We start from the raw sequence: 70,500 nt of genomic DNA, 5'->3' as shown, positions 1-70,500 counted from the left end.
TCATAGGAATCGGTAAAGCATGAAAGTGAAATGTGCAGCGAAATGTGCAGCTGAACCCGATTTGTGGGTCGGTGGCTGTCTTGTGGGTGTGCTTGGCGAGCGAGGTCCTGCTGGCGGGTCGCTTCGGCAAAGGTATACTGGCGTCATTTCCGTGACAGATATGACGTAAGTGAAATCTTGGTGTATCCCGGCATAAAAGACTTGTGTGTTAAAATATGAAACCTCAAAACGAACCTTAAGTATAATGTACTCTTTATCACTAAAGGTTGCTTCCCCGCAACAAGACCCTGTGTGCAGGGGTGCCCCCTTTACATGCCGCCTGTTTCGTTGTACTGGCGTCACTTCCGTGACGGATATCACGTAAGTGAAATCTTTGTGAATCCCGGAATAAAACACTTTCGTGTTAAAAAGGACGAAGCACACTCTAGCTTTCTTCAACTTGGTTTATGCTATAAGAAACAAGGAAACGCGCATATAATCATTAATACGTGAAAAGAAAACAACAACAACTGCAAACATTATTTCCCGTAAACAGTACGTCGAAATCTCCACACTTGCTCTTATCACCGACGCAAAATACCGAAGCAAAAAAGCAGTGGTGGGGGAGAGGGGGGGGGTGACTGTAGTGAACGTGTATGCCCAACGCCTCGCGCATTTTAAGCACGCAAAGAGCGTAGAGCGTTCTTAACACAATACACGTTAACTTAAACGTTATTTCCATACAACGGAGTATCCCTTTTGAGACCACCCAGGGTACGCTCCAGACGGAGATCATGCAGTGATCTGGGAGCTGTATATCGTATTTGCACAATTCGAACAACGCAACTTTTTTGTGTGTGAAAATATGCGTTCAAAAATACCGGTGCGTTACAACTGGACGCAAGACTCGAAAACCTCAAAACGGAAACAGCCAACTCGAACCGAAACGAGCGGCTCAATGAGTAAGGGAGGCTTTGTTTCAACGAAAAGCAATCATCTTGGCGGAAACAGAAAGAGCTAGAGTCCCGTGCATCGCGAAGTCGTGTGTTTGCGAGAGCCAAAAGCAAAGTGGACGCATTTTTAATGTGCGAAGCTTCACGTAAGGGCTTCTGCTCACAGCGTGAGCCGATTTACGTTCCAATAAATGTGTTGTACAATTTTGAGGCGCCGGTAATTTAGTTATTTCGTATGCGCGGTAGAGACGGCGCCAAGTTATATCTGTGGTTTCCAGGTGTTGAATTCTACTGCGCATTACAATCTGGGCGCGTTAGAATCCTGCAAATATGGTATACTGACAAACGCCTTCTTGGGTGAATTCATGCTGCACTGCTGCGCCATGATGTGCATAAGATCAATCCTTATTTCCTATCCTTATAAAAAGCTGAGCAGCTTGATTGCTCAAGTGCGTGTCGATTCAATGGGTATCTGAACTAGCAAAGTTCCCGTAAATAACGGGACGTTTGAGGGGCGGGAACTCTTGCAGCCGAAACGGACACTCGTTGGCCATTCAGACAGTCCGCATGTGGTGAGTCAAAGACTAAGGATTGAAAAGACATTATCATGTTCTCGCCTTTTTGGAAGTACCTGCAGTCTGTGATTGACTGATTGTAGGGTTTAACGCGCCGACGCACCGCAGGCGATGAGGCGCGCCGTAGTGGAGGTCTCTGGATTAATTTTAATCAACTGGGGATTTTTAACATGCGCCGAAATCTTGTACACACGGGCTTTTTTGCTTTTCGCTGCCAGAAAAGCGGCCGCCGTGGCCGGGAATCGAACCCGCGACTTCGTGCTCAGCAGCGCAGCGCCTTAGCCACTGAGCCACCGCGGTGGGTAACTGCAGTCTGTAGGAAACAGGCTGTTACAGAGGGTTGCTATCAGCGTCCCCCTGTAGACGTTGCGACACTGAAGCGATGGTCGTCCACAAAACAACGGCACTACGTTTGTTACAGAGGGCGCTGCGGACGCTACGGACTAAAATTCGTAAATGAACGTAGTGAGACGCTGCTTTTGGCAAGTTGTAATCTGTGTAACAATCTTCCCAGCGCGACACAGATGAAGACAACAAAATTGGGGCAGCTTCGCACTGGTGCCACGAATACTGGGCACAAAGCGAAGCTGGCGACCCCACATATTGCTTATTCTTGGTTTAGCTAAGTTTATGCGTGGTTATGTTTGGAGTCTCGGCCAAGTTTTCCGTGTGGTTAATATTCCTCGAGACTCCGTCAAGTTTTCTGCATGGCGTCGTCGTTAGCACCACAGAGAGCAATGAACACTTGGTCATTAAAGTAGGTACAATGTACGCGAGCTCGTATCTCCGGATCTTCTGCAACTCGCTGACGTTTCAGCGCCGCTTCACCGGCGCGATATTCGGGATTGGACCGAAGTCGTCGCATCCGTCCTCGAGTAGAGGCGCGATGGCTTTCGCGCCACGCTTCCTCTTCTTTGGGAGTGACGCTCTTCTTCTGTCGCCCCACCTCTCCCTTTGTCAGAGACCCGGATGTTGTGCCTCAGATAGATTTCCAAACTTGCCGCTGAAAATACTCCACGACTGGTAGGTTCGGTTCATTTTGTCCGCAGGCTTTCAGATCTCTCCCAAAAAGTACCGCGTTATCACGCGCTAAAACCGGCGGCAACCAGCTTCGCGGTCTCGGCACCTGTAGCGCGAGCTTGTCTGTGCTTCCCGCTTGAGGCGCGAACGCGCGTGAACCGGCGAGGAGAAGAGCATGCGAGAGATCACGCCATGAACGCTGGGCAGAGTGTTCTCGAAGGTCGAGCGGTGCCGGCGCGCAGGGTGACGTAATTCCTCGGCGAGGTTTTCCTGCACGCGTTCGTCGGCCCAACGCCAGCTTAAACAGCATGGCTGTTAAAAAAAAAAACTAGGACACGACGCAAGCGGTGATTTGGTGTTACACCAACATTATTTTTCACCAGAGCCGCACAACCATTCATAAATCCTCTCATTTTATACAGTGGAGAGGAAATAAGAACGCTACCATCAGGAAAAGCTAGTACCTAGTACTAGTGAAGCAATAAAGGGTTCCGCTGTGTGGAATCCCTTACGCTTAGTTGCTTAACTGTGGGCCCGAGAAGAGACTCTCCCCGAACGATATTCTTGCGTCGGTCGCGGTGGGAGGTGGCACAACACTCGATCCACTTGTCATTGATGCACTGATTTGCTCGCAAAAAGAAAAAAATAAGAGAGGTGAAAGTAACAGGGCACTGGCAACAACGAGCATCCCGAACGGGCCACTGGCTCGCCACCGTGGCTGACGGCAGCGGGCGGGGCTCCACTCGAACCAACCCACCGGTCCGCCCCGTGAAGGGCGGCCGCTCCCCGCGGCAGCAGAGCCCGGCTGGCGAGCCCGCCGACAGGCTGCTGCCAAGGTGAGTGCGTTCGACATTTCAGGCAATGTCGTCTGCGGTCATCTCTGAGCGGCTATATTATTGCACCATTAATGTTAAAGGCGTGACACTAACGTTTTTAAATACACGGCTAACTGTTATTCTTATTCGGGAAATTTTTAAACCGAATCTTCATTAAAACTTGCGGAATAAGGTTGATACCCCAGTTGAAAAGCGATATGCGCCATAATTTTGCTTCTAATAACTCCAATGTAGCCCGGTTCCTGCCTGCTAGCAATGTAATAACATGTATCTTGGAATTCAAAGTAAGGTTTTAGTTTCTATTAGTTTTGCCTCGGACCACCGAAACCTTGTTAGTGAAGTTTCAATTGTAGCGCACCGAACAAGCAACTGCTTTCAGGCTAATCTGGACCACCGGAGATTTTTAACAAGCCCAAAATGGCATTAAACGCGGTGTTCCAGTGATTCGCCATAAAAACAAATAGGCAAAGATGTCACACACCTCAACGACGTTTAGAACGCAATGGAAAAGTCCCGGGGCTCCGCTAACGTGAAACCCGGGAAGGGGCGAAGCAGAAAATGTTTAAATGTAGTCTTGGCGCCTTGGCGTTTTTTCCCACGGAGATGGAACCGTTGAGGGGTAGAGGTATGCAGCCTTGTTAGCGCGAGGCGTTGAAAAACGAATGTCTCAGTGTTTTAGTACCGTGACTACATGAAACGACGGCGATGACAGGAGACGCCGACAGCCCGAGCCACCAAGGGGCTTCGCCCCTAAAATGGCAAGAGGGGGGTGCACGGACACCTCTAATGCTGGGACTAGTTGTACTCACAACTTCGGCGCAACTGTAACGTAAAGGTGCCCTGAAATCTTCAGAACAGTGCCACTAACAATCTCTTCCCTCCACAAGCTGACGTTATTCATTCCATTATATGTAGCACATGTGCCAGTCGGACATTTACAGGCGGACATTTACAGATCGCTTCTGCTCATGGTAGAACCTTAAACACTCCGAGGCCGACAGTTTATACCTTCAGTGGTTACCTTTGCGAGCATTTGGAAAATATCAACAATGACATCCGAATTCCCCAACAAAATCTTTTATGGTTTTCTTTTCAACGCTGCGTGCATTACGTGACTGGCTTTGACGTAACTCCGAATTTACCTACCTGCGCACAATTTCGTCTAGCCTTAAAGTGCTCAAAATTACGTATAAGCACAAGCTTTTCATTTAGAATCGTTTACAAGTGAGCTCTCGGTTCGTCCCGTCTTCTATGATCAGCAGTTTTACTGAGAGTTTGCAAACCTTCGTAAAAGATTCTAAACAATTGTAAACAATTCTAAATGAAAAGCTTGTGCTTATACGCGATTTTGAGCACCGAAGCCCTGGTGCATCGAAGCCCTGGTGAAGTGTCGCATTTCTACATTGAGTTTCTTTTTAATATTCACTCTTGATATAAATCATGCAGCAGTGGAGATATACAAAACGTTTTTCAATTGAAACTAAGGAGGCCAATTTCGCTCACGACATCTACCGTACTTTTAGTATTCTAACATGCACCTCTTTTCGCTAAAAGTAGCCTTAAAATTTGCATGCGCGTTACAATCGGGCTGAAAACAGAAATCGGCTTTCAATGGTCCCCGCTTTAGATTTAATGCCAGCAGGAGCTGGGGAAGTAAGTTTATGAAGCACAAGAAAATTTTGCTGCCGCAGTTGCCTGCGTAAAATAACGTGTCTTCTGCCCGACAGTGGGGTGTCATGTCTTTTGCATCTGCGCCGTAGAATAGCCGCAAAATTATTTTTGCGAATTTTCAGAGATAAACTTACCGGCGTGTTACAATAGGAGGCTCGTTAGACTCGTGCACATACGGTATTAGTTCTTCATGCTAAAATATTGATGCGAGATAAAAAGGGGAAATAGTGAGTGAATAAGTTTTTATTCTAAAGAGATAAAAAGCAAAACAAAAAGTCATCTGAAGACTCCTGCTGGGTCCTCTCAACAGCTAAAAGAAAAAAAAAAGAGCTGCGGTGTTCTGTATGACTTGCCCTGGTATTCTGAATCCTTCCTCCACTCGAGCCTCCAGTGGAGGAGAGCCTTGAAATCGATTTTCCCGTGCATAAGCGTTGCGGAATCCTCCCCTCAACCGAGTGGAGGGAGCAAATGGAGTGGAGGAGGGACTCAGAATACGGCCTTTGGTCTTCCAAGGCAACGTTAACCCATCTCGAGTAGCGATGATACCAAGCGCAGTCATTCAGTTTCTCATTTGCATGCATTCACTACGAGTTTACTGTAACGTCGCTGAAAAACAGAAAAAAAAGCTTTTTTTTTACTTGTATGGCCGTGCAACAAAACGTTAAGTTGTTATTCTTATCAGCTATCGTACATAGTTCATAGAAAAACAGAGAGAGGGAAATGATGATTACCGCAGAATAAAGTGTTCTGCGTGTAGTTCTCCATTTTTTGTCGCCCTTTTATTCTGTACGTTGATGCGTATATAGTAACCTCACACGCCTACCCGCCGCGGTGGATCAGTGGCCAAAGCGTTGCGCTGCTGAGCACGAGGTCGCGGGTTCGATTCCCGGCCGCGGCGGCCGCTTTTCTGATGGAGGCGAAAAGCAAAAACGCCCGTGTGTACGAGATTTCAGCGCACGTTAAAGATCCCCAGGTGGTCAAAATTAATCCGGAGCCCTCCACTACGGCGCGCCTCATCGCCTGCGTTGCGTCGGCGCGTTAAACCCTACAATCAATCAATCAAATCAAACCTCACACGCCTGCTTCCACCCTCCTAAGATAGTACCACTCTTCGAGTGTCTTGCGGACAGAAATCAAGCCGGAAAGTGTTATTAGATGCAAAGCATCTCTTAGTCGACCCTCCGTCGTCCGGCGTCCGCACCTCTCCTCCTCTCCTCGCCACCTGTGCGCTACGCGCGCTGCTCCTCCTCTCCCCTCTCCACACCAGCTGTCCAATCACGCGCATGCGCGCTGCTCCTCCTCTCTACTCCCTCTGCTCTGCAAATCAACGTTCTTAGACTAAGAACGTTGCTGCAAATAAACCCGGTCCGCGCTTCGCTCAGTTGCTTCTTCGGTACTGCGCCGTCCGATGACTGGAAATGGACGCCAACGATTCCGTCAGTGAACTGGCTGGCACACCTTCAACTAGCGCCAGCCAGCACACTGTCAGAACCGCGAGCACCTCGGAAGACAAGGCTGCACAGAGGAGAGCTCGCGACGCCGAGCGTAAACGGCAGCGTCGAGCAGCGGATTCCTCGCTTCGAGAACGAGAAGCCGCTTTGAAACGCCAGCGGCGAGTAGCTGATCCAGATGGCGTTCGGCAACGTGACAACGCTTCGAAACGCCAGCGTCGAACAGCGGATTCCTCGCTTCGAGAACGAGAAGCCGCTTTAATACGCTACTACACGTGTCTTTACTCTAACAACCAATTAACACGCTACTACTCCACAGCTTTGCATCCCCTCAGGGTTCCCACGTGGGAAGAGGGTGTAATTTTTGACCAGCTCTACGGAAAACCCCTAAGGTGGACTAAGCTGTATCAGTCATGACAGAACGGGGGGAAAAGCCTTTATTAGTTGTAGCTCCGTGCTTTTATAGCTATGCCGAACACAGTCACGTGGGGCTGTAATCGCTTGCATTGATAGCCACGGCCGGTTTGTACGAGCATGCGCAGCTTGCACGATACATCTCTTGTTTTTCAAGGGTTAGTTGCATATATGGAATCCACTTGGTTAAAGTTTTGGTCGTAGCCAAGGCGTCTTGGTTGGCGAGTTGTTCGACCGGACCGTCTTTGCTCCAGCGGTGGCGGTTGAAGGACCGTTGACTGCGGCATCGGTGGCGGTTGTACGTCCGGGCCCTCCTCGCTGTCGGACTCGTCGCTTTCGACCGGAATCTGCTGAAACGGCTCGAGCGTAGGCATCAGGTGCTTGCGGTTACGTCGGAGCACTTGGTTATCTTCGGTAACAACACGATAGGACCTCGGCGCAGTCAGTCCTACCACTTTAGCTTTTCGGTTCCATGCCTTCCCATGAACCCTCACAACCTCCCCTTCCTTAAGGTCTGTCAGGTTCCTCTTACTGGGATCACGTTGCTTGCGCTTGAAAACCCGGCATCTGGGCTGCCGTCTGAAGTCTGGTAGTTGGGTGCGCAGCCTCCTCCCTTGTAAAAGTTCACCCGGTGATCGACCATCTTCCAGCGGAGTCGAACGGTAACCAAGAAGGCCAAGCCAAAAGTCGTCATGGGTTTCCTGCGTTTTTTTTAGTATTCTTTTTACCACTTGGACACCTTTCTCCGCAAGTCCGTTTGACTGCGGAAATCCAGGGCTCGACGTCACGTGCTTGAAATCGTACCTGGATGCAAAAAGAGCAAATTCATGAGAAGAAAACTGAGGGCCGTTGTCGCTGCATACTTCGACCGGAATCCCGTATCTCGCAAAGATGCAACTCAACCTGTCAATCACACTGTTTGCTGTTGTGTCACTTAATCGTTCAACTTCTGGGAAATTGGAGAGCGCATCAAACACGCACAGATAAGAGTTCCCGCCGTGTTGGAAGATATCGACGCCGACTCTGTACCAAGCGTAGTTCGGTATTGGTCTAAGAATATATGGCTCACTTTGCTGCTTGTACGCGTACTTGCGGCATACAGCGCATTCCTTCAACATTGTCTCGATATCGCCGTTGAGCCCAGGCCAGAACACCAACAGTCGGGCCTTCGCTTTGCACTTGTTCATGCCCAAATGGCCCTCATGTATGCGTTGCAGCATTTCTGCTCGCATCGACTTAGGTACAACTACTTTGGTGCCCTTCAGCAAAATGCCTTGAATGGTCGACAATTCTGCAGCGAATGGCTTCAAACTGCCACCGAGATCACCATTTCCTCTCAAGTACGCCATTGCTTTCTGCAGATCAGCATCGTTCGCAGTAGCATCAACCAGACGACTAAATGTTTTCTTGCTTACCATGTCCGAGACCGTGGCGATTGCATGAATTTCTACGTCTTCTGTCGATCCTGAAGTGTCGCCTGCGTTGCGGGGGGGGTGACCTCGACAGCATGTCAGCTAGCAGCAACTCCTTCCCTGGGACAAACTGAAGCACATAATCATATTTCAGCAAGCGCAGAAAGAAACGTTGAAGGCGTGATGGCATATCCCCAATTCCTTTGGACGCGATCGCTATAAGTGGTCGGTGGTCGGTCTCGATAGTGATCTGTCGGCCGTAGACAAAATGATGAAACTTTTCACAACCAAACGTTATGCTCATTGTTTCTTTCTCGATCTGAGAGTATCTTTGTTCACTGTCCGTCATAACGCGTGACGCGTAGGCGACCGGACGCCAGTTATCGCCGTGAAGTTGCAAAAGTGCGGCTCCAAGGCCATCTTTTGACGCATCTGAGCTAATTTTTGTTTCCTTGGCCGCATCAAAGAGTGCCAACAGCGGTGCACTGCTGAGTGTCTCGCATATGCCTTTCCACTCAGCTTTGTGATTATCACTCCATTCGAAAACTGTGTCCTTCTTGACAAGGCTGCGCAGTAGCTTGGTCTTATCTGCCAGATTGGGAATGTACTTTCCAAAATAATTCGCTACACCCAGCATCCGATGCACGGCTGCCTTGTCCTCCGGGATTGGAATCTCGGCCAGTGATGCGCTAAGTGCGGTATTTGGTCTTATACCGTTGTGGCTGATAACATCGCCTAGAAAGTCTACTTCCTGAAGCGCGAACTTGCACGTGTGTGGATTAAAGGTCAGGCCAGCTTGGCTTGCTAGCTGCAGGGCGTTGCGAAGGCGTGCGTCGTGTTCTGCTTTAGTGGCTCCCCAGATTAGGACATCGTCAACATATACGCGCACACCCGGAGCCCGATCAAAAATTTCACTCAAAGTCTTTTGAAACACCTCGGGTGCTGACGATATGCCAAATGGTAGCCTCAAAAAGCGGTAACGCCCAAAGGGTGTACCGAATGTGCTGATTTTCGACGTGGCTTCGTCGAGGGGAATTTGGTGAAATCCGGAGTTCGCATCCAGCCGCGAAAAATACTTTGCCCCCGCGAGCTCTGCTTCGATTTCTTCCCGCTTTGGCATCTGGTAGTGCTCGCGCTTCAGACATTCGTTTATGCGCCTAGGATCAATGCAGACCCGCAGCGTGCCGTCCTTCTTCCGCGCAATGACGAATTGACTCACCCAGTCAGTTGGCTCGTCCACTTTTTCGATGATGCCGCCTCGTTCCAGGCGCTCCAACTCCTGTCGAAAAGGTTCTTGCAGTGCCACAGGCACACGTCGGGCTGGTAAAACCACCGGAACCGCATCCTCTCGCATCACCATACGGTACTCACGGGCCACGCGGCCGGTGCCTTGAAATAGGTGCGAAAATTCTTGCAGTATTCCTTCACTGCTGCTGGCGGTCACCGCATCCACTGGACGGCAAACTAGTCCCAGTGCTTCGCTCGCCTGTAGTCCGAGTATGGGCTGACGTCCTTTCTTCAAAATAAAGAAAGTGAAGCTTGCAGACTTGTTGTTCGCCACGACTGGTAGAGTGGCAACACCGATGTGTTTTATGACGTCCCCACTGTACGAGCGAAGAATGGAGCCGCTTGGCTGCAGGCCGGTCACATTGCGGCACCGTCGGTACACCGAATAAGGGAGCAGGTTGGCCTGAGATCCAGTGTCCACCTTAAACACTGTGTTTTGGTCTGCGACTTGGGCGTTCACAATCCAGTCGGCGTTACTTCCCACGGTGCAGACTCTTACGTCGAGAATGTCGAAGGTGTCTCGCTGCTCCACTACTTCACCGACTCGAGGCCCTGACTTGCAACATGCCGCAAAGTGGTTCTGGCCGCCACACAGAAAACAAGCTTTCCCGAACGCAGGGCATCTGCCGCGCTCGTGCGACCTGTTACAATTCGAGCACCGGAATTGCTGCCGTCTCTTCACCGCTGCTACTACCCTTTCCGATTGTCCCCAGGTTTCATTCTGTTGCGCTGATGCTTCCGAAGCTTTGCAGATTTGTTCAGCCTTGAGCAGTGTCAGATCTTTCACCTTTAGCATCTTTTCTCGCAGCTTCACATTGTTTGTGCCGAACACAACCTGGTCACGGATCATAGAGTCGGCCAGGTCCGCGAAGTTGCAGCTTCGTGCCAACTTCCGCAAGTCCCGCAAAAAATGCTCGAACGGCTCCGTCTCAGCTTGCGTTCTTGACCGAAACATGTAGCGTTCATAGACTTCATTTAGTTGTTCCTTGCAATAGGCTTCAAACTTTTGCACTACCGTAGCGTAGTCCTCCTTGCTTTCGCCCTCCACAAAAGTGAAGTTGTTAAATACCTCGAGGGCGTCGTTTCCAGCGACACTCAGCAGCAGTGCAGTCTTCGTCGCCTCCGACCTTGGCTCTTTCGGGTCCGCTGTCGCCTGCAGGAACAGCTCAAACTTCTGCTTGAAGAGATCCCAGTTCTTTGCAATGCAACCAGAAAGCAGCAGCTGATCCGGTGGCTTGATCAGTTCCATCCTTCGGTGACGCCCTTTCAAGCAAGGGCCCGAGCTGACTGAATCCCCTTCTGACACCATGTATCAGTCATGACAGAACGGGGGGAAAAGCCTTTATTAGTTGTAGCTCCGTGCTTTTATAGCTATGCCGAACACAGTCACGTGGGGCTGTAATCGCTTGCATTGATAGCCACGGCCGGTTTGTACGAGCATGCGCAGCTTGCACGATACATAAGCTTTCCTTTGTAGCCTTACGGCTGCATATAATGCGGGTGGCAATTTTTCCCCTCGGCAGAACTCAAGCGGGCTCAGAAAAGCGCGGTACATGAGCAGCGGCGGCGGCAACAGCGGGTGCCCGGAGGAGACGGCCCTGGTGGCCGCGCATCCCCTCCCGGCAGGCTGCCGGTCGCAGCCCTTCGCCGCTTCCTACTCGTGCACGCACGCGCTACGGCGGATGCTGCTGGACGCCAGGACAGCAGCGAGTCCTGTCACCCGTCCCCTTCCCGTGGCGTGCATCGGCGCCGAGCTCCTGCTGCCGACCACGTCGTCCACGACGGCGGCGGGCGGTCCCCTGTGCGCCCGGCTCGCGCGCGACTGCCACGAGCAGAACGCGCAGCTGACGCGCCTCGGCTGCGGCCGGCTCTCGCTGAGCACGACGCGGGCGCTGTGCGCGGGCGAGGAGCTTCGGCCGTGGCTGTCGCCCGCGCTGCTGGCCGAGCTGGGCGTGCCCGTGGCGCTGACGCCGGCGCACATTCGCGGCCACCGCTGCTACGCGTGCCCCGACTGCGGGCTCGCCTTCGAGCAGCCCAACCCGCTCAAGGCGCACCTCGCCCTCGACGCCTGCTGCAACCGGCCGCAGCGACGCAGGATGCCGCCCCCGCCCACCGCGGCGACGCCCCGGCACGCCTGCGCCTTCTGCGGGAAGCTCTACTCGCGCAGGTGAGCAAGCAATGCGCCCATTTGTCCCAAAGTCCTCGGGAGCCGACCCCTCCGCCATGTCTTCTGCGTCACTTCTGTATTAACATTTCGAAGTTCAAATTTTCATGCGAAAGGGACGAACTACCATCCTATGCCCTCCTTGCCTTTATTGACTTTAGGGCAAAGCATTCTTTGCCTACTAATCCCGGTGAGCTGGCTGGGAGCTTGGGCGTCTAGCTGTCTATCACAAGGGTATGTAGGCTCACACGTTTGATGACATGCTTAATACATGCCGATATTGCGTACGAAAGAAACCTTTTTTTGCACGGTTTATTATGTTTGAGCACATTTGAGGGCAGTTATTCTACCCAATTGAGTCTATTCCGAATGCCAGCACTGTTGCTTGAATTGAAATTAAAAGCAGACATTGCATTCGTTGTTCCTAAAACCAGTTAAACCTCCGCACCCATACTTTAAAAAAAATCTGCTTCGGAAAGAGGTAATGTACCCCGCTGCGAACGAATGCAACGCGTGCAGGTACGGGCTGAAGATCCACGTGCGCACGCACACGGGCCACAAGCCCCTGCAGTGCCCCTTCTGCGGGCGGCCCTTCAGCGACCCGTCCAACCTGAACAAGCACGTGCGCCTGCACGCACAGAGGGACACGCCCTACCGCTGCGCCCTGTGCGCCAAGAGGCTCGTGCGGCGCAGGGACCTGGACCGACACCTGCGCGCCAGGCACCAGGACGTGCACGGCTCTTCCGACGACGCCACCGCAGCGCGCTCGTGAGGAGCGCCGCGTCCGCGATAGTCTCCGAAAGTATAGTGTTTCGTCGGCAAAGGAAAGACCTGTTGGCCAGTGGGGGCCGCAGTGAGGGGACAATAAACTTTTCTTGAATTTTTAAGGATCATGTAGGCAGCTTCCAGTGGAAGAACTAACGGTAGCGACGTTGAGTACACGCAATTTGACCAGACCATGGTCTTTAAGGTTTTCACGCCCTTTGTACTCTTAAGTTCAAAACGATGAAGACGTGTAACTTATCGCAGGTGTTCAACTGCCCGAGTCACCAACATACGTAGCGGGGTTTGTCAAGGTATGCATGCTCATGTCGCCGGCAGCATGCCAACACCTCAAAAGCACCTTATGGGAACCGTTTAGTGTGCACTCGCGGCAACAAAAGGTTAACACTCGAAAAAGGATGATCTGCAGTTCCTGAGGATAAAATTTTCCGTCGTTGAAAATTACGGAAGCATGTCGGACCGATTTTCGCTCCTGTTGAGTCGACACGCCGAATGAAGCGATGTCGATCGCCGTTGTGTGTCCGTGCATTACAACGATAATGTGCACGTCGACGGTCTCAGTTTTGTTTTATTTCGAGGTGTGTATCAACAACGAAAAATAAAGACACGGAATGAGCTTACTTTTCCATCGACTATACGAGATATGTACAAGTATAAAAGGACATTTTTTTTTCTATCTTTCCCTTTCTGGTTTTTATTTTATTTTTCTTTGTCTCGTTCTTCTTCATGTCCTTTTTTGTGAGGCGCAGCTGCTCCCAGCTAAGCCGAACATATGTGGCCACTATTCATGTTCTGGTTCATTACAGGAGCTAATTCCCATTACATATGATGTAGGCATTCGGGCGATTGTAAGGGGGATTCACCTGTTAACATTCCTATGGCATTTACTACTTCATGACCCTCGGGCTTAAGAACCACCGTGCACTTATACGGAAAGTTTTGCAGATACATGAAAATTCTCCAAACGGCCTAGCTTGCTCATTTTGGAACCATGCCACTTCTGTGCTGAAATAAAGAAATAAAACTCTCGCTCGCTACTCCACTAGCGCCGTTTAGTGAAAACTACATTAACCAAGACGTGTTTCTTGTTTTCTGCTTTTTGCAGTAAAGAAATGATATATTTCCAAAAGAAGCGAACTACGTCGTCAGGAACATTTTTATGTTTCTGTAAAACTTCTTGTATCAGTGCACAATGGTTTTTTAGCGCGTAGGTCATGAATTAGTAAGACTCATAGGAATGTGATAAGGACAGTTCCTCTCAACAAGATAGCTCAGGGAAAGGTAAGTAAACGTCGTTTATTTCAGTGCATTCGCCCCACTGTAAAACGCCCAATGTCGAGAAGCACACACAAGAACTGCGGGTTAACGCGAGAGAAATACTAGGAGCGCACAAGTACGATATGCATGCTTATCCAACGCCGCCTGTATAAATATTGCCTAATGCATCGCCCGCTTTCCAATGGGAGCGGTAGGGACGCTTAGTTCAGGCACTCATCCGCTATGTGGCGCGCGCCGGCGGACGTCCCGCCTTACGTCACTGCTCGCGAGTCGCGAACACTACACCCACTTCTACAGCGTGTGTCTGTCAGCTTGCCTCGAATGAGTCGTAGCGCCGCCTGGGGAACGCCAGACAAACTGTCAACTATTTTGCATAGTTTCCGAGAAGCGGCGCTGGCTGGCGGACATGAAAGCACGCAAAAAGGCTACGAAGCGGGAAAGGGTAGGAGAGAGCAACAGGAGAGTGGCTGTTTGGCCATTTTTCGCTCACGCGTTAGGCAAGGATTATACAGGCGGCGTTGGCTTATCTCACTTAACCTGAACCGTGCCTCCAAGTCACAGAGCACCTCGTTCTAATGTGTTGCTGCTTTCGTCAGGTTTTACCTGGAACGACACGATCGTTTGGTGCGAGTAAATCATTCCCTTTGTATTTTGTGGTATTCCAATCAAAACATGCAAGATGGAAAAAATGCTGTTCGTGAAGGTCGAATAATGGCGCTGTGTTGTTATATTTATGAAGCCGCATTTAACAGCTTTGTTGCTGAATTTAAGTTACGCATCCATTTGACTTGCATGGAAAGAGAAATCGCGCTATTTGTGGTTTCTAGTTCATTTTTTCATGGTCACTTTTTATTTGTCACTGACTGTACATGTTGGCAGCACTAGACCAGCAGGTCGTTTAATAATTCCACCTTCCACTACCGTTATCCGCCTCCTCAAAACGCCAGCTGCATGTATACACACGCGCAGACATCCCGAAGCACCCACCGAACACAACAGCCGTCGTCCTCGCCGTCGCGACTCTGTTAAACGGATCGCGCTGTTTCGCAAGAGTGTCTTTGTGGAAAAGCTAGCTTAAATGCATTGGCTGAGGGGCCACTATCCTCACAAGACACGGGGCTGCGTTCGTCTCGTAGAGCGCGCTTTGAGATTACCGGTTGAGCTTGTGATGCAAGTGATTACCACTTCGGCTAAATTTGTTTAATAAAGTACAGTTAAACCCCGATCTAATGAAGTCACTGGAAACCGCCAATTATTTTGTTACATCGAGAACTGCGTAAAATCGGGACTGCCATTTTACAAGTAGTTGATTCCATAAATTCCACGTCTAAAGGAGGAGCATCCCAGCAGCTACCATGACATCGTAATTGCGGCTGCCGCGGCGCTCGCCTGCAAATAATTTAGCCATGCGCTAACAGTCCGCCGTGAAAATAATAAGCCAGCAAGGGTTCACCCTAAGTCATCGTACCCCAGCGTACGCGCGAAACACAGCGCTTTTTGTTGTACCACTTCCCGGCTGAGCGGAACGTTCGTGGCTCGCATGTCCTCAAACCAACGAAACCGTGGCTTCCCCCAACTTCTCTTGTGGGGTGTTCTTGAGGTTATTTTTCTTCGACGCAATTCCAGACGATGTCGCATGGATGACGTCGTCCTTTCCCTCCAAGAATGTGGAAAGCGCGATGGCCCGGTCTGCGTTTACGGCACTGGTGAATTTAACTCGTAGAGCTCCGTAAAAAGAGAACTAGAGGCCTCGTTTTCGTTTTATGACAGAGCGCAATTACCTTTGTGACGTTCTGACGAAACACATTTTAAATCGCTCCTTTTCTAAATGTCTGTTTCTTGAAATACTTCGTTAATTCGGCAACGGTGCTGAATCTATTTCGTTAGTCCGAATTCATACAAGCATTGAATGAACCGGGGGAATCCGAATTTGTTCGTTAGATCGGGAAATTCGTGAGATCGGGTTTCTTTAGGTCGAGTTTTGACTGTATTAGAACGGCTTGGTGACTTCTCAAAACAAATCGCCTCGTGGCACCACGCGCGCCGCCCGATCAGCTGAGCGCGCCCGCGGCGCCACCACCGTCATGCAGTTCGGTGACGAGGTCCAGTCCCGCGTCCAGCTGCTGCGGCGCAGCGTTGACGTCGCCCAGCGCGCGCAACAGGTGGAAGGAGAGGGCGAGCAGGCCGATGCCCAGCAGGTCCCCGAGCGCGGTCAAGTAGGGGATGGCGGCGTTGTCCGGGTCGATCTGGCGTCCCCACATCCAGTAGACCATGCAGCGGGACAGGTAGAGCAGCAGGAAGACCTGCAGCAGCGCCGAGGAGAAGTAGACCAGCAGGAAGACCGGGGTGACGGCCATGCGGCTGGGCCTGACGAAGCTGATGGTGTACGTGAAGACCAGGTGTCCCGGCAGAACCATCATCATAAGCACGCGGGCGGTGCGCGCGTTGCGGCCCTTGCCGAAGAAGGCCGAGCAGGGGTCCAGGCAGATGCCGCCGGTGGCCTGCAGCAGCGGCTGCGCGCCCATCTTGGTGCGCTGGTGCAAGTACGTGGACAGACGGCTCGTCTGGATCGCCACCAGGTTGCCCGCGACGCCTGCACGCGCGGGATCAGACATCGGTTGTGAGATGTTTGAGCTGCGTTGGGAACTCCATTTAAGAAGCGCGATGGCCTAACTCTAAATGAGCATCTCGAGTGACAAAAGCTCTATTGACTTTGCTGCGAAGTGCAAGACTTGATCAGACTCTTCAAATAGGGCTTCATTAGTGAGCGCATCATCGTAATCATATTTCTTCACATGCATCTGGTGTAGCAAGCTAGGTGCCTTTGCCAAGCTAACCTCACAAGTACCCCTAAAGACCATTCTCTCTCTTTCTCTCTCAAAATCAGCACAAAGCTTTGTCTCATATACAAACAGCTAGCCTGAACGTTATCCTGCCTTAGCATTCGACGTGGATGCGGAAATTGTCTGCCGAACTCAGCCTCGATATATTTTTAGCGGCAATGAGTGTGCGGGGTCTGTCCAAAGGAACGTATTCTTAGGCACAGGCTACCTTTCTTTTTAAATCGTCCCTGGCAGAACTAGACAAAACGAGGCAGAGTTACATCCTCGTGTTAGCCCTGAAAATGACGTACTAAGGAATAAATTTACGCAAACGACGAGGACGAAGAGACGAGAAGACCAGACGAGCGCTCGTCTTGTCCTCTTTATATTCGTCCTCGTCTTTTGCGCAAACTTGTACGTCATGAACCAGCTAGCCGGCAATCAAGTCGTGAAAACGACATTTTACTTTAGTTAATTATTGCACGTCCTGGCCTCAAAATTCGCCTTCTCTCTCTCTCTCGAATTCAGCACAAGGCTTTGCTTTATATACAAACAGTCAGGCGTCCTGAAAACGTGTGTTACCTAAACGCGACACAGCACAGAAAGCAAGCTCACGTCTTTAATAACAGCTGTGTGAAAATACTTTGCACAACTTTTTCTTACACCTCTCTATCGCAGGCGCCTAAACACGTTTCAGAACGGATGTGCACGCCATAAATGCCCCACCTGGATGCTCTCCTTTTCAAAACCTTTCTGTTACAAAAAAAAATACGACTGGCCAGCCCGTGATTTTTTTAATCTTCTGGATAGACTGCTTCAGCATCCGAGGCAGTGCGCACACCGAAGAACAAAATGTCGCCGAAAAAGTGTCACACTTACCGCTGATGACAGGCTGGAATACAGCCAAGTTCTCGAATGTCGGCACGGTCATGTCCAATATGGAGCCGCCCAGGCTGCGTGTGAAGTACGTCGTTCATGCCTCGCAGATGCGCGCTTGAGTAACTCAAAGAACGTGCAAGAAACCATGGTTGTATAACCTGCGTCACCCTGTCTATATCTAACTGATACTATCCGCCAGTTTTATGCTGCAAAAATGCACACTTCAAGTTATTTTTCAATTGCCTTGGCTAAACCCGCAAACACCAACAGGGACAAGTTATATGCGAGCCTCCCTGAAAATCAGGCTGAATGTTTCATATAGCGCAAAAATGTGACAACAGCTGACAGTAGGGGAAGGAAAAAGAGAATTTGAAAAGAGCTACTGGTTCTTAAAAGTCATCTCAATTCCGGAGAAGACTGCCCAGAGTAAGGCCAACCACTAAATCAGCTATCCTATAGAATTTCTTGGCGTCACATTATCTCAATGCTTGTCACAGCCTGACGGATAAGAATATAACAACTTGGAAAAATTCGTTCGTTATCTGAGAACTCACAGCCAGCCCACAGAGGCGGGTCAGAGGAAGACAGTACAAATATATCATTGTTACAGCCTTTGCTGTTTAATTATACCTCTTCCTCCTGAACCTGTTCGTTCAATTCATACTTCTTTACAAGACTACAATTTTCGTTCATTCAAAACATCGCCATGACAGTGACATTGCAATTTTAACGCAAACTTCAACAGTCAAACGAAGAAGAAATTCTGGAAGAGTTCAGACTGAACGTACACTCTCTCGTACTGCACTTGTGACGTCAACGGACATAGTTTGTGAGATCGGCGGCCCTGACAAAAGTTACCACCAATAATTTTCGGTTTTAGTAATGATAGTGCGGTTGTAGTGACGGCCTAGTTTCGTTTTACCGCCTCACTTCAAGCATGGAGTCAACACGCACAAAGGGATACGTTTTTCGTACCTCATAGATCACATTGATATTGTGTGGTGGGGAATTCCTAACTTATGCAGTACAAATTTATCACCCCCTTTCGGTGACGACAACGTCCTTCGGGGACTGAGAGGCGTTTTAGCGAGCTATCGAAGGCTCCTAATCTTTCAAGTAAAACCCGATCGTATGTTGTCTCCACGGGCCCCTGCTTAAATAAAGGGTTGCTCGCCTGGAGATGGCCATGGCGGAGATGATGGGAATCCATCCGCTCCAGAGCACGGACGAGGTGTAGGCGTTGCTGCGCGCGATGAGCACCCAGAGCGGGATGAAGAGCAGGAAGAAGATGACCACGCACAGGTAGAGGCGCACGTCCTCGGTGCCGCCGAAGAGCAGCGATCCCGAGCCGGCCAGCAGCGCCAGCGTGGTCAGGTCTCCGAGGGAGGCGGCCACGGGGATGGCCACGTTGTCCGGGTTGATGTGGTGCTTGCGCGACAGGATCACCACGCCCACCATGACGGAGCCCAGCACCAGGCTGGCCACGCTGGCCGTCACCAGGCTGCTGGCGCACAGCATCAGGGCGCTGTGCATATCGAAGCGCCGCTCGGTGATGAAGCCCATCATGACGGCGAACAGCGACGCCAGCAGGGACACCACGGTCGCCTGGCACTGCACCAGCGCCATGTTGCCGCTGGCCATCTTCCACTGCTCCCGCAGCGTGTCCATGTTGCCCAGGTTGGCCTGCGATAAGGAGGCCACCACGCGTCTTCTCTTGTACGCTTGCAGCGGCAGGGCTGAAGCAGTGTGTGTGTGTGTGTGTGTGTGTGTGTGTGTGTGTGTGTGTGTGTGTGTGTGTGTATATATATATATATATATATATATATATATATATATATATATATATATATATATATATATATATATACAAGAGAAGAAAAACTTCGAACAAGGTAAAAGCACGATTGTGGCCTACGTTTCAGCAAAGAGAACTTGCTTTCCTCAGGGCAATCTCTCGCCTGGCAGGCAGGGTTTATATAGGGGCAGGACCCCAGGTGAAAGGAGAGGGAAAGATGAAAGGGAAATTGAGCAAGCTGATTGGTTTCGGAGTGTGTCGGGGGAGAGATTGAGGGGCCAAGAAGGTTGTCTAGTTTAAGCCGCGAAGTAGGTCACACGGAAGTCAGCTGATGGTTGATATTCGTGGAATTTTTTGACAGAAAGGATGAGAGGGTGCTTATTGACCCGCCGCGGGGTATAGGGAAAGGATCTTAGAACCGCCGGAAGCAGACCAGGCGGTGAGGGTGGGGTCTGCTTCCGGCGGTTCTGAGATCCTTTCCCTATACCCCGCGGCGGGTCAATAAGCACCCTCTCATCCTTTCTGTCAAAAAATTCCACGAATATCAACCATCAGCTGACTTCCGTGTGACCTACTTCGCGGCTTAAACTAGACAACCTTCTTGGCCCCTCAATCTCTCCCCCGACACACTCCGAAACCAATCAGCTTGCTCAATTTCCCTTTCATCTTTCCCTCTCCTTTCACCTGGGGTCCTACCCCTATATAAACCCTGCCTGCCAGGCGAGAGATTGCCCTGAGGAAAGCAAGTTCTCTTTGCTGAAACGTAGGCCACAATCGTGCTTTTACCTTGTTCGAAGTTTTTCTTCTCTTGTGTTCTCTACCATCTCAAAGTTCTACTACTCCCTATATATATATATATATATAACTCACGAACTCACGACCTCCAGAATACCAGACCGGTATTCTGGAGGTCGTGAGTTCGGATCCCACCTGGCGGGCATTTTTTAACCACTCTCTTTTTGACTACAAAAATTCTTCATCTGTTTCTATGACCTGCCGCGCGCGCATTCCCCCCTTTGCTTTCCGAGGTTTTCTTGACTGCCACCCCTTATTTTTTCGCGCTGCTCGTGCGTGTGTGCGCTGTGCGCGCACGGCAAAGTGGCTTCACCTTAGTTACACCAAAACAGCAGAAAAGAGCACTTTACAGAAAAAAAAATTAACATTGCATTTTTACCGACAAAGTATGTTACGCGTATACTTGATTTTTTTAGAGGCAAAGCCACTTTGGGGCTGCGGCTGTTGGTGACTTCCGTTGTCGTCGTAATCGTCGTCTCATGTAGTCACGGTACTAAAACACCGGGACACTCGTTTACGCCTCGCGCTAAAGAGTTTCGTGTTTCAAAAGAGAAGAGACTCTTACAATACATCTATCCCCCAAAGGTATCATTTCCGTTGGCAAAAGCGCCAAGGCGCCAAGAACACACTTATACACCACATGCTTCGCCCATCCTCAGGTTTCACGTTAGTGCAAATGGCCCGGGATTTTTTTCCGTATATTACCCATCAACGATTTTCACGGTCCATAATTTCGTACAAACACATTGATTTCGATTCATATTTACTAACCTAAGGTGCGCTCCAATCACCTAAGCAAATGTAAAGACAGCTACGCGTGACAGCAGCCACCTCAGCGGCGTTACAAATACTTACTGGATGGGCTCACGAATACTTCAAGCCTGACAGAGTGGAAGACCTTCGCAGCATCTTGTTCAGGAAGCCACGTTGATAGAAGCGACGTTGACGCACGTCTATCCCCTCGTCTAACCAGTCGCATGACGGGGAGGAACTAGCAAGCGTGACTCGCATCGCCTTCTTGCCGAGGGAGGAGGAGAAAAGGAGGAGAAAAGCGAACGTAAAGGCCGGGAAGTTGGCCGAAGTAGAGCCTGGCTTCCAACGCGGAACTGGGGGTAGGGACGATCATGGGATGAAAGAGAAGGCAGGCGAAGTGGAAGAGATAGGAGCAGGAACGCGCGTGCCATCTAGTCCCTTTTTGGGAACTACAGTCGTTCGTCCATGGCCTCCGCGATCACCCTGCGCGCGTTTTGGGAATCTCGGAGGCCATGGTACGTCTGAGCTTCTGTTGTTCAGGAAATGTAGAAGGGCATTCGTCGCCTTCTGTGAAGACGATGGTAGGGGCCAATGTCCTAAGATGGTATCTACTGTGAACGGTCGCGCATCGCACAAACACCGAAAGTGCGCCCGTTTACCTGAGTGGACATGCGGGCGGCCATGGTCATCTCGAGGTTTCCCTTGAGGCCCAGCAGCGCGGGAACCAGGATGAAGAGCTCCGTGACGCGCTGGAAGACGGGCCAGTGCTGCACCATGTCCAGCAGCAGGCCCGCGCACACCGTGCCGAAGCCGGACGCCAGGAAGGGCACGAACACCTGCAGGGCCGTCGCCTGGATGGACTCCTCGAACCACAGGTCGTCGTCGTCGGCGGCAGCAGCAGCGCCGCCGCCGCTAGCCACCGCAACCTCCACGCGCACGACGTCCCCGTCGCTGCAACCAATCGCCGTGTCGGCGGCGAAGCCGTGTTTTGACACAGCTTGCCCTTTACCACCATCTCCATGCAATGAGAACTCTCAAAAGACGACAAGCGGGTGAGAGACAAAGAAAGCAACTTCACTGTGTAATACGAAAAGGCCGGAACGGCTCTACGCCAGCTCGTAAGTGAACTTGTTCACGTATACAGGTGAACAGCCATAGCGGCGGTCCTTCGTAACTGGGTGTGCCATATGATACTTATAGCTTCTATACAGGGGCAGGACTCCTCTTCATAGGGGCGTTTTTTCGCCTTGTTTGACACGCAGTCGACGACACCGGAGGTATCAGTTATCAAGCAGTAGGGTTAATTGTCACAGCTTTGCAGTTCATCATCGTCATTCATCATTTATTAAAGCATTAAGGACCCCAGAGGGGTATTACATAATGGGAAGGGGGGAGGGGTGGCAGTGTCGTTATAGTACATATGTGGCACAAGAAAAATACGGTTTCACACAAACCGTATTTCTTCCGAAAGCTACATGAATCGCCGGGAAACAGTTGCTATAAGGTGACTAGGTCGTGTTGGGTGGAAAGATAAGAGATAAAGGTGAACGGACGACAAAATAGGAGAGAACGAGGGAGGGAGGAGAGATACTTTCACTTATCGTATACAGTGAAACCCGGTTATAGCGAACTGCACTATGCGCCGCAATTAGTTCGATATATCCAATAGTTCGATATAGCGAAACCCGCCAATAACGAGTTTTTTGTTACGAGTTCGCAAATCGCGGGACACCCCGCATCCCCACATGCGGAAACCAACACAATATGAAGTATGTCGTTACCATACACAAAACAGTCCATTTACCGCAAGCAATAAGGCTACTTTCCACCTCAACTGCCTACTTCACACAAAAAAAGAAATGATTCTAGTTTTCACTTTCATTGTGGCGGCGTCAACTAGCACAGCATTCGAGTACGTGTCCTTCAATATCGAAGCAATAATGTGTGAGCATATCAACTGCCGAAAGCGCTTCATGAAGCATTGGACGGCTTTAACTCGCGACATCATCTGCCTCTTTGGAACTTTCAACAGCACCAACTACCGTGACATCGACGACGGTGTCTGGATATGAGGGGCTCACAGTGACGGCAACCTGGTCGTCGACGACACTCAGGAAATCCCCGAAGTAATTCTATGGTCCCGTTTACTTGTGCGCAGTTGCAGTCATGAGCCATTTTCAACTAGCCCGGCTTTCCACTCTGCTTCAGTTACGAAAAGTGTCGGGCGTCACGTCGCTCCATGTGAGGCTCAACGTCTCAACCGCGGCCAATCAACATTTCAATTACCGCTGTGAGACCATGCATTTCGGCGGCAATTCTAGGTTCACCGAGCTCGATGTATCCGATGTGAACTTCGTTATAAGGAATATGTTCCGCGTGTATTTTTATAACTGATTTGTTTTTGTTCGATATATAGCATAATTCGCTCTATCCGGGTTCGTTATAATCGGGTTTGACTGTACATACCAGAACTCCAAATCCTCCGCCACAGCTTTACTTAACTTTTCTGTTGTGCATGGTAAGCGGTCTCCGCCTCAGTTATACGCTTCAAGGAGCAGGACAGCAAGCTTTGCATTTGCAGAGGGGAGAGAGAGAGAGAGAGAGAGAGAGAGAGAGAGAGAGAGAGAGAGAGAGAGAGAGAGAGAGAGAGAGAGAGAGAGAGAGAGAGACTTTAAAGGAGCGCCTGCAGGTTCGTGTTTCGTTCCTGCGTCTAAAGACCTACGCGTTTTCAAAGAAGGTGTCCGAGGTCTAGAGAGAAAGTCATCTCGTGCACCTACCTTCCCAATGGTCGGTGAGGCCTCTTGGTGCGAGCCAAGCCGGCGTCGCTGTCATCCTCCTCGGGAGCCGCCGGGGACGGGTGGCCACTGCGCGTGAACTGGCTTTCAGTAAAGGCTTGTGTATGTACATACGGGAGTAGTAATATGAGAAGTATTGTGACTCAAGGTCTTCGGGTCGCCGCGATTTGCAGTTGTTGTAGCATCTCTTTTGATGACTAAGGGATGGTCAAGTAGCGAGGCATATATTTTTGCAGGGTTGTCTAGCGCATTTACATTGAAATGTTCTCAAACTGTGAACCGCCAGTTTAGCGTTTGCATACCTCCTTCAAGGACTGCTTCGACGTTGAAGTGACAAAATACAGAAGCCGTCTAAAATTTGTAATTGTCTAGTTGCTTGAATGCGTGCATGTAACAGTTCGAACTGTCTGCGGACTGACGGAGCAAGTTGGGATAGCTCAGTGACATTTGCATTGCTCACTAGTGTAAGCTGGAGTGCGCAGCCATGTTTATTTAAAACTTCTGCAGCTGAATTACCAACGATTTAGCACTTACAAGGCCCATTGTAATGAAATTATGGCAACGGAGTGATGAGGGGTTGAATTGTGAACATGTCTACTCACGTGAATGGCAGTCACGTAATTTCTTGCGTAATGCCGTACTGGCTGTATAAATAACCGGCAAAAACGGAATCTGTTTATCTCGTACAGTTCGAAAACAAGTTCAGTTTATAAAATAGCTCTGAACAGCGCACGCATATAACGGAAAGAGCTTCAATGTGGTGTATGTTGCGACCGGGAACCAGGTGGCAGCCTGCGTCAGGATAGCGTGACCATGGTGAGATACTTGCCGGTGAAAGTTGCCTCCATTTGGACTACGAGATGCCAGCGGCAAACTTAATGAACATAACAGCCTTACGGCAGACATGGTTGCTACAAAGATTCCGGCATGAGTGCTCAAACCACCAGAGAAACAGCTTTCGAGCTATCCAAAATGCACTGGCCCCGACGCAGTCAATCTTGCCGTTTTTACACGCGCAAACCCAACAGTCAAAAGTTTGCAGACGGAGCGAGAATTTCAAACTGCTGTCAAGTAAACGATGCACAAATGAACTTCTACTGCGTCGTAAGACCGCAGGAATTACCCGATATATACACCACGATGGCTCGGAGTACTTAACAGCGTTCGCAGTAGAATACAGACCTATTTTCGGAACCATCTTAGCTGCTTATTGAAGTATTGTTTCAGAGTTGCAAAAATTTTCCAGGTTTGTTTTTTCTAACAGAGAAGAAGTCAAAACAGCTATAAAAACTGTTCGTTTTTACAGGCCATAAAACTGCTCCTTCAATATTGTTATTTCCTCCCAGATGTTTAGAATTCGTTTTACCGGGGTTTTATTTTTTTCCTGTTTGAATTTTGTTGCGTTTCGCGTACGTTATTCTTTGAAAAAGCGCCACCGCTTCCCTTATGTAATATGCTGTTGGGCTTTAAGCTATGGATAGATGCAATAAATGCAAACACGTGGTTCTCAAAGTTGCCAAAGATTTGTTGGTTCCCAAGGAAACGGTGTTGCCATGGCTGAATCAGCAGTTCTATATATATACTTTCCCGTTTTCAAATGTTAAAAAGAGAGGAACTCTGTCAAGGAATATTTTTACAAAGTATGAGACGCACTATGCGAGGCTACTTTAGCGACCAACCATCAGGATGCTCTCAGACAGCTCAAAAGACATGCGTGATAATGATTAGAGGAATGTATTTCATGTTGATGCAGGTACGACAATCAATTCGTGCATTTACATAGTGTTTGATAACCTATATAATTTTCTTCTTTGCCAGGTCGCGAACTCCAAGTATGATAAGTACCACCTCTAATATATATGGCTTTTATATGACGTCGCAACCCGTATTATATATGACATATTAAGAACATTGTATGGAACTGCGGGTGTATCCGATTGGTACCTAAATTTGGTGACTCCCACGGATTGATACGCGTACAGTGCGCCGCAAACGTCGTTTTAGCGCCGAAACCATCCGCGAAACTAACCTTCGAGTTTATTGTTTTTGTTGAGAACAGCGTGTTACAGCCGCTGGTGCTTAGAGTAAAAACGAAGGGCGGCTTAATAAACAAGGACTCACGTTGCCGCGTGGCGAGGCTGGCGGTCCTCCATGGTGCGACTGCGAAGTCGCTGCTCCAATTAAGATAAGCGCGCCATTTACTACCGGCCAAGGCTGATAACCATTCCATTTGCTGACAGCAGGTGTGTTTGGTCGCTTGCCCTCATCTACGGCCAACAAAGTAGAGTCGGGATCAGGAACACTGCCCGCACCGTTCGGGATGCAACCAAAAAGGTCAAATACACGGTCTGGACTGCACCGCTTTGCGTGCGAAAATTTTTATATCTCAATTCCTTTCTAGTGGCATATTTGTACTAAGTGTTATCTGCAGCGGCTTTCACTTCTTCAACCGATATGGGTTAATTGCTCCCAGCTGTCTTTTATTTTGTCCTCGATACTTGGCATGCAACTAAGATATCCTCTTCGAAAAATTTCTGTATATTACACGACCGATACGCAAACAACCGTAGGTGATATTCAAAGAAAAGCTGGTGAACGTCCTCTTTTTTGGATTGACGTGCGTCCTTTCCACTCAATTTAATCTGTCGTGTTTGGTCGTGCGCGTGCACTCTCAATTTCAAGCGTCCGTTTGGTAGACGTCTCCATCTCCGCTAGTCGCTTGGCTCTCACACAAACGAGTGCTCCGGGACAGCGTTCTTCGTCCATTAACACAAGTTGCTGCTTCAAATTGCGTATATCACCGTTACAAAAAAAAAGCAGGCGTTTTCCCTTTTTCTAAAGTTAATCCCTGTAAATTCTGGCGTAGCGTCCCTTCCTTTATTTTTCCTCGAATCTTAGGCAGCTAGATGTTCCGATAAGTTTAATGTCGATTGGTTCTTGAATATTTCTCATTGTTCTCCAATTTTTTCCTCCTCGTTTTAGGGGCGAAGCCCCGTAGGGGCTTGGGCTGTTGGCGTCTCCTGTCGTCGTCGTCGTCGTATCATGTAGTCACGGTACTAAAACACCGGGAAGCTCGTTTACGCCTCCCGCTAGAACGTAACGCGTACTAAAAAGTGTGGTTGATTCCTCTGTCATAGGAATCAGTGAAACTCGAAAGTGAAATGTGCAGCGAAATCTGCAGCTGAGCATGATTTGTGGGTCGGCGGCTGTCTTCTGGGTGTACTTGGCGAGCGACGTCCTGCTGCCGGGTCGCTTCGGCAAAGGTGTACTTGCGCGTGACGGATATGACGTCGGTGAAATCTTGGGGTATCCCGGCATAAAACATTTACGTGTTAAAATATAAAACCCGAAAACGAACAACCCTAAGTATAACCAAAGCATTGAAGGGCTCTGGTATAACGTACTCTTTAGTACTAAAGGTTGCTTCACCGCAAGAAGAGCCTGTGTGCAGGGGTGCAGCCTTTACAGGCCGCTTGCTTCGTTGTACTGGCGTCACTTCCGTGACGAATATGACGTCAGCGAAATCTTCGTGTATCCGGGAATAAAACACTTGCGTGTTTAAAAAAACCTGAACCCTCGTTTGCACCTCGCGATGCAGCCCTTCCTAACTCGTACTTATAAAACACCGGAGGCCGAATTCTGCTGATCCAAAGCGCTTCGGATGATCGTGGCGTCAAATGACTTGAAAAATCGTCATTTCCCCGCCCTCGGAGATCTAGGGCCAATCATGGAGAAAGAAAAAAAAAAAAACATGGAGGAAGAAAAACTTTTCTTTCCTCCATGGGGCCAGACCAGCCAACAGGATGCGGCCCTCGTCCCTTAAGTGCGCGTCACCGTTTTGCGAACGCCTTCGGGGACAATCTCATAACTTTCAGATGCTGCAACAGCAAAATTAATAAAATTGTTTGTATATTACAGAAGCTTTTCTGTGTATCTATTTCCATGGGCAGTAAAAACTTTTACTTTCATGACGCCGAGCGGCGCTGCGCGTGGGACAACGAATTTGCACGCGCAATACTTGAGCGTCTTGATTGGGTGGTTCAGTACAGACTAGAGTGTACTAGAAGGATTTGAGTGGGACGAACGGAGCGCTCCACCTGAAGCGGCGCTTGTAGATTGAATAGAGGGTGCAGCGGGCGAAGTGGACTCTTGCGAGTTGCGCTCGCCCAAGCGCGCGGTATCGCGCGGGCCGTGCTTTTTCGTGTTTCGCCCAATTTTTACGTTACCAGGAATGCTAAAGCGACAGCGTGGTAGAAAACAACATGTCAGAATAAATTAAAAGGCATTTTAGAGGCTTTGTGGCGAAAGCGTGCCCTGTTATTTTATTCTATTTTTTCAACGAAGTGCTTACGACGCGGACAAAAGAACGACACACGAACGGAGGTGAGAGGGACAAGCGTTGTAATACCACCATCCACTATATTTTTTCGTGTTCCCTCCTTTCTCCCGGCGTAATATGCAATAAATAGAACCATGGGCAGTGCTGCATTAAATTTTGCTTCGTCTTTTTAATGACACCGGCGCACTTCACTGCAGCGTCAATGAAGCCAAACGAGGAATTTGGCTAATTTTCATTTTACACTAACTTTCCAGCATGTTCTCTACGAAATAATGATTTTTAAGATGTTGCGGTCGCAACCCTTCGATTGACGCCTATATTGCTGAAGTGTGTGTGCCAGTTCATCAGATGTGAATGCCGCATCAGTCCATTTTCTATTAAACATATTCCTAGCTGCGGCCTTCTATTTTTACTGTACGCCGGTGAGCGATGCGCAGCTGTTCGCAAACTCCCCGAAACTTAAGTCAGATTTATGATTGATTCAATTCATTCATTACGGGGTTTGCGCGCCGAAACTGTATGAGGCGCGCCGTTGTGGAATGCTCCCGATTAATTTTGGCCATGGAGACCTTTAACATGCGCTGAAATCTCGAATACACGGGAGTTTTGGCTTTTCGCCCGCAGAAAAGCGGCCGCCGCGGCCGAGAATCAAACCCGCGTCCTTGTGCTCAGCAGCAGAACATCTTAGCCTCTGAGCCACCGCAGCGGGTTAGTCAGATTTTTGCATCTTATTTGCTCTTTGCAGAACACCGCGAATAGACGCGCTATTTTGTAGATATTCTGAGAATATGCCACACAGACCAGTCCTGATATTTTATTAGAGCAATTAAGACTTATTCGGGCTTTAGCTTCTGTCTGGCGTACTCAATTATAGTTGGGAGTGCAGACACAACTAATGATTGGGAAGACTGCTTCGGCGGGATTAAAGGTCGAAGGCACGAGATTGCAAGCAAATGTATCCGTCCAGACTCGAAAAACACAAGCCCTTTGCCCAAACACTGGCAGTGGACCGAGCCTAACTTCTTGATCAGTAACAGCAGCATATCCCGTGATAAGGAAGAACCGCCGTTCAGCAGAACAAGCGGCTGCTGGTCAATATTTTTGTTCATGGAAATTTAACGTTACGCCACTTGGAAACCAACGCGATCTGTAGAAGCACCCCAACGGGAATAAATCAAGTGTTCACATCCATTTCTCAAATGATGTTTTACGCACCTAAGAACACCAGTGGACTTGTTTCTTACCATGTTCCGTCTTCATCATACACACAGAAACAATACTAGAAATAAAATTGCTCTTTACTAAAAATTAGGATCAGTTTAATTTTGAGCGTCACTCTTTTCTGCCTTAAGCAGAGCGCACTTTTTGGGCTGATAACTTCGCCACAAGGCGCCCTTCCAACAAGTTTTGTTTTTCATACTTGTTAAGGTGCCGGAAAGTGTAGGAAGGTAAAACGTATGCTTAAGTTGGGTTTGTGAATATGGAAGCCACGTCCCGCAGCCTCTTCGTTTCTGGAGAGGCCAATTCCCCTTTGTATACCCTTGTTTTGGCTGTGAAATTGCGGTTGAATGTGGATAATTTGGGATGACTTGGACGCGCGTTTTCTCCCCTCACTTCAAAGTGCACCGCCGAATTCTTGACGGTCGGGACTCGGAAGACAGGGTTAACATTGGACAGGGAGGGGTTGGGAGGAAAGGAGAGGGAGAGGGGCATTCGGCAGAGATCGGCGCCCCTTCTCGCTGGCGCCCAGTGCAACCACAAGAATGGAGCAAGAATGAGTCCCTCCAGCAGCATCTGCCCGCAGCCACAAAGTGCGTATTACAATGACAAAAAAAAAAAAAAAAAAAACGCGAATGACCCGAGCGCAGGCATTAAAAGCATGTGTAGCTCCCGCGGCGAGTCACATGGAGAAGGCAACGGCGCAATGACGACGAGAGGGGACGAAGAAAGGGAAAAAGAGTACGAGGGGAGAGAAAGAAGTGAAAAAAAAAAAGCATCTCCACTTAGTGGTTGATGGCGAGGGTGTGGTGTACGGGGACTCGAAATGACATCCGATTTGCGCCCCGACCGTCATTTGATTTGAGGCGCGAGTTGCAATTTGATTTTTCCCTAAATGAAACTGTAACTCACGGCTCAAATCGAATTTCGCTCGATTTTCGCTTGATGGTGGTGTGTGCACGGATGGACGCGGACGGACGTTGGGAGGTCCTAAGGTACTCCACACCGTTACAGGCGAGGGAGTAAGCCGTGCGACTCTCGAATACTAACTCACGGTCATAGTAAGACGACTGACACTAACTCTCTCTGGTCTACCAGACACAGGCTCAAATCCTGCCGGTGACTGTGTGATTTTTTGCAATTGTAAATGCTATGCGCATGGACGCAGACGAACATTGTGCGGTCCTAAGGTGCTCCGCACCTAAAAAGGGCCAGTTTACAGTAGGCGAAGGTGTCAAATAATGTGACGACCACGACGCACTCATGGTCTGGCAGCCATGGTAGAGTGGGGGAAAAAATTTGCGGGTACGCCAGGGAAAACGCTTACCCCCTGGAGAACACCCTGAATGCTTCAACAATTCATTTCACTTTTAGTATCTCAGGATCTCCGTACGACGGGCAGTGGAAAATAACGGCACTTTGTTTTTTTTGTAGCGTCTGTTAAGTGCGGGGCACTTTAGGGGCCTGGCTTGTCATCGCAGCTCATCTGAGGTCATGGTGCCTAGCCCCTGTAGTAATGTGGCATCACACACCCAAACAGAGGCTTCAAAAAGATCACCGCTTCCCCTGGTTGGGATCGAACCTGGGTACCTCATGTTATGAAGATGATGTAAATCCCACCGCACCACACAGGCACATTAATCATAGGCAAAATGTTGGGGGTGATCTTTGTGCTGCGCCACTGTGGGGTGCCCATGGTTGTAGAATCTTTTGGGGAGGGGGCGGTCGAAATCCTTCTTGGGGAGGGGGTATAAATCTCTGCCACAAGTAAATACACATTATAAAAAAGGAAAAAAATCGAATTAACACATTAATTACACCAAATAAAAAAACTCAATCTGGTGTCTCTTTTTCAAGGCCATTTCACGGGCTGCAGCGCCTCTCTTGACTACTTTCAGTATCAACACCTGCCACAAACTAGTCGAGACGGCACTACAGCACCTCTAACGAATCGCTGCTCTTTACTTTATACCTTTCCCATTTGTGAAACTGCCTTATTTTTATCTGGCTAGTTCTTGCCAGCTTGCAGTTATGAGAGCACCTTTTTCATCAGCACACATGTAGATGTCCTTGAGCCTGTTAGAAACTAGCCTACGAGTGTCGCCACGGCTAATAAACAGAGGATCGCATTAGTGTTGGTTACTTTGACACATGCATGAATCCTGCCCAACAGAATACCTTTAGACCAGCAGATGCTTCCCACCGTTTATGATGAGGAGACTATCTTTCGGCTATGAAGAAAGCCCGATGATTTCAATCATAGGTGTGTGCACAGGGGGGGGGCGGGGGGCGGCGGCCGTCCCCCCTAATCATCTGAAGGGGGGCGCCAAATTGGCCCATATTTTGCCAGTGTAACACATTAAATAAAAATTTCTGCTCAGAAATATTTTGTATGTGTTGCAATTCCAGTGCGTTGAAATAAAAATTTTATAACCATCCCTTTTTGCACTGCGTTCGGACCACTAGGCCTTCAGTGGGAAGAGGTCAGGAGTTGCTGTAGGGGGGGGCTTTGCCCCCCTAATTAAGAACTCTCCGCACATCTATGATTTCAATCATGGTGAAAAGAGCAAGACACTGTGAAAGCAAGGGAAGGGGCCAACAGAACTGCAATCCGTGCAATCTACCAATGTAGATTGCACTAGAACAAAATAGTAAGGAAACTGCCAGCAGCAATGTTGGGGGAAGCTGCTGAAAAATTCTCCCGCAAATAAAACCAGCGGCCAAGTGCGCATTCATACCAACCATTACGTATCATTTTCCACAAAGACGTCTACCCCATGGCTTGCACAAGTGATGCTTTGTACATTATGGTAAGCCAACATTGTTAAAGCTGCAATGTCAGTTTCATTCACAAGGCTGGCAATATCAGCATCTCCCAAATCAGATCCCCGAATTTTCTCTTCCATGCTTTGCAAAGCACCCCCACAATGGCTTAGCAACAAGACAATGCAAGGCAGGGTGGCAATCGTCTACAACGGCTTTATTTCCTCAGCAAAGAAACAGCGATGATTTGGTTCACAAAAGGAACAGCAATGATTCTTCTGCGACAGGTCTCTCAAGCTTAGCAGCTGCTCGAGAGAGGGGGGGGTGGGCGTGAGACAGAAAGCTGTGCTGGTAACGCGCAGGCCCCATGCTGGCTAGTGGAGGGTGACTATACAGAGATGAGAGGGGGAAATCCATGGGCAGCAGCAATCCTTGCGCACACGTGCCGACAGGGGTGCTCAGAGTCGAGATGATGAGGGGGAGGAGGCCGTAATGGAGGAGAGAGAAGAAGAGGAAGAGGCTGTCCTATTTACAACCAACGCAACCCAGCCGCCGGGCAAGGCATGGGGTTCCCGTCACAGGACAAGCAATGCTGCCCACCCCGCTCCCCGAGGCAAAAACAGAGATGACCCAAAGCAGTGGTGATGGTTATTATGTACAGCAGCGAAAAATATACGCCAGAACTGAGGCGCAGGCGTCGAGAGGCGCCCTTAAAAATGTCCTCACTCGATGGGGAAACAAAAACAAAGCGATGATAGTAACGGCATTTGGTGGGTTAAAACTCGACACACAATTAAAAGAACGCTGCGACACGGCCGTTCAGGAGTCGTCGCTCTTGGCCTTCTTTGCCGCCACCCCTTTCCTGCAAAGCAGAAAAAAAGGAGAGACATTTGGCACCCCACTTGTCAAGGGGTCTCCAATCTAATCGTGACGACGGCTGGTGCAAAAATTCTCACTATTTCACGTTGGCCCCAAAATAAGGCCCCGCAATAAATGTGCCACCACTGCTTTGCAAGTGGGTGCATTCCTTGACGTACGATTTTCCACCACCAGAACTCCCTATATCAGTGTTTATGGTTTCGTAAAATCGCTTACCAAGCACTAATGAAGAGTGTCGTTGGTGCATCTAATTATTTATTTTCAAGTGTTTTTTCCGGTTTATGGCTTGTTAGAGATGCCTGACGCTACACACTGCATAGATGCACCCGGGTGATGCAGACCCTGGAAACTTTTTCACCCCTCCCTCCCTTTTCTTGCACAAACAAAAGCTGCAGAGAAGGAGGAAAAAAAAAAAATGCTATCACATTCATCGGTGCTTTCTCGTTTTTGCTGTTTGCTGGCTCACACACACATAAGTACAGGCCCGTTCACTGCAACCTCCCACTAAGGGTTGGGGACACCACGTAGCATTATGACAGAGTGCAATGCAACGGGGCTTATTATGCTCACAGAGCAGAAGTGACACTGAACTGAAAGCTACACTGCAACTTCAGGCTACAAAGTTTGAACAAAGTTTGAGCCCAGTGCTGGCCTCTCTCCGGAATCAAGGTGGCTGTGGCGGAGCCAGCCAGTGGGAATGAAAACTAGCCGAAAGACAGTTCAGGCTGTGTTTTCTACTCACCCATCAGCGAGTGGCCTCTTGGCAGCCGCTCCAGCTGCCCGCCCAGCACTCAGGGCAACACCGTCTGCGCAAGAGAACCCACATCACTTTGCACAGCAGCTCAATGGCATCAACACAGGCGCTATTCGTTAGCCACGGTTCTTCACAGCAAATTAAGTACCAATACCATTTGTGGCCCCCATGTCAACTTAAGGGGGCAGTTGGGTCTTTGGGGCCGAAAAACGGTCAAAAAAAGTGTTTTCTCAAAAATGGCATTTTTGGCCTCCACGGCCATTTTTCTATCAGTCTGTAAATTTCCCCATCAAAAAGCATCATATTTTGTTGTTATTATATTATAATAGCATTTTAAAGTGCACTCTACAGCTCAGTTAGCACAGAATTCGATGGTGAAACTGCACTTCTCTTGCAGTGCAAAGCTAGCATTTCATCCTCAGATATCTCTGCACCCAGAGCAGGTACAACTTTAATTCTTGTTGCTTCTGATACCGAAATGTGTGGAGAATACAATGTAGGAAACAGATTTTTCAAATGGAGGCTTTGGAAAATTATTATTGTGTTCGATTGGCACCACCCGCGAGCCATTTCTGGCAGAGCGCGGGAGACGCGAAGTTCCCCGTGTTGTAAAACGACCAAAAATAGCTGAATCAAAAAAGTGCTTCCTATGTTGTATTCTTTAGTCATTTGTCTGCCTAGCCACGTGGTAATTGCCATTCTATATGAAGTGGTTATTTTGTAACTGTGACCCGAAATAATGGCAATTAATCATTAATTAACTCAAAATATAATCAATTTACAAAAAATCTAATGGCAGATTTGAAATAAGCACAAAAAACTCTATAACACCGTGTAGTTTCACTAAAATTGGTTGGTAAATAAAAAAAATAGCTCTAAGACCAGTCTGCCCCCTTAACAGGATAGTTGTACTAGTACTCCCCGGCGATTAACATGCCAATGTCTGTGAACACCAGTGTCTTCGGATTACCAAAACGGGAAAATGCCTGAAGTGTCATGACGGCCATCATCTTCAGAGGCATGGGAGAGAGTTTCAGAAACATTTGCAACCTAGCCCAACAGGTTATTTGCAAAACCTCTTGTGTTCCGTTTAGACTTGTTATTGTCGTTACACCCTTATGCTATTCCTGGTGGTTCGCATTTGTATCTCTTTCTCCCATTTGTTGTTTTTATGTAATGCAGACAGCAAGCGCATTATAGTTCATTTCATGTTCCGCCTCAGCCATCATGTGGCCCCGTACTTCTGGCTGCCTGCCTGTGGCCTAAGTTGTTCTTTTGTCAACTCAACAGCCCAACTCACACTCCCTTCCCTGCTACGGACGACTGCTGGGAATCAAGGCCAACCCCTCTGCCCCGTGTTATCAGTGCAGGATTTGCTCTTCCTACGATACACCTTGAAAGGTGATAACTTGACAGTGAGCTGCTATACACATCTCACTGCAAGTTGGACAGTCCCTCAACATTCCGCCAGGTGATTCAGGCACCTTGCTTGTGTTATGAATAAAATATTCGTAAAATACTGCACGTGGCCTTCACTTGGTCAGGTAAACCTTGAAGCTCGATTCATACGCCTGCCCATCCCCAACAAACCCCTGCTGCTCGACTAGAGCCCTCCTTAGTGCACACACCTTGCAACCACCGGACCTGGGTGGCGGGCCCGTAGCCCTTGTCGTTGCGCGCCGCGATGCGGAAGATGATGGCAGGCTTGCTGGTGGTGTCAACGTGCGCCGAGGCAAGCGAGGCTGTGGCCACGGTGCAGGCGGCCTGGGGCCCACAGTAGACGCGCACGAAGGCCAGCTGCGAGGGGTTTGAGGTGACCGTCTTGGCTGGGCCCGCCCCGTCGCTGCCCGTGGTGGCCGAGCGCACGGCCAGGTACACCGAGTACTCCGTCACGTCCCCGGGGTTGCCCTGGGGCGCCTCCCAGGACAGGTGCGCCCCGTCAGGGCCCTTGCTGATCTTGATGGCCGAGGGCGCGCCGGGGTACCCGGGCAGGCACGTCTTGAAGGCCGACACCTCGCTCCAGGGGCCCCGGCCGCACGCGTTGATAGCTGCCACGCGGAACTTGTAGGCCGTGCCGGGCAGAAGCTCCTGCTTCTGCAGCATGGCGTGGCTGCCCCCGACGGAGACCACGTCCACGTCGGCCTCCTCCTTGCGCTGCTGCACGGGCTGCGTCGCCGAGGGCTGCTGCTCGGGCTGCTCCGAGGGCAGGTAGAAGTGCGACACCAGGCACGACGTCTCCTTGAACACGCCCACGTCGAACCACAGGCCGTCCCGCTTGTTGGTCCCGCCAGAGGGGGGCCCCGGGGCGGTGGCCTTGGCCTCCACCTGTGCAGGCAACGGGCCCTCCTTAGCCACATCTTTATGACACTGTTACTGATCTGCTTGTAGCCGAGGTCATTACACAAGATAGTAAATGCCTCAGTAACAATTATCATTAATAAAGCCAGAACAGCTCGTTTATATTGCTTTACGCCATAAAACTATTTTCCAGCAGACTTCGAACAAGTTCTTTTTATCAATGAGCTGGTTACTGAAGCCTGTCAGAGAAATTGACGACTTCAGTTTCCATACTGAACAACGCAAAGTATTCGCTTTGATTAGAAACTATTCAAACAAAATCACGACGCACTTTGTATTCGCTTCAAATTCAAGCATCCTATCCACACAGCCCTAGTGCTGAGAGTGCCAGCTGCTCTGCTGGATCAATCGAACCGCCACAAGGCAGCATTAGGCATGAAGGGAAACAGTAAGTTTATTGTCCAACTATGCAGCTCTCATTTAAACAATTTCATGAACATTGTTAGCTGCTATTGCAGCCTGGTTGAACACACCAGAGATCAAGTGAGCAAATGATTGATCACTCGTTTTGCGTAGCGTGCAGACTGCTATTCCACGCATGCACATTGGATGTGCTTGCCTGGGGCTTTGATCTTATACAAGTGCCCTGGATGCCTCGGCAAGAGCAAGTAGCCCTCACACATACACACACACATACCGGTGGGGGCTTGACGTCCTCTTCCTGTTTGATGGGTGTCGCGAGGCCGTTAGTGGTAGCCGCCATGGGCACCAGGGCTGGCGCCGGTGTAGCTGGCGTGATGCTGGCTGTCGAGACAGCCGCAGACGCCAGGGTGGTCAAGGGGTCCGCACACATAGGAGGCTCCACTGCTGCTGGCTCACTGGGCTCCGCTTCTTCTGGCATGGCTGCACGGCAATGGATGGCAAACCTTGTGACACCGCCCAGAAAAGTTGCTCTCAAAGTGCCTTTAGCCAAGGCAAGAGACCTATGCCCCAATGACTACAAATGCAGCAGCCAGGTTTCTACACCAGAACAAGTGTCCAACCTACTAGACATCTCTAGCCCACAGGAGACGGAGAAATGATGACATGGTTTCTCCGTCCCTTGGTGCTGTAGCACCTGTTCTCTGATCACAAGTGATGCACCCCACATCATCTCTCTTTTTTCCTTTGCCGTTACCCACAGCATCGCATTAGCAACGTAGCGGGGATGTGTGGATATTAAAAGTTTGGGTCTAAAACAAACAATGAGCAAGCAAAATAAGATTTTCTTCTTCAGAACTTGGGCTTCATGCGCCGAAGCTGCAGCTTGGAGATGGGCAGCAATGTGTAGCAGAGGACTAGGAATTAATGTGGTCTTCGTTCTTCGCCTTGATCAGGAAAGCGGCCGCCATGACTGAGACTGAAACCACGTCCCTGTGCTCCGCAGCACAGTGCCTCAGCCACTGAGCCACCACCGAGGGGTGCCTTTCCTCTCGTATCGTTATGGCCAACATGCCGCACCAAATGCAACTCTGGCGGGGTCCTTTGTTACCACTGGCTCACCACAAGCCAAGCACCTAGTAAGTGTGCCAGTGTGCAAGGCTGTGCGGCCCACCAGCCGGAAAACCACTTGCCTGCATCGGCGGGCGGCTCGGTCTTTATCACTGGCGGTGGCGGCTGTGCGGGCGGTGGGTCGTCCACGCACATCTGGTCGGGCGGCAGGGCTCCCGGAGTCTCCAGGGACAGGCCGCCCGCAGCCTCTTCACCCTCGGCCCCTTCCACAGCCGCTGCCGCTGGTGGTGTTGATGAAGCTGGTGCTGCTGGTGGTGCTGCTGCTGCTTCTTCTGCCCCTGCTGATGCTGCTGCTTCTTCTGAAGCTGGGAAGAAGAAACACAGTGATGCTCTCATTTGTGGAAGCACCTTCCCCTTTTCATACGCCAGCTGTGTGGGGCGGACCAGTCGAGAGAAGCTCAGAAGTTCTCAGAAAAGCCACTACACAAAAACACGGGCAGATATGCCATCACCCTTGTAATGGGTAATGGCATCTGCCAAAGCTTTCCCACAGACGTCCCAGAGCTACAGCTCTAAAACGGTACAACTCCGCGCACTCGCTAGGAGCTCGCCAATGCAACTTGAAAGACCATGCTGCCGAGATTTGGGAAAAAGAGTGCTTGAAGGCGACAAACAATTCTGACATGTTTCGTTCATACAGTGCTAAGTGGGACGAGAAAGCGTGGCTGTGTGAATGCCGAGCCATCTGTTGCGGAAGCACGGAGCTCTTGCAAGGCTGCTAGGAAGATTCTTCAATTTTGCATACATGGGCAATTGCCTGAATACTTGCCAAGTGCATGTCCCTGTGTGTCTCTAAACCAGCACCCACGAGTCACTGGCCAGGAAGAGCGTAGAATGTGGTTTACATTGCAGCATATAAAAGAAAATCTACTCCCGGGAAGTCTCACAAAGGCTACACAGTCACCAGTGCTACCGAGCAATGCTGTACGAACAATGCTCACTTCAGGGGATGCCACACTAACGCCCTTTTCAGCTCCTCTGGCACTAGCCTTCACGTCTACCTCAAAACAGAATATCACAAAATTGACACGAGGGTTACACTAGCCTGCATCCTGCTTTGCTTCAATTACGGGGGGCTGCCACTCACTGCAAGGAGAAACTTTGTGCACCTACAAGCGTTTGCACAAAAAAGGTTGGAAGACAGGCGCACACTACGGAATGTTATAATCCCAGCTTTGCTTTCGCATACTGCATTACCGTCTCTTTTCCTGTCATTTTTTATTACTGGGAAGGCCCCTTGCAGCCTCAACCGCCCACACCCACACTGCAGTGACTCACCTTTTGCGTCGTCCTCCTCCTGCTCTGCCGGTGCATCAGCCGGGGCGTCCGGGGTGCCAGAGCCCGGCTCCCTGGGTGGCTCATCTCCACCACCATCCCCTCCAGAGGCCGGTGGGGCTGCCGGTGGCTGCTGTGCGTCGTCCCCCTGGGCAGGGGGTTCGCCCCCACCGCTGTCGGGGGGTGCAGAGTCCTCACCCGGGGGCTGCCCTCCCCCGCCGTTGGCCTCACCTTCCCCCTGGTCCGAACAGGCCACCACACACACTGCCAGGCGCCGGGGCACTGGTCGCAAGAGGGAGCGGTTCTGCAGCTGAGGAGACAGCTGCCGCGGGGGCTCGGGGCTGCCTGGGCGGCGCCACTCGGGCATCTCACTGTCCACACAGTGCTCTGGGGTGCCACAGTGGATGCCGTCCGCGCAGGGCTCTGGGGTACCGCAGTGGATGCCATCTGAACACGGCTTGGGTGTACCACAGTGGATGCCGTCTGCACAGGGCTCGGGGGTACCACAGTGGATGCCGTCTGCACAAGGCTTGGGTGTACCACAGTGGATGCCGTCCATGCAGGGCTCGGGGGTACCACAGTGGATGCCATCTGCGCAGGGCTTGGGTGTACCACAGTGGATACCGTCCATGCAGGGCTCGGGGGTACCACAGTGGATGCCGTCTGCGCAGGGCTTGGGTGTACCACAGTGGATACCGTCCATGCAGGGCTCGGGGGTTCCACAGTGGATGCCATCTGAACATGGCTTGGGTGTACCGCAGTGGATGCCATCTGTGCATGGTTCAGGGGTACCGCAGTGGATGCCGTCCATGCAGGGCTCGGGTGTACCACAGTGGATGCCGTCCATGCAAGGCTCGGGAGTGCCACAGTGGATGCCATCTGTGCAGGGTTCAGGTGTACCACAGTGGACGCCATCAGTACACGGCTTTGGAGTACCACAATGAATGCCATCTGTACAGGGCTCAGGAGTACCACAATGAATACCGTCTGTACAGGGCTCCGGTGTACCACAATGAATGCCATCTGTACAGGGCTCAGGAGTACCACAATGGATACCGTCTGTACAGGGCTCCGGTGTACCACAGTGGATGCCATCAGTACATGGTTCTGGCGTACCACAGTGCATGCCATCTGTACAGGGCTCCGGTGTACCACAGTGGATGCCATCAGTACATGGTTCTGGCGTACCACAGTGGATGCCATCAGTACATGGTTCTGGCGTACCGCAGTGGATGCCATCAGTGCATGGTTCTGGCGTACCGCAGTGGATGCCATCAGTGCATGGTTCTGGTGTACCACAGTGGACACCATCTGTGCAAGCAGCAGCAGCAGCAGCAGCAGACTGGACTCCATCATCACAGACACCCTCAGCGGTGATCTTTACAGGCACCATGGTGTCGAGTAGAGCCTGAGCAGACTGCATGGTCGCTGGGTCAGTAGTGCTGTCAGCATCTGTTTCCATTGGGACGCCCTGGAATACAAAGAATGCGAACCAGCCATCACTCTACTGCACTTTCGGAATAAACTCAATAAGACAAACTTCAGTAGCAAAGCATGCACTGAAAATTAAAACCCAAAATCGCTTGGAAAAAAACTGTGAAGGATATGGCTTGTACTTGAACACTCAATAGAACCTCACCAAAAAGTGATGTATTGTTTCTCGCAACCTCACAGCCTTTTATCACAACAACAACTGGCTAGAAAGCAGAGTTAATTACCAATTTTGTGAAGGCAATAGCTCAGTCTGAATTTATTGTATGGACACAGCCTTTCCCCAGGAACCTGATTTTGCTGATGGCATGATGGGTCCATTTGAGAGGGCAAAAGCATGCGACAAAACAGCACCGCACCAGCCCCAACAAAACTTCAGCCCATCTCGTGCAGCCCATCTCCGTGCTTTGTAATGCTGTATTCGGGTGGCTGCTTTAGAGCGCTCTGAAGCACCCTGAAAACCGGCTCCACGTTCGGGTGGTCAAAGTCGAGCGCTCAAAGTACGTTCGAGTGGTCATCTCAGAGCGCCGTCCTCAGACTCTGGCATCTTCGACTGCTCTGACTCCGAAGTCAGAGTGCCGCTGAGATCTTGAGGCGATCCAACACGTGACACTGGCTGCTGCTGCGATCACCCGCAGTCTGCTAAGCTGTACGATTCCTACAACCTCGCTGCCACCGGACCGAGGCCTAGCAAGTTGTCTGTCATCTAAGTGTTTAGTCAGGAGTGGTGTTTTTGCTTTTCACACGAAAATGTGCCGTGCGCGCTACAAACACACTGACACAGTCGCAGATTCCACCCGCGCATCTCCACTAACGGCGGCAACATAGTGGCTGCCGATAAGCGGCGCAGGTAGCTCAAGCTACCGCTCGCTACCGCTCTCCCAAAACACCTTAGCGCTACGAATAGAGTCCCACATTCGTGAAAGTAACTGATAATGTGGCTGAAAATGGCGGTCGAAATCGTAATTTGGGCCCGATATGAAAGTGGCTATCAAATATCTGCCATCTGGGTAAAACTAAACATCTCTAGGAGGCCCACTCGGCTACTAGCAACGCAACTGCACCTGTTTGACGATGGTGCCACCAGCGCGCTTCACCCTATTGGCGCAAGTAGGAGGCCCCTCCCACTGCTGAGGCACGGTGCTACGGTCATCTCCTGCTCCGAAATCGAGTACGCGTTCGGTTGGGGAGCAGCGTCTCTCGCTCAGAGTGGGAGTGGCATACGCATCCAAGTGCTCTCAGCCAGAGGATCACAGCAACCCCCCGAATACAGCATTAGACAACAGTGTGCCTGCAGATGATGTCTGCAGCCTGTCAATCATGAGGAGCCTTGTGGGTCATGCACACTCCACAGGCAACAGGGAAGCACATTTTGGAGCTTTTAATGCTTGTTTTATATTGAAATAAACTGACTTCAGCTCAAATTAAGGACCGTGGATGGTTTCCATTGCAGCAAGGCACGAAGTAAGGCCATATTAAATGCTGCCGAGCATACAGTGCACTACAGGGGCCGTACAATGACGTGGCTAAGAAATCAGGCATTCTACTAAACCCATGAGCACCATGATATTTGATCTTTAGTGTCAGTGCTTAAACTGTTGGTTCGACTCGCATCATACTGTTTCTAATAAATTTCTGTTTGCCAACGTCCAGACGTAACACCACCAAAACTTTGATACTAGTTTACAAACTTCTGGAGTTATGTTGTTAATACTTGTGTGACTTTTCACTGCTTCTAGTTCAAGTTGCGCGTAATGGCCTGTGTGGCAACCCCTGTCTTCAATTTATACCTCTTTCCAACTCACTTCATAAATGCTGCGCTCAAGATTTGTATATTCATTCTCTCAGTGCGACAATGTATCACCCCGCTGCCCAATGCTCCCACCTGAAGCCTGCAAGGTGTTTCTAAATGTATGAATAAACAGAGATGAATTGTTCTTTGCGTTCAATGTCCCTCAACGTGTGACACAACCCTCTAACCAGAGAAGAAAAACCAATGCCTCCCTACTGCCCAGTGAAGTGATTCGACGAAACAGATGTGTCACTCCCACCTGGCTGATCTCTCAATTGAACCAGAACTTGCGTGTTCTGAACACTTAATTTTCGCTTATCTGAAAATGCTAGCCCAGAAACAAGTGTTCAAGCAGCTTCATGCCATGCCGGCAGAGTCGGAGGTGAAGAAAGATTGGGAAGGACCCAGCCTGGATGCCTCACCTGAAGGTCGCTCTCGTCAAGCACTGCGTCCACAGCTGCAGGCTGCGCAGCTGCAGAAAGGAAATGCACGTAAGGTACTGAAGTGGACCCAACACAATGACAATTAGCACGCCTAGGCTAACCATAAAGCAAGCTCCTTTACAACTGCACAAATCCACGTTTTAGTGCTTGCTCAATGATTCCAGGCTAAAGAAATCTCCAGAGCAACGGTCAGTTCTCACACCTACAAATAGCTGCAAGCAAATGCTGCAAGAAATGCAACATGGCAATTCATCTGACCGGCTTTGATAGAAGGAAAGACCAGCACACAAGTGCAGATAATGCTCCCAAAGACAGTAAAGGAGAAGGTGCGGTGCCACACAAGCTTATTACGTCTACAGTAGCAAGGCAACAGGAGCAAGGCACTAGGCACTATAGTTCATCTCATAAGCTACATGCAGCACTGTGGAGGCTACATTGTTATCAATAGTGCGCCCACTGAGGGCGCCTAATCCGCCGTGAAGGGGGTCCTGAAAGGACACTCCCTTCTTCCCTCTCGGCAAGTGGCACCGCACGGCCCCGGCGCCTTTTGTCGCTTCCTTCGCGGTGAGTTAGGCGGCCTGAGGGGGACAACAATGTAGCCTCCACAGTGCTGCATGTAGCTTGTGAGATGAACTATAGGCAGTACAAGGCAAGGCACGGGTTGGCTCCAGCAGCGACCTTGTCTCTCATTGTAAGGCCTGTGGTTACACACCACCAGTTTTCGAAAGCATAAGAGTTCTTAAAGGAGCCATGAAGAGAAAATACAACTTTGTTTAATTCGAAAGAACTAGGATTCAGTAGCTTACTCAGCTCCATTAGAGCCACAAAAGATGTTTTTTTAACGAGAAAAAGCAAGAATTATTTAAAAACTTTCAAATTTGGCGCCACAGTGACGTGTTATGAGCACGAATGACATCATACGGGCCAACAATAAAACATAATTTCCAGTGCGTTAAAGGGGTCCTGAAATACCTTCCGCCAATGCATGGATGTACAGTGCTCAGCGATTGAAACGCGATACTCGGAGCGCGTGGCTGCCGGCGCTTGTTGCGCCACAGGTGAGCGCTTGTGAAAGCGAGCTGATGCATTGTGGTATACGGTGAGGGTGAGAGCGTTCGTGACGCATGCTGACTGCATCCGGCAGACAGCCCTTCAGTGTGTGGTTCTTGGCGGCGTCATAGGGGTGCTACATGCCATGGCTTCAAAACGCTGCGCCTGCGTGCCGCGCCGCGCGAAGCTGGGTGAGCTGGCACCGCGCGCGTTATATAAGAAGAAATTGAATGCGCATTTATCGCGATGTGTTATCGTGGCGCGCACGGCACGCAGGCGCAGCGTTTTGAAGCCATGGCATGTAGCACGCCTATGCCGCCGCCAAGAACCACACACTGAAGGGCTGTCTCCCGGATGCACTAAGCATGCGTCACGAACGCTCTCACCCTCATCGTATACCACAATGCGCCAGCTCGCTTTCACAAGCGCTCACCTGTGGCGCAACAGGCAACGGCAGCCACGCGCTCCGAGTATCGCGTTTCAATCGCTGAGCACTGTACATGTACCCAAATAAAGCAATGTATTTGCAATCTCCTCCCACAAGAATTATGTTAAAGCGATGAGTATTAGCTGAGAAATCGTAAATCAAAAACCGCGCATTATCGTCGCTCCGCGTTTCCTCCTCCTTTCGACTTACTCTCCGCTGTTGACGGCGCGCGAGCCTTGCCTCCCATGATGCTGCGGTCCGCAGCGGTGACGTACTTCCGCTATTGTGCTGCTCAGACTGTCGTCTGCTACGGGCAAGCTTTGTTGACACCATGAATACCGCACTCCGCTCAAGGCTGGAAAAGCGAACGAAAAACCTGGCCGCATGTATGCGGCGGCCTGGCCTTGCCATTTCGCGGTGTACGTTGCTGGCGGCACATGACTTTTTATCGGCGGCGAACTCGCAGCCGCACGGGGAGGGTCGTGCGCTCATTCCCTTGATGCACCGCGCACTGTTTATCCAAAAAGCGCCGTATCAGATGTGGCCCCGCTGTGCCGGGTCTTATTTTGCGGCGGTGGTAATTCCTGCCGGCGGCATGTGAAAAAGTCATATTAAACTGATACAGAACCCGTGCACAAAACGCTTCAATCATGTGACCAGTTCAGCTTGGGGCGACGCGTGGTGGAGAGCGGCAACGTTGGCAAAACATGCTCCGTGACCTCCGTCGCGGCTCTGAGCTTTCTAGCGCTGGAGCGAGCGCCATTTCTTTGACAATCTCAAAAATCGGTTGCCTTGGCAACAAGGCACAAACCGCTCCAGAATTCAGTTACGGTTGCGTGATCCCTGTTCAGCTTGGGGCGCCACTTCGCGACATGTGGGCACTGCAGGCGTACCACTCGCTCCCATTGGAAAGTGCGAGATGCGTTTGGCATTACAGGAGGCGATGGTGTGTGTGTTGTGGACGCCTTTGTTTCGCGATGAAATGCGACGTTGTGCTTCTGCGGGTGGATAGCACGTGCTTCCCATGGTTGGATTATCTTTCTCGAGCGACGTACGACTCAACCTCGCATGGGGTATGTGCAGTGTGCGTGGCTAAAAGCCATCGGCTTGTGCGCCAGAGTTAAGTGACTTGCTGTTCGTCCCCGCAAACCGCGCGCGGGGTGAGTACCGAATTTACAGCGGGCAGGAGGCAACCCATCCTCTGTCAATCGTGGTTCAGACTTTCAACGCATGTTGTGACGTTGTGTTCGTTAGAAACGCATCTGTGGATTGTTTTGAAGTTGAATAAAATGTATGTGTCAAACCCGGGCATTCGGCTGAGGGCATTCTCTGCGATTGCACGAAAGAAGTGCCACAGGGCTTCAACGCTTTCTTTATGGAACGTACTCAGGTAACAGGATATCCATGTCGTGTTATGGCCGTGTTGCATTCAATACAAACGGTTAAGCGTTTGTTTTACACTTGTTTCGTTTGTCGTAAAATGCCCAAGCACTCCGGCACTCCGCTGGCAGATCAGCTGGCGAGCCGATGCTGAGCAGACGACTCATCTCTTTGCCGGAAGTGCGTGAAAAAGCCGCCCAATAGCAGGATGTCTAGCTCATGACGAACATCTGGGAATCGATGATGTAGACATGTGAAGATGGCGGCGTCCAAAAACACGAAGGGGAGGGTGAGAAAAAAACGACAAACTTTGCAACAAAAGTGTGAGCTTTCCGCTGCGCGTAAAAGAGTAATACTTGGCACAGAGGACGTTGACGACCCAATCTAACGGTTGCGCTAGTTCATTTAGTGTGCTCAAAATGCCTTTCAGGGCCCCTTTAACTGCACGTTAGCATTCAAGTGATGCGGTCAAATGCAACTAGAGGCCCCATTACAGACGTCCAGCCATCTGTCGTCGCGGAAGGTGAGTTAGGCGGCCGCCAATCGCACAAACAAGGTTCCGTGACGTCATAGAAAAGTTGCGGGAAATTGGCTAGGGGGTCGCGACTGCTTCACACGTTTTCTTTAATATCTCCGTTATTTGTTCGAAGATTTCGATGATATTGGTATAATTATTATCGGGACTAAGCAGCCTTTCTAATAAACCCAACTTGTATTTTGTCTTCATGGCTCCTTTAAACACTAGTTGCGCTCACGCATGCATAAAATTTTTGAGGCATAAACGATAGCAAAGAGGAATGAAACTTGTGTTGCACAGCCCTCCGTTGCACCGCTTCAGAAGGAACTGAGTAGTCTGATGGCACGTGTCAGTGATTGCAGTGTTGGAGCATTGCCCTCAGCATCGTGTACATCGTTCAATATTTCCACGTTTTCTTTCCCTTATCGTAATGTTGCGACGTCACTCGTGTCCTTGTATATACTGCAGAACGAAATAAAGTACGGCCAGTTGTTAGGTCGGCACCTGTACTGTCTTTACCTTTTTAAGTCGCCCTCATCCCTGCACTGCTTTCCCCGATATGTGAATAGCCCCAAGCTAGACTAGTGATTACAAGTTTCGAAACGCTATTTCACATTGCCCCACATTTGTCCATTCAGCACATGTTGAAATTCTAGCATGCAGGCATTATTTGCACCCTTCCCCAGAAACAAAACAGGCCAATACAGCCTCAAAAAAGAGGTGCTTGGGCTCGGAAGCGTGGTTCCCAGTGGCTACCAGATAAACACTCCCTTCGTGAAGTGCACGGCACACGCATGCACTGGCGCCTTCCTTCCCTACCGAGCTGCGACCGCCCCCTCCACTCACCAGCAGCCTGGATGAGAGCTGAGGAGGGCAACGTGGTGTAGGTGACGCCACCACCCGCTGCGTCCGGCTGGCTGGTCGCTGCCATCAGCATCACTTTGCCCCCAGCTGCTGCCAGGCTGCCGCCCAGAGCCTGCAAAGGGAAGCAAGGGAAGCCCCTGCCTTAGGGCCAGCTCCCGGTAGTAACAGCCACTGCACAACAACACTCACAGCACAGGGCGCCAAATTAACTCGGCATCTACAGAGGCACACATGGCCTGCAGCTGCTGAACATTGCACTCAGAGCCCCGGCTGAGACTTTCTGCTTACCTCGTGCCTCGTGCTTTGGAGCTCTAGGCATTTTTGTGTATAAGACACCAACACCAAATGCAGACTTTCGTGCATTGGGCCATTTAATGCTTTCAGGTAGAAGCAAAAACCTTCCAAATGGGATGCAAACACTCCCTTTAAACTTCAAATTGATAAAGCGATTGCCTAAATACTTGGTGGGCACCTTTTCACGGTAGGATCATGGCTTGCCTGGATAAGTTCAGCAACAAGGCACAACAGCCAGCATACAAAAACAACATGTACGTACAGGGGGGGGGGGGGGGGGGGGGGGGGGGGGGGGGGTAAAAAAATAGATAGGGTACAGGAGTATAGGCAGAAGACACTGGCGATTAATAACTGATTTGCGCTTATGTTTGGGACGACGTTCACCTCTTACAGCGAGCACACATGAACACTAACAAAAAGCCACTGGAACGGCCACGCTGGACATTCATGTTGCTGTTCACCAGGCACGGGCAGCAAAGGCAATGCAAGCGCTCCACCCCTGTGCCACCCCAACCCACCTGGGTGACCACCGTGTGGGGCCGGCTGGTGGTGGTGGAGTTGGTGGTGGTGACGATGGTGAGCACCTTCTGGGCGGGGCTCACGCCGGGCTTGGTCTGGATGGTGATGGCGCCCCCGCTGGGCAGCAGCCCCTGGGCGGGCAGGGCCACGATCTGGCCGCCCCCCGCCGCAGCACCCCGGCCCCGGCCAGCGGGCATCGTGATGGTGATCGGGGAGCTGCTGCTCGTCAGCTGCGTCAGGCCCGGTCCTGTACCACAGGGAGTGTGGCGAAGGCCCAACGAGGCAACGTTTACCAAGGTTCTTCCATTTACAGCCTTCAACTCCCCACAGATAGCCCTCGGGGTAGTTTTGAGGATTTTCCTTGCCATAAAATATTTGTGAAAAAACACATACAGTGGATCCCCGTTAATACGACTTTCAAGCAACCGTGAGAAAGCGTTGTAGGAGAGGGGTGTCGAACGATCGGGGTCAAACGATCGAAAATACAGTATACATTACTGTATTTTCATGTATTACTGTATTTTCGTGTGTATAACCCGCCCCTTTATATAATCTGCACCCCCACTTTCAGTTCGCCAAAAAAGAAAAGAAAAGAAGAAAAAAAACATTGCGTATTGCCCGCACATTTGATACAGGAAAGGCTGCACCAAAGAAGCTACTGCTCAAGCAACACACTACATACTTTGTAACAGAAAAAGTGTATATTTAGCAAGTAGAATACACAGACTGCAAGGCAAAGGTCACAATTCCTTCAGTGTCACTGCTTTCGCTAGCGCTTTCACTTGAGCTCCAGTCCTCACTGTTGCCCACAAGGTCATCTTCATGACACAATGTGCAGTGCTTAGGCTTGCGCGAATATTCGGGCGCTTCGAATATTTGAACGAATATTACAGTATTCGAATTCGCTTCGACTCGAATTTAAAATTTCCGATATTTCGAAGTATTCGGGATGAACGAATATCAAAACTTTGTTCAAGTTTCGGTTTCGTTAGGCAAGCCGCAGTGCCATTGACATCAGTCCTACATCTTGACTACATGTGGAGCCAAGATAAGCTAAGCCGCATTCAGAGCATTGTCGCGTCGTCGCAGCCTTCGCGCATGTTCGGCAGGGTTTCGAGGCTCCTGTTTCATTGTTTCAAACAATGAAATTGTTCCCATTGCAACAATGGGAAAAATTTCGGCTCTCACGAACGGGCCTGCGCGGCCCGGCGGATGATGCGAACGAGCCGGCGAAGCGCCCGACAGCCAAACGAGCGAGAGACGGCGACGTACGGCTCTTTTTCCAGGAACAGCCGGGCTGTTGTTTTCTGTTCGCGAAAACGCGCCGCGGACTCCACAGGCCCGCTGACGCCGCCGCGAAACCACCCGCACGCTGCGCAGGGCGCGGCCGGCCACGGCAACCTAAGGGACCTTACGGCAACCAGGCGGCACCTTTGGTCGAGAAGTGGTGCAGGGCGCTCGAGTCATCGCTTCTAACCGCTACTTAAAATGCCGTTCAAAGCACACACGAAGTTCCTTGTGCGGTAAACGAGCTAATTATGTGGGCGAAAACGGTGCTATAAAAAATCATCCGCGCCGCTAGTGAAAGCGCCCATGAAATATCTGCCGGGGTGCTAAGCCTAAACATCTCCTGAGGAGCCAGCCAGCTGTCTCGAGCGCTTCGAAACAACCGCCCTGAGATGCACGCCTTCCCATTGGCGCAAATAAACAGCCGCCCTGAGATGCACGCCTTCCCATTGGCGCAAATAGTCAGGCTCCTCCCACTGCCACGCGCGTCATTTTCTCATCGAGGCCCAGGCACGGCCGGACTGGAGGAGCGGCGAGCTGTGGGCGAGCGCGCACTTGCATGAAAGTGCGCGCCCGCCGCTCCTCCAGCCCGGCCGTGGCACAGGCGACCGCGAGCGCGGAATCGTCGAGGTGGGCGTTAAAATCGCGCGCGCAACGCCGACGCGCATGAATCGCATGCAAAAACGCTCGTGCAGTGAGCTTGAGCACCGTGAGTGAGGAGACGAAAGGCCAGAAATTATCGCTTGGCGACATGGAGGTTAAGGGGGGACACTGGTCTTAAAACAACTTCTTTTATTTTCAAGTAAACTCTGTGAAACTTGTCAGTCTTGCTGCTTTTTTCCCACTGATTTCAAATATGCCAGTATTTTTTCAGTTGGTCAATTAGTTCCCAAGATAATTAGAGATAATTAGCCATTTTGCCCCAACAATTAACAAAACAGTGTTGCTCACAAAACTGTAATCTTTATATTTTCCATTACTATGAACCCTGCTGAATGCAATCTTGGAAACAGTTTTTTGATGCACCGCTTGGAACTAATTTTACGGCTCATTAAACTTCGGTAGCACCAGAGGCAAGGAACCATTTTCAGTGCCCATTTCAAACACCGAAGTTTAATGAGCTGTAAAATTAGTTCCAAGCGATGCATCAAAAAACTGTTTCCAAGATTGCATTCAGCAGGGTTCATAGTAATGGAAAATATAAAGATTACAGTTTTGTGAGCAACACTGTTTTGTTAATTGTGGGGGCAAAAATGGCTAATTATCTCTAATTATCTTGGGAACTAATTGACCAACTGAAAAAATACTGGCATATTTGAAATCAGTGGGAAAAAAGCAGCAAGACTGACAAGTTTCACAGAGTTCACTTGAAAATTAAAAGAAATTGTTTTAAGACCAGTGTCCCCCCTTAAGAACAAGCAGAAAAACGTCACAAATTTCTCCACGTGAAAGTACAAAAAGAAATAAACGAAAACTATTTTTCAGTGCTCAACTTTTTGGTCTGTGTTGGTTCATACGAATTTCGGATGATACGAATATTTTTCGCGGTCCCGCGATATTCGTATCATCGAGATTTTACTGCAGAACTTTTTTACCGGAATGTCGCAGTGACAGGAAGCTAAGTGACACCTGACAGCTATTCGAATTCGCTTCGAAAGTATTCGACCCCTAAGACTATCCGATTCGAATTCGCTTCGAACTAAAATATCACTATTCGCACAAGCCTAGCAGTGCTGCTTCACGGCACAACGCACATTGCCGTGAAGCTGCATGAAAGGAAAAACCCGCGTATTATCTGCACCCCTACTTTGCCACTGAAATTTTCTCGTTTTTGGTGCGGGTTATGCACGTGAAAATATGGTGAAATCTCGATGATGCGTATTTCGGGATGATAAGAATTTCTGAGAAATCCTGGCGAAATTGCATTGTTTGCAATGGGCAAAATTTCGGCTGTTGCGAACGGACCTGCGCAGCCCGGCGGATGATACGAACATGCCGGCAAGGCACTTGACTGCAGAGTGAGCAAGCGACGGCGACGTGCGGGCTCCCTCTCCCCTCTTTGTCACTCTTTCTCCGGGAACGGCTGGGCTGCTGTTGTGTGAACACGCACCACGCGCTGAGTCTACTGCGGCCGTGCCGCTGGGGAGAAGAACGCCTTGATGGCTTTGGGCAGGCAGTGATGCAGTCGGGTAGCGACTCGACGTCACTCAGTTGCTGGCGCCTCGTTGCCCTTGGGTGGGAGACCGCGCCTTCGGAATGCGCAGCTCCTCGCCGTTGCCGCCGCCTGCTCACGGTGGCTGTTCAGTAGCTGAAACGCACGTGCGAGATTTTTACTGTAAACGGGCTCCACCCAACCAAATTAACCATGCTGCCAGCTATGTCACGTCTTTCCTTCAAGGAGAAGCTGGAGATTCCGAATAAAGTCGACAGCGAATCTCGAAAAGGAAGTGCAGCGGCTTGGCAAAAGAGCTTGGTCTGCCGCCGTCAACGTCGTGCACCATTGTTGGGCAACAGGATGTGATTTTTCCAAACGTCCAGCACTTTGGCGTGAATGTCAAGCAGTCCAAGACAGCCCGGCATGACAAGCTTGAAGACATCCTCCTGACGTGGTTCAGGGAAGTAACTCCGGCTGGAGTGAGCATCGATGGACAAGTGCTCCAAGAGAAAACCAGCGACGTTACCCTTTCAGTTGGAATCGAAAGCTTTCAGGACTCGGGTGGGTGGGTTCACCGTTTCAAGCAGCGCCATGGCCTTGTATACAAAGCTGTGTGCGGCAAAGGAAAGAGGATGGACTACACAGGGGTGAGTGATTGGATGGCCGACACTCGGCCAGCTCTTCTACTGGAGTACAAAGCACAGAATGTATTCTAACACGGATAAGGCATAGCAGTTTTTTAATTTGCAACCCAACAAAAGCTAGTGCTTAAGAGGTGAAGCTCGTCAAGGTGGACAAAACAGTAAGCGAAGCTCTCCTGTGCTCTCCAGCTGTAACGCCAACAAGCGAAACCGTCAATAGCACCCTCTACAAAAAACCCCGCATGTCCTTCACGTGCTGCGGTGTGCAGTGAGCTTAGGCACTCTGAGTGAAGAGACGAGTGCCAGGTTTTACGCGCTCCAGACAGGACTGCTCAGTGACATGAAGGTTGAAAAAAAAAAAAAAAAAAAATCACAGATTTCTTCACACGAAACAAAGAAAAGTGATATAAACGAAAACTTTTTTCTGGTTAATTTTTGTTCTGCGTTTGTTCATACAAATTTCGGATGATACGAATATTTTTCGCGGCCTGCGGGGTTCGTATCATCGAGATTCCACTGTAAAAGGTCTCGCATGACCGTCTACAGACACGAGACCGTCTAAAGTACTTATTTAGACTACTATATTCAGCGCAATCTCACGTAATTTGCTAACTCCTCCCTGCAACCCCAAGTTTCTGAAAATTTTACCTCCTATTTTATGCCCCCTCCCCTTCACGGCGTCTGCACTAGCCTGCCAGCCACGCACCGCGTGCTACGCGACCCCCGTGCCATTCGGAGCTTTAGCTGGTGAGCCCTGCAACTCGCACGCGCAAAATGAAGCCAACATGGTCGAGCAGGTTGAGAGGGGGAAAGGCGAGAGTGTGAAACGGCCAACACTAAGCGAAACGAAGGTAGTACAAGGCGAAGATGGAAAAAAGCAGCAAAGAAAGGAGCAGAACGAAAACGTGGCTTTCAAAGACACTACCAGCAAAGAACAGAGGTAGAGGGAGGGAGAGCGCCGTGAATGGAAGAAACTTGAATTGAGTGGGCAAGGAAAGCGGGTGTTCGGTGACCGCTGTAGGGTTGCGTCGCATGGGTTTTCGCGTTTGTCTGCTTGATGGGAGCTTCGAATTCGCGGTCCGCCAGCCATCTTTGACCTCTCACGGTTGGCGCATTGTCATTCTGCAGCCACATGAGGCCGTCAAAAGTTAACTCCCGCCCGCCAGTATCCGCTTGCTTTCATCCGTTCAGCAAGTGCTCTGGCCTACCTGCAGACGTTTGCACATCAAGCAGCTTCAAACAAGCGTTACCAAAAAAGGTCGAGACGAGGCGGCAAAGCACTGTGTAAGATTTGAAAAACTCCAGTTTTTTTTCCGCCAGGGTGCGTCGTATGAAACGGACCGCGTGCACCCGAGCGTTTTATAATCAGGGCTTTTAATGCATTGTTTTTATGGGGAGTTTGCCGGGACCGCGGCGAATAATCGCAAGGAGCAAGTCGTTGTAAGACCGGGGGACGTATCAGCGGGATTCCACTGTACCAGATTGCTTCTCGGGGATTCCCCAGTGAATCCGAGACAGATCATTGAAGAGCCTCACTGTGTGCCTGTAGGCAGTCAAAAGCTACACCTTCACTCAAAGGCTCACTGCAGTGCAAGATTAAGGTTCTGTGCAGACCATTTGCAGCTCCTTCACATGCACCAGGGCACCCTGTACATCCTTCTACAGCCGCTATATGATGATGCTCTAACCCATAACATCTTCCGGGGAAGCAGCATGTTCCCTCAGCCTTTACTCCTCCCGACCGAGTCAATGCCCTCAGACACCCATGTCAAAAGAAGCAACAAACAATGCAACTGTGCAGGCGTGCCTGCGAATACAGGGGGAGAGGACTGGAGCAGGCCGCTCTCACTACGTACGGGAGCCAGCTGCCGTCGTGAGAAGAGTGAAGGCTTGCTGGCCCGTCAGGCCAGCCGAGGAGACCACAATCATTTTAACGCCCCCCGCCGATGTCACCGAGTTGAGCTGGCCGCCCGCCGACAGTGGCAGCACATTCACCGACGTCGTCTTGGCCCCTGCAGGCAACAAGCACTTCGTCAATCACAGGCAAAGGAAAACAAAAGACTCAGTGCAGCATGTTGTTGGGATAGTTGGTGGTGCCATTTTTGAGGAAAAAATAAGCAACCAAAATAAACCCAGCCCTGTAAAAACTATTTGAAGGTTGTAACACCAAACCACAAGAGCCACAGAAGAGCAGAGAGATGCAAATTATGGTTATGTTTGTCATGTGGCTTTGTCCCGTCTGCAAGGTGCGTCCTTTCAGCCTCACCCGTTGCTCATGAGTACAGACTCAAGAGCAAAGCCAGAACTGGCCTGCCTGTGTGCCCTCCGTCTTGGAAGGAGACTTTTGGAATTAGCTGCAAGGCTCCCCCGATACCGTCCCAACGGTGTGCGTTCCCGCAACCCCTTCCCGCTCACCCTTGTTGCCGGCCTCGACCGTGGAGGCGGCCGTGCCCACCACGGTGGTCTTGCCCTGCGGGTGGGTGGTGACCACCAGGATGCCCCCGGGGCCCGCCTTGGCCCCCGCCTGCGTCAGCAGCTTGGCCGTGCCCGGCTGCCCGCCCGCCTTGGGGGCCGCTATCACGATGGTCTGCTGCTGCTGCTTGCCCACCGCGCTACCCACCGTGGCCACCGTGGCCGGGGACGAGCCAGGCTTGGCCACCGTCACCATGTTGCTGGGCAGCGTGCGCAGGATGGTCACCTTGGGGCTGCCCGCAGCTCCCTGCGGCGTGCAATGGGAATGGTCACACCCCTTGAGACACTGTCGCAGAGCAGTGAAACCCCGAAACCCCGAGAGTCTTGGTGAACCCTAGAAGCGGCACATTGGGCTTAATGCCTCCGCCCTAATCTCACATTCTCTCAGAGCAAGCGCCTGAAAACAATAACCCATGATCCTCGATTTCGCTAGAGTGAGCCATATGGAGAAGGAAGGCACTCACCGCCAGGCCGAGCAGGGTGGGCTGCTGTGCCTGCGAGGTGGTGAGCAGGGTGGGCTTGGCCACCGTGCCCCCGGCCTGGGTGGTGACCAGCTTGACAATGGTGGCCCCCTGGGGAATCACTTTGCCCTGGGGCGACGCCTTGCCTGCCTGCTGGATGAGGCTCACCTTGGGCATCTGCAGAGCACAGACGGGGGAGGGAAGGGGTTCACCACCAACTGCTGGGCACACGAAGACACCAGTTATCTGCCCAGAATGCTCCGGCCCTGCATGCGGGCGCAGCTAAACCTGCCCGGTACAGCTACAGGTAAATCAAAGGGATGCCAAGAATCGTTTGTTATTACAGCCGTAGCGGACAGCTACCACACATAAATTGCAGAGGCGATTTCGAAAATTGTCCCTCGGCCCGCTACTCCTTCCTGCTCCTAAAAAGTGAGCTGAGGGCCCACACTTTGCTGTAGAGGTGGTCCTGTTTCAGTTATACCGTAAAAACCTGCGTATAATACGAGGTTTTTTTCCAAATTTTGCTATGTAATATTTGTGTCTCGTATTATATGTGGATCCCAAAGTTTCTAGCCGAAAATTTGCACTTTCGGTTTCGGTTTCAGCAGAGGGTGGGCCATCTTGCGGTGGCGTTAGCTGGCTGCTGCTTCTCTCATCTGGCGCCGTTTTGGTTGTTTTGACCACGCGAAGGATCGGCACGATCACCGCAAGTCTATCACGATGTTGGGTGGACGAAGGCAGTATTCAGCGGTTTTAAAAGAAAAGGTATTTTATGTGCCGAGACCATCAGGAATTGCGCCGCAGGACGGCAGTTCGGCGTCACCGAAGGCAGAATTCGCGGATGGAAAAAGCAACTGGTGCTTGACTGGATAAAATCTGTGCGGTGTCGGCGGCCTGGAGCACTGTTGGGGGTTCCCGTCAGTGCTCGTGTTGGCCGCTTTCGCTACCACCTGGCTGATTCCGTGAAGAAGTTGTTGCGCGAACCCCGCATCAAACTCATTGTCATTCCAGGAAAAATGACATCCCAGCTGCAACCGCTATACGTTTGCATCAACAAGCCTTTCAAAGACTGCATCAGGTCCTGCTACCAAAAGTGGATGAGGTCAGGAGACCCGTAAGGGACAGCTACCGGATGGCTGACGCAGGCTTCTCCAGCGGTGCTTTGTGTCTGGATCGTGGATGCTTTGGCCAGCATCCCAGAGAGCTCGTCAGTCGCTCTTTCAAGAAATGCGGCATCTCGGTGAACGCCCTTGATGGCACTGAGGACCACTTTCTGTGGGAACAAATTCCCAGCAAGGCGACTTCAGGAGACAGCGGCAGCGAACCTGACGATGACTGAACGGACGTCGGGAGACAGTGCCAGCGAAAACTGACAATGACTGAAGGGTAACCGCAGTGCAAATAAATGTTTTCTGTGCTTTTTCCCTCGTATTATAAGCAGATAAAAACTTTTTTTTTCTGATCTTGCTGTCCCCGAATTACACCTCGTATTATACGCGGGTCCGTATTATACTCGGGTTTTTACGGTAATTTACACCCTGTTATGTGGCCATACTATGCTATGCTTTTCCACTAGAGGAAAGGGGACGACAGTGGCACAAGCAGCTTTGAACAATGGCCACATGCCTTCACCACAGAAGCCCCACTTCCCAAGGACAACAGCACCTGTACTGTCCTCTCTTTGTTCACCAATACACCAGGCACAGAGACGCTTCGCAGTCCCCAAGAGATCACCAACAGTACGCCTGGACGCGTCGGAACAGAAACGTGGCTCGTCACAAGAAGCGGGACACACACCGTGGCCAGGGTGACACCCTGTGTGGTCTTGACCAGGGTGACGATCTGGGGCTGGGAGGTGGCTGCGGCCCCCTTGTGCACGGTGATGATCTGCTTGCCGGCAGCTGTCGTGCCAGTCTTCAGCAGGGTGCCCGGGGCTGTGAGACGCACTGCCGTGCCCCCCGTTGGGCTTCCTGCACACACAAGGGCAGCTGTGGTGTCAGTGCACACACACCAAGACAGCTGGAGAAGCGGCAACAAAGCATTCCTGGTGTTAGTGGTTAGCCAGTTGCTGTGAACTGGGATACGCACTAGGCAGGCCCGCTAGTTTCCCGGAAAATACCAGAGCAAGCTCTGCTGGGGGACAGCCAGGCACCCGTCTGCACCCACCCTGTATGGATCCCCCGAGGGAGCTGAGCTTGAGCCCCTGCTGGGCCAGCACCGAGGGGGAGACCACCCGGATGGCCGAGGTGGGCGTGGCCGGGGCCGCCGTGCTGGTGGTCATCTTCTGAGTGGCCGCCGCTGCTGCCGCCAGGGCCGCCATGCCCGACATGGGCTGCTGCTGCTGGCCCAGCACGGTGGTGGTGGCGGCACCACCGGAGGCCATGGGCGACCCCACTGCCACCTGCTGCATCTGCTGCTGCTGGGCCTGCTGATGGGACAAACACACCGGCTAACTTGGCACCAACACCCACAACCGCAATCACAACACAATGTCACACACGAGACACTTGGGGCAGCTGTATATAGAGATGCTCAACACAGTGCCATGCGGTGCACCACAGTAAGCTGCCTGGCTCTTGCAGAAAATGAAAAACTGCCAAAACGTACACGTCGATGTCCCTGCACCATGACATTATCAAACTCGTTCCAGCTGGGGTCCAGTGGTGAGCGCAAAAAGCACTTGAGACTGTTGAAGAGTGTTTGTGCGGAACAAGCTTGAGTGCCATAAATTACACTATGAGAGTGATATGCGTGCTTGAGGAGGGCAACTTTACCACAGAGCATGATGCCTAGCTCCTCACAAGTCACAATGCCCTGTCACAGCCAACACCGTGATCGCTTCCTTACTAGCCGGTGCATGAACTGCTGCTTACCAATGTGAAGGTGCAGCGCAATGCTGAGCTCGACCAAGATCATGACGGATGGTGGGGAAGGAGCGAGGGGCGGAAGCACAATTCCACTCTTCGCGAGTGACAGACGAGCAGACACTATTCTTGAGATGCTTGTCCCTTAGTATGCGATTAGTCGAGACCTGCCAATACAGCCGAGGATATACACGGACCCAGGTTTCGAAACCAAGAAGAAACATTTTGCAAAGGAATGCAAGTGGCCCTATTTACACACAAAGTGGACAGATTAAGAACTGCACGACTTGATAATCACAATTCGCACAAGAAAAATTACAGCCTCGACCCTGTGTCCAACCCGCACACTGAACAGCAACTCCGTTGTGACCCCTAGATCACCTCTGAAGCTTTTGCTGCTGGACACCCCAACTTGACCTCATGTGCTGCAATTTGCAAATGCCGGATCAGCATTTAGATCACACTAAAGGCTAACCTGCCCCGCACAGTCAAGAATGCGCAAAAAAAAAAAAAAAAAAAGCAAAGAAGAATATTTTCGAAATGATAACTGAAATTGCCTTTCATGGCTGAACATGCGAAACAAAAATCAGTACTCCAAAGCTGTCTTTGTTCACAGCTTGCAAGAATTGAAATTAGAGCAGATCGGCATGTGCCAACAGAGGATAAAGGTCACACCGCACGTTTGTTTTTTATGCTGACAATAACCCCCAGCCAGCACCCACTGCGTGAAACAACACAATGATCCAAGTGCCGAGAGCAGGCCCCACTGCTGTTGTAAAGACTCACCGTGGCCATGGGCAGGCTTCCGGTGACCGTCTTGACCACCTGCTGGCCAGTGGGCGTTGTGGCAATCACACGGATCTGCTGCTGGCCCGCAACTCCGGGAGACCTCGTCCGCACCAGCGTCACGGTCCCTGCACACAAAAGTTCCCCTTGCCACGTGGTTCCCCTGATGCACCCAAAACTCCCTAGGGCTAGCCTTTGTGGTTGCTTGGTATCGGAAATACCTCACAAGGCAAAGCAGGCTTCCATGCACAATTGCGGTTAGGGACTGACCACACAAGCAGAGTGACCGGGGGTGAGCATGGATGAATGAGGGTGAGAAACAAATGCACCAAAAAGTTTTTCATTGGTTGAAGGGTCCATGTGCAGACACAATGAAGCATTGATTGTGGGGTTTAACGCGCCGACGCAACGCAGGCGATGAGGCGCGCCGTAGTGGAGGGCTCCGGATTAATTTTGACCACCTGGGGATCTTTATCGTGCGCCGAAATCTCGTACACACGGGTGTTTTTGCTTTTCGCCTCCATCAGAAAAGCGGCCGCCGCGGCCGGGAATCGAACCCGCGACCTCGTGCTCAGCAGCGCAACGCCTTAGCCACTGAGCCACCGTGGCGGGTAGACACAATGAAGCAAGTTTTCTTGCTGTGCAGCAATGGAGTGTCCTTTCCCACCCACAATTTGTCCATTCTAAGAGCTGCACCCCCACCAAACCAAACCCGCCCAAATTGCAAAAAAGGGATCCATTTTAGGAGCGAATTCTGCTGCAGGGAAAAAAAAGAACCGGCCTTCTCTCTGCAGGTTTTAAGAGTGTGAGCAAGTTGGACTACAAACAGTGCACAAGATAACACAGTGCTCACCTCTGAGGCCAGATGCCAGGGATGCTGCGGTAGGCACTCGTATGGCTGGGCCCTGGGTTGGGGTCTGCGGCGAGGCTACACCTGCCGGAGAAAACAATGCGCACAACTCTTGCGGGATGCAGACAGCAAAATAACCTAGCTCATAATCGAGGGGGAGCTGATGATGCCACTACCGATGTCTAGCGGGCTACAGAGAGCAACACAGCAGCAAAGAACCACGGCGTCATTTATGCACCAGACTGGCTATCCTAAGTGCAACAGGTCGACAAAAAAATAAGGCAATTGTACAGGTGGCGCAAACAAGCTAGGGCCAGGTTCTGAGGGATGCCTCCCTTCGCCCGTCTCACAGGTTCTCCGAGGCCTGATAAAACGATGCTGTTGTGGCTGCCTCTGGCTGCAGTAAATTCCTCCGAAGAAAAACAAAATTATGGTACCAAAACTAGGAACTAGTAAACAAATTTCCCATCTTTGTGACAGCAGAAATGACTTCATTTTATTTCAACGAATTCATACAACTACAAGAAGTGACTTAATTCACCCATCAATTTATTGTTGCTTTTCGGAAACACTGGAGCAAGAAGTGCCTCAAAGCATTCACCCTGGTTACTATTACAAGGCCACCAAGTTCCTTCCTCGTGCCAGGGGCTGAGAGGAGACTCACCGGGTGTCCGAATGGGACGCAGCTGTGTCGGGGTGACCACCTTGGGGCTGGCCACCTGCGGAGGCGTCACCGGAGACGAGGGCACGACGGGAGGCGGGGGAGCAGCAACTGGTGCGGGGGGTGCCACGGGCGGGGGTGGCACGGTGCTGGTTGGGGGCACGTCGTAACGCTGCAGCTGCAGCAGGTAGGCGTCCGCTGCACACACACGACATCCCCAAATTAAGCACACCCATGAAGCTTCAGAGGCGGCTTGCTCCATCACCAATCTCCTTTGACGTCAATAAAATGTAAATAAAAAGAGCTCCTGATGCACACATCTACAAGCTGAACGTGAACCTTTACACGGCTTCACCACATGCCATAAACAATTGTGCTGCACACTCAGCGAGAGGTGCTCCCAGTGCCACTGACTAGCAAAGAACAAGGACGCGCACTTCGGTATCTCGACAGCAGGCATTGTAATGGGAGGTGGCGCACCAATATTTTTTGGGCAAGTATCGCAAGGTGGCCACATGAGATTTTATTCTTATGTGGCTTGGCTGTGGCTTGACAGCAAGAGAGCTCCTTAAAAAAATCGCATTAGCTAAATCATCATTGCTATGAAGCAACGATGCCCTCCACAGTGGTAATGTGTGGCTGACCAGAAAAAAAGCGACAATATTACAATGACTGCGTGCGCGCATTCCCGATATTTCAAGTGCCCACTTTGAGGGTTTAGTCACCCAATAACCAAAAAAATTGCTATTTTTCCTGCACAACAATTTCGTCAAAACGAGAAAGGTCAGAGAAAAGCTGTTCTTTGGCAAGAAAATTTCTTCGTTGTAGCAAAAATTCCACTGAAGATTTGCTCATTGTAGTAGCGCTCGACTGTATTTGCATCTGCTCTTCTTTTGTCCAGCCTGTCAGTGTACGAGCCTATAGGAACTTGAACAATCTGCTGCAGTAAAAGGAAAGACCTCGCACGTTGCTCGACGGCATGTGGCCTAGCAGCGAGTCAAACGGTGCCTGACCTGTGGGCACGGCTCCCCAGCAGACCTCGAGGGTGGCGGTGGAGGCGCGCACGAGCTGCACACGCGTCGGGGGCGGGGGCTTCTCGGTCTCCAGGTACCAGAGGTCCTTGCAGCACACCTGGTTGTTCCAGGCCTTGCGGTAGCCGTCCCGGCCACTCCAAATGTAGAGGCGTGAGTTGATAGCCACCGAGCAGTGGCCAGCGCGTGCCCGCGGCACGGCGTCCTCGAACACCTCCATGGCCAGGGGCTCCCAGGCCATGGTGTCCAGGTTGAGCGAGGCCAGCGTGTTGGTGCACTTCCACTCCTTCTCGTGGGTGGAGGCCTTGTTCTCATCCATCACCAGGGGCACCCAGCCACCGAAGACGAACATGCGCTGGCCGATGAGGGTGGCCGAGTGCAGGCTGCGCGGCAGTGGGGCCACACCGCCCACCTGGGGCTTGCTCCAGCTCATCGAGTCCACGTCCAGCTGCCACAGGTCGCCCAGCCGGCAGCCACTCATGCCCCCGTACACGATCAGCCGCGGCTGCCGCCCCTCCCGGCTCTGGTAGGCCACCGCCGTGTGCGACTCCCGGGGCGGCGGCGGCTGCCCAAACACCTGCGGCACGTCCCACGCCATCGAGCTCGAGAAGGGCCGCAGCTCCAGTGTGTACAGGTCGTTCAGGTACCTGCACACAGCGACACAAACCGTCAACACCCACACTGCCGGGAAAGGCCCCTTTGCCCATCCGGCAGGCCTCGTTTCGCTTGCGCTACCACCTGTTACAGCCCACTCTAGAAGCAAGTTCCACTAACCACAGTGATACAGTGAACTGGGCGAGTTGGTGTTGATCCATAATATAACTGTGCAGTAGCATGAGGACACAGAAGGAGGTGCATTCTGCATTATTTGTTCCTCTTTCTGTGTCCTTGTGTTCTGCAAAGTTATATTATGCAACCACAGTGAAACGAACAAACCAGGGAAGCATAAACAATGTGTCTTGTCTCGTGCCCTGTTCACGTGGCACCAAAACTTTTGGAAGTTCAAATCGGGGGTCATACAGTCTGAAGCTACACGAGCCATGAGTAGGGCCCTATCTCTTGAAACCTTCGGGTCCTGCCGCTCACCGTGGTATGTTGTTCTTGGGGTCGTCGCTGTCGTTGGCCAGGCCCCCGAAGAGGAAGGCCTTGTTGCCGATGAGCGTGAAGCTGTGGCCCAGGCGCGGGCAGGGGGCCCCCGAGGACCCCCGGGGGGGCCGGGGCTTGAGCCGCTTCCACTCCCAGCGACTCGCCTGCAGCTCGTACAGCTCGTTGGAGTACTTGCCGTACTCCACCATGCCGCCAAACACCAGCAGCCGGGTCCCATCGCACACAAAGCCGTAGGCGGCGCAGCCCGGCGGGATGTCGCCCTTGACGGGCGGCACGAACCACTGGTTGGTGGCTGCAATGCCAAGCAAGAGCCTGTCAGACAGGCACTCGGGGTGGCAGTGTCAAATGGTCATAAGCAGATACACTCAAGGATCTACGCCTGCAAACTTGAGCCGCACCTTTGCTAAAATTGCAATGCTATATAAAGCTGGGTATGGGCGTCAACAGGATTTTGCCTTCGGCGGAGCAAACCCGTTGCATTACAAGGCAGGGGAGGGTGCCTGCCGACGCCCACGAGCTTTGAAACTGCAAATTATGCCACAAGCAGTGTGTGAAAAATTCCTGAGCCATTCTACTCTGTGAATGTAGGTGGACAGTGAAGCTGGAGTAATCAGTATGGACAACAAGAGGCTGCCCCATTATGACAACAGAAAGGAACTGAAATTCCAAATGGAGAATGGCAACTCGTCTTGACAACGGGACCATCCTCCTGAGAGCCGGAGGAAACTAGGCAGGCAAGTGTTTAGAACACTGACTAAGAGAGGGTGGTGCGAACCAACGCAGTGATGAGACATGTTCTGGATGGCGTGCTGCTTTGGTGGTGACCGCGTGCTAATGAAACACACTGGGACAATCTTTTTCCAGGGCCTCGCATTGCAGACTGCCTCGTGCTTCAAAGCGACATGAAGACTCAAGTTTTCACTCATGCACATGACAAGTACAGGGTACCCGGTAGCATTTTGGCTGGCGTACCCGCAAATTTTCCCGCCATTTTTTCGCGGGGCTACCATGGTTGCCAGACCAAAAGTGCCCTCTATTGATTAGCTCGCATCATACATTCGCGGGTACTACAAATGTATTGGGGCCCGGAAAGGCCTCGGATCAGTCAGCCCGCTCTGGTTACAAACCTCTGCGCACTCGCGCCGCGGGCTCAAGCCCGGGTTTGTTATTTTTTCGCTTCGTCCCCACGGGAGGTACTACAAACGTATTGGGGCCCGTAAAGGCCGCGGATCTGTCAGCCCGCTCTGGTTACAAACCTCTGCGCACTCGCGCCGCGGGCTCGGGCTCAAGCCCGGGTTTGTTATTTTTTCGCTTCGTCCCCACGGGAGGTACTACAAACGTATTGGGGCCCATAAAGGCCGCGGATCTGTCAGCCCGCTCTGGTTACAAACCTCTGCGCACTCGCGCCGCGGGCTCAAGCCCGGGTTTGTTATTTTTTCGCTTCGTCCCCACGGGAGGTACTACAAACGTTTTGGGGCCCATAAAGGCCGCGGATCTGTCAGCCCGCTCTGGTTACAAACCTCTGCGCACTCGCGCCGCGGGCTCAAGCCCGGGTTTGTTATTTTTTCGCTTCGTCCCCACGGGAGGTACTACAAACGTATTGGGGCCCGTAAAGGCCGCGGATCTGTCAGCCCGCTCTGGTTACAAACCTCTGCGCACTCGCGCCGCGGGCTCGGGCTCAAGCCCGGGTTTGTTATTTTTTCGTTTCGTCCCCACGGGAGGTACTACAAACGTATTGGGGCCCGTAAAGGCCGCGGATCTGTCAGCCCGCTCTGGTTACAAACCCCTGCGCGCTCGCGGCTCAAGCTCGGGCCCAGGTTCGTTCTTTTTTTTTTTTTTTCTGCTTCACCCCTGGGGGAGGTACTACAAACGTATGGGGCCCGTAAAGGCAGTCCAGTCCATAAAGGGGAGGACAGTCCTGGTCTGGCAAAACGGCGGGAAAATTTGCTGGTGCCAGCCGAAATGCTACCGGGTACCCTAGCCTTATAAAGCTTTGCTTTAAAATAGGGAGGAGTGGAAATGAAATCACTCCATATTCATGTTGCATCTAAACGTGGCCCCATTGTTACTTCTACAAGGTAGGCAGCAGCAAAGGAGCCTGCACCAATGCAGACTTCAAATGCTGTTTTCTTCTTACTTGTTGCTCTAGTGAAACATAACAAACCAAGTCCTCAAAATGACCGTCATCAGCATTGTTGTAGAAGTCTACCCACACACAAATCTACTAGGCCAAGGCTTAGTTATGGACCCCAGCATCACCGAGCCAGTTGGGAAGCGATTTGGTCAAATAACTTTCCCGGCCTATTTCACAGTGCCAGCTGTAATAGCCAGACCGGTCACCTGGGGTTTTGTGTTGACATGCCTGGAAACAATCGGTTCATATATCTGGTTCACAGGTGGCCTTGAAAACACCTTAGACTTTCGGTCCAAAAATAGGCGATCGGGCATTCGCCACCAATGACTCAGCTCACACAATGACATACCACACTTGCTCTCTCCACCCCTCCTTTCCCTCTCACACTAAAGGATGCACTTCGTCGCACCCGTGTCGCCGCCTCACACTTTTACAGTCTCTGCACTCCTTTGTAAGCTCTTTCGGAGCCAAATAGGTTGGCCAAAGCCCACAGAAACTAGAAGTGGCTACTCAAACCTTTGCTGACTGAATCAATCATGATGCAATGTTGCAGAATTGCCACTTTGACGGACCTGTCTTTCGAACAGATAATTCAAGCAGGGAACTAATCAAAACTTGCATTTGTTGCTTGCATTTACACTGCAACTGTTTATCACTATAGCAATGACTGCTCCTAGCTCCAATTTGCGGTAGGAACTAATTCCAGGAAATTGTGTAACAGATTTTTTAAACTAAACGGTAGTTGCTTTAAGATGGTACTGTTCCGGAGCCTTACCGGTGTACAAAAAAAAAAAATGTTACTCCTCTGTATGCTGTAATGTGAAATGCAGCAATTCGTCAGAAATTCCGCAAACCAACAAATTTATTTATGCCAAAATTTAACCAAGTAATCAAGTTAATAAAGGGGCTGACAACTGAAATTTGTAGTGTATATGCTCTACAAGCCCAACTGAGAGCATTACTTAAAACGTTTTACGCCGAAGCGGCATTGCTCCCGATGTCGTGAAACATCTATAAGCGCATTTTTTGCACCCACCAACGTCACTTAGGCTGCCCGGCCAACCGTGACACTGAACAACAATGCAACTTGCTTTTATTTGCACATTGGAATATATTAAACCATGATTTGGGCTAAAACAGTGACACTATAACAATTTAGTACTATACACTCTTACTCTCGAGCCTGTTTGGGCAGAGGCTTGCTATTTTACACCAATAGAGGGCTCCATGGGTCAATGGGAGAAAGCAAGGCTGATTTAGCAGAGACATGAGGTAGCTTTTTATTTGGTTGGTAGATAACCAAGCAAACAGTCCCCAGTAGCAGTGTTAAAATTACCAGACCTTCGGCAGTTATCATCCATTTAAATACGAGCTGGAATGAGCTTGCTGTTAAAAAGAAACACTGAAGCTCATGTAAGGTGGTATCTAGTAGTGCTTATGTTTGCCCAATAGGACAGCAGAACCAAATGTTTTCAACTGAAGAATGTTTGAACTGAAGAGGTTAACCACAAGTCTATGTGCAAATATTTGCCACTATATTTCTGCCATGATGTACTGAAATTTTAGCTGGACAAACTGAACCTAGGCCCAATGATACGCCTACAGTTGTAATGACATGCTTCGGCAATTTCAGCCGGACAAACTGAACTTAGGTCCAATGATACGCCTACAGTTGTAATGACATGCTTAGGCATGAAATGTTGCTTTTGGTACCAGATCCCAATTTTTCCCTTTAGCTTAATTAAAATTACTTAACTGTATGAAAATATTGCGTTTCATATGCCTGAAGAATTTCAGTTTCAGAATATCAGAATTTTAATTTCATATCCCTGAAGAATTTCAGACCCTTTAAAATTATATCCTTTTGAGAATGGCAATGGGCCACCAATATAACGTGTGCAGAGAGGGCGGGTAGAGAGAATTTATAAACTGAAACAAGAAAATGTGGTCCGATTTCGAGGGTGAAGCAATTTTAACTGCATGCTTGGAATAAATTAGGCCTAGCCCTGATCAAGAGAACTTAAAGGAGCACTGACACCAATTTTTCGGCGTTAATATTATTGCACAGTTCGCTTCCTTCACTCAACAGAATACCCTGGCTGAAATATGAGCGGCCTGCGAAGCGAAGAACATAGTTTAATTGGATCTCGTTCATCGCGCCGACGGAGCAGCGTGCGGAGCGGCACTCAGCAAATGGACATCAGCGTTACATCATCCAGTGAAAGCCAAAAGAAGTGACGTGGCAGCGCTCGTCGAAAACTCGTGACGTCACTTTATGCACGCGGCCCCACGAGCGGCGAGCGGGCGGGCAACCCTCTCAAGCGGGCGCCGGTGACGTCCGCACAAAGCGGTGAGGTCTGGCATCGATAAAAGCAATAAAAGTGAAACATAAAATTTTCGTGTCAGTGCTCCTTTAAGTATATTACACTGCTGCAATCTCTCACAAGGCACAACTCAACATTGGGTGCTCGCTCGTCTGAAACTCCAATTGCTCGCAGTTATGCTTGTAATGAAAAAGTTTTGTTAAATAACAGCTACTTTGGCTAAAGGTTAATATTAGAAAAATTGTTATACATGTATAATGTTTTAATATACTCAAAGCACCGTACAATTTCACCACTATTTACACTCCCCCCCTCCCCTCCCAGTTTTAGAGAAATTTTATTTGTGCCACTCCCTCGTCTTTCTGGGCCCCATTAGGCTTTCGCTACTTCTTTTTTTTTTTTTGCACCTCAAAGGCCATCTACACAAGTGAAGAAAAATAAAGTGGAATAAATTTGCAGTACATTTCTTTTTTTTATTGTTCTAAAGGCCATTTGTGCAGACATCACAACCCAGTCCAAATTTGACATACTCATAGAACTTTTACAGCCCATAATTTAAACTGCCTATTGTTTCCATATAATTCTTAAAACCTTTTTAATTAGTGCTTTTAAAGTTGTCTGATCCCAATTAACAAGGTTTTACTTTATCCCTGAATTCGAGCGGTAAAACTTCACCTCTCGCAAATGCTTGGCGAAACTGAGCGACACAGCACTTGTGATTGATAACGCGATTAGGCAGGCACGGGAAAATGCTCTCCAGCAGTTTCTGACCACGAAACGCCCTTTTCTGGCAACCGACGTCACTATAGTAAGAGCACCTGGTAAGTGTGTGTGACGATTTCTCTGCCCTTTATTCAGTTCCAACGTGGACGAGGTGCATAACAGGGGCACCTCCTTTCAAGCAACAGAAGGGAATCACCCAGACTGGCAACCTGCACTCGCTATGTTTTGTTTTAATGATAGCCTCGCACAAAACAAACAATTCGAACTCCCGTGTACACACTTTACATAATTAAAAGAGCTCACCACGGCTGTTATAACTACCCGTGGCTATCCAATGGGGATAACTACATTGTGGAACTGGTATGAAAATAATGGCTACTCGCAAACAATTCAATGCGAAGCCACTAAATCAATCTTTCCATAGACACTACTCGGAAGTTTTGCAGTAAAATATACAACATGTAACCTACTCAAAACATCAGTAACAAATTGCTATAGCAGCTGGGCTCTGCAATGGCTAGGTTTGTTCTAATGACCACATGGTGCAAAACTTGAACAATTTGGGCACTAATGGATTTCACGTAATAAGAAAGCTCAGCATATCTTTAATGACTACTTGTGGCTACCAAATGGAGTTGATCCCATTGTGGAATGCAAGTAATGGCCACTCTATAAATTTTTAAATACGAAGCAGGTAAAAAAAAAATTCCCTGTAGGCATAAAGTTTTGTAATACAATGCACACAGAGACTTCCAAACATCAGTAAACATCTCACTACGGCACTTGAGCATTTTGACAAAAAAAATAGTTTGATTCAAATGTTTTACATTGAGCGGAACCCTACCATATAAAGAAAATAATTCATTTTTAAACGAAATTTTCCTTAAAAAGCTCGGAAGCTCTTCGGGTCTTAAAAACTACCGCCAAATGTTTTTTTCTTCTTTGCATAAAACCGGCTGCAGCATGCTTGGTGTCAATTTTTTTTTCGCAGAAGATTACGCTCAAACTATACCGCATAAAAAAAAAGCTAAAGCTTTAGCTTTTTTTAGAAATCGCTTTTTTTATATTGCGTGCAGCAGTATTATACAGTAGGCGAGTAGGCACAATAAACGGCGTTTATTGCTCCCGCTCACCCCGTGCACAGCAGGCAGTTTTCGCCGTTTGACATTTGCCGTAAAACGAACGACCACAGGACGAGCCTAGCAACCTATAAAACTACTTAAAACGCACTAAAAAGCGTAGTCCATGCAGCTTCAGTTAATTCGAACTGTGCTCTCTACGCCGCATCAGAGATTATGCGTTTCCGCGGGCTTCCCAGCTCCAAGCGGCAACACTGTAGCCGCAAGAAAGCGCCGCAAAGATTCAGGAGGCGCCGCATACGATCTGACGCAACTTAGCCCTAACGACGAAAGTGACGACCACCGGAGCGCAGGAAACGCTCAGACGATCAAGTTGCGTAGTATGCTGCCGCAATAAATAGGACAGTAAAGTTAGACCGCACGAGTTCTCGCCACATCTACAGTACGGTCGTTAAGCTCGATTTTCCTGCCGAGGTAACTGTATGAAAACACTACTTCCGTCAGCTAGCGCGCGCACAGCACCCGCCATGGTAGCTAACATACTACAAACAGACGCCATCTTGGGAGATGTTCTCAGGACCGCTCAACTCAAAAAGCTCGCAATCGTATTCGTCAAAGCAGATCGCGAAGACAACGAAAATTACTATGATCCGAGACATCGCCGCCGTCATCGCTACCACCTGACAGCCTTTCAACACCTCCGCGCGGCGAAAACCGCCGGAAAAGTTTTCTCATGACACTCATAGGGCGCCGCCATATTGGATGTGACGCCAAGAGCGCGCTATGATCAGCGTCTGATCTGTTGCTATAACTCAATAGAAAGTTCAAACTACATGCAAAATAATAGGTCATGCCCCCGTGACCTGCATGCAATAAATTGGAGAGTTGAAGAAATAATTTCAGCTCTGAGGGTCGTACTCCTGCACCAATAGACAATACACGGCGCCATGACGGTGAGCAGCACGGAAGCCAAGTCCGCCAAACTCCTTACATGTGTTGTAGACGTGAAGTTCATCCACTATCCCTTCGTTGCCTCCGCCGAACACAATCATTAAATCTTTGATAGCGACGGCTCGATGGCCATGACGAGGCCGCGGCGCCGGTCCTGTTGTATTTGTAACCCGCTTCCACTTCAATATGGGTGCCGCCATCTTGATTCATACCCACAATGCTTGTGTAGAAACCGAAGATGCCCGGATGATAAACAACATACAATATCAGTGCAGAGAGATGCATTTATTAATAGCAACTCTATTGAGAATAATTTTTAAAATTTTGCCGCGTTTTTTTAATATTTATGGTAATAAAATCTTGGGAAATATTTGGTTTTACTGAAACTTTTTTAGATGCATTTTCGACCACTCCCGATGGGCTGTGCAAGAATGTGCGCAGCAGTTGGCGCGAACGCCATGTTTTGTTCTTTTGAATTTTGTTTTTTTCTCTCTGCTATGCATGGCTATGCACCGTTGGCGCGTCCGCTCAGCTGATGTACGTCGCACCTGACAAAAAAAAGCAATCTAGTGTCGTTTGCACTTTTCCTAGTGCGGAACGCGGTATAGCGAGAAGCATAAAAGGGTTCCAACTTTTGTGCGCGCAGTGTGCTTCATTCGCTCAAAGTTTTACGCAGAATTGAACATTTCTGCACCACTCCAGTGTTTCGATGTGTTCCCCGATGAGGTTTTTTACCCTTTCTTGCTGTGTAAACAGAACAAACGCAAACAGATGGCTATTAAATGTTCTTACCATTTTGCTCTTCAGCGATGCCCTATCGTTAACGGCGAGAAAGGGCAGAGATTCGATATCTTTAGAGGGCGATATTTCAGAGCGATGTTTTTAGTGGTCTGTTCAAAACGTTTTTCAGTGTCTTGTTATCTTTTACCGCGGCACAAAATTCACCGGTGAAATTATTCTGGTTGATAGTATTCCGCTGTCCAAATGTTAAAACAATGCACCCGTTAGAAATTTATTAGCTTGTCGACCTGCATTATCTTCAGTGGTGTAAAGATTTCCTTGCTTGATCCCTAGATTGCCGGCTTTAGACACCGATTTCATCCTTTCTGCCTACCTAACCGCACCATGTTCCATCGCGTTCTTTTTAACGCGGCCCATGATAGACTTCGCCCCTCCCCGCAAACTTTATTTTACGATCCCTATCTCCCGTATAAAAACGGTGCCAAGTCCCCAAACGGGAAAGCCCCCACGGAGAAAAGAAGGGAGGGGGTTCCAGTCAGTCACTCATAAAATTCCCGAGAAAGTTCCAGTCCTTTTCAAAAAAGAATATGGTACAGCTGGTGCTTTTGTTTGCACACTCAAACATGCAAGTGGTCAACAGCACACTCGTTAAAATTTTGGTTTGTTTTTAGGGGGGTTTCCAGAGTCGTATCAGTTTACCGTAGACCTCGCCTC

At 50.3% G+C, this 70,500-nt stretch overlaps 3 protein-coding genes across 4 annotated transcripts; 1 reads left to right on the top strand and 2 right to left on the bottom strand.

Moving 5' to 3' along the window:
- The first annotated feature begins 11,058 nt into the window (after positions 1-11,058).
- Positions 11,059-12,649, top strand: Prdm13 (PR/SET domain 13). Its single transcript, XM_077684766.1, has 2 exons — positions 11,059-11,765; positions 12,282-12,649. Exons 1-2 carry the CDS (start codon positions 11,152-11,154, stop codon positions 12,532-12,534), a joined length of 867 nt encoding a protein of 288 aa, XP_077540892.1. The 5' UTR covers positions 11,059-11,151; the 3' UTR covers positions 12,535-12,649.
- A 551-nt stretch (positions 12,650-13,200) lies between these two features.
- Positions 13,201-25,859, bottom strand: LOC144153106 (solute carrier family 41 member 1-like). Its single transcript, XM_077684765.1, has 6 exons — positions 25,784-25,859; positions 23,645-23,731; positions 21,527-21,818; positions 18,699-19,207; positions 17,525-17,598; positions 13,201-16,416 (listed from the first exon to the last, which is right to left on the bottom strand). The coding sequence occupies exons 1-6, from the start codon at positions 25,813-25,815 to the stop codon at positions 15,875-15,877; spliced, it is 1,536 nt and encodes a 511-aa protein (XP_077540891.1). The 5' UTR covers positions 25,816-25,859; the 3' UTR covers positions 13,201-15,874.
- Positions 25,860-32,178: 6,319 nt separating this feature from the next.
- Positions 32,179-69,282, bottom strand: Hcf (Host cell factor). 2 transcript variants are annotated; one of them, XM_077685230.1, is made up of 20 exons: positions 69,086-69,282; positions 61,814-62,126; positions 60,710-61,374; positions 59,700-59,894; positions 59,039-59,119; positions 58,186-58,313; positions 56,702-56,963; positions 56,333-56,505; positions 54,536-54,709; positions 54,015-54,318; positions 53,456-53,611; positions 47,516-47,763; positions 46,686-46,815; positions 42,445-42,494; positions 38,743-40,210; positions 37,527-37,769; positions 36,611-36,816; positions 35,244-35,940; positions 33,604-33,667; positions 32,179-32,844 (listed from the first exon to the last, which is right to left on the bottom strand). In XM_077685230.1, the coding sequence occupies exons 1-20, from the start codon at positions 69,243-69,245 to the stop codon at positions 32,802-32,804; spliced, it is 5,760 nt and encodes a 1,919-aa protein (XP_077541356.1). In that variant the 5' UTR covers positions 69,246-69,282; the 3' UTR covers positions 32,179-32,801. The 2 variants fall into 2 exon arrangements, with proteins under 2 accessions (XP_077541356.1, XP_077541357.1); XM_077685231.1 differs by having other exon boundaries at positions 56,702-56,960.
- Between the last annotated feature and the right edge of the window lie 1,218 nt (positions 69,283-70,500).

Source organism: Haemaphysalis longicornis, unplaced genomic scaffold (assembly GCF_048455015.1).
Source record: "Haemaphysalis longicornis isolate Haplotype H1 unplaced genomic scaffold, Haemaphysalis longicornis Haplotype H1 scaffold_9, whole genome shotgun sequence".
NCBI classification, from domain to species: domain Eukaryota; kingdom Metazoa; phylum Arthropoda; class Arachnida; order Ixodida; family Ixodidae; genus Haemaphysalis; species Haemaphysalis longicornis.
This window is presented reverse-complemented; position numbering and strand designations above follow the sequence as displayed.

Coding starts and splice junctions, on each gene's coding strand:
- Hcf (XM_077685230.1), bottom strand. CDS start 69,245: ATGGCGGCACCCATATTGAAGTGGAAGCGGGTTACAAATACAACAGGA. Junction 46,816..47,515: donor CCCACACGGTGGTCACCCAG/GTGGGTTGGGGT, acceptor TTCCCTTTGCAG/GCTCTGGGCGGCAGCCTGGC. Junction 37,770..38,742: donor GGAGGAGGACGACGCAAAAG/GTGAGTCACTGC, acceptor TCTTCTTCCCAG/CTTCAGAAGAAGCAGCAGCA.
- LOC144153106 (XM_077684765.1), bottom strand. CDS start 25,815: ATGGAGGACCGCCAGCCTCGCCACGCGGCAAC. Junction 23,732..25,783: donor CAGCCTCGCCACGCGGCAAC/GTGAGTCCTTGT, acceptor GTTCACGCGCAG/TGGCCACCCGTCCCCGGCGG. Junction 21,819..23,644: donor CCTCACCGACCATTGGGAAG/GTAGGTGCACGA, acceptor GATTGGTTGCAG/CGACGGGGACGTCGTGCGCG.
- Prdm13 (XM_077684766.1), top strand. CDS start 11,152: ATGAGCAGCGGCGGCGGCAACAGCGGGTGCCCGGAGGAGACGGCCCTG. Junction 11,766..12,281: donor GGGAAGCTCTACTCGCGCAG/GTGAGCAAGCAA, acceptor CAACGCGTGCAG/GTACGGGCTGAAGATCCACG.